The sequence below is a fragment of the Lygodium microphyllum genome, chromosome 19 (assembly GCF_053477565.2).
Source record: "Lygodium microphyllum isolate KBCC chromosome 19, Lygodium_microphyllum_v1.1.10, whole genome shotgun sequence".
In the NCBI taxonomy this organism is placed as follows: Eukaryota; Viridiplantae; Streptophyta; class Polypodiopsida; order Schizaeales; family Lygodiaceae; genus Lygodium; species Lygodium microphyllum.
In genome coordinates, this window is record NC_141153.1 from 11,934,525 (window position 1) to 12,006,613 (window position 72,089).

Consider the following 72,089-nt stretch of genomic DNA (forward strand, 5'->3'; position numbering starts at 1 on the left):
ATAGTTGAGCTTAAGGGGAGTGTTGAGACAACAAGCTTAACATGTATGGACACTGATGATGGACCACCTAGTTAGATGGGTCCACTCATTTATGCTTTGATCTACTATGGAATCCGAAAAGAAAGATTATTTCTCCAGTTTATCAGTTAATAGAGTTTGCAATATGAGCATAAATTTTAATGAGATGCCAATATAAAGAAGATAATCTGAGAAAATCTCTCAAAGATGTAGAAGTCATAGACGTAGGCCAATTATTAATACATTGCACCTTCTTTGGATCCACACTAATCCGACTCTCATTGACAATGTGGCCAAATATTCCACATCATTCTACATTTAAAAAAACTTGGATTCTTTTGCAAAGAGTTTGTGCTTTCTCAATGTGTGAAACACCTCCCTTACATGCTATAAATACTCATCCTTGGATTTATTCTTAGGGGGTGCACCATATAGAACATGTAAGATACCATGTGAGTTCAAAAGAAAGGGTATTTTATTTAGTAAAATTCATAATATTATTTCATAAAAGATATTTTTATTACAAATTGTTAAAAAAATTGTAAGTTCAATAAGGTAAAATTGGTATTCAAAACCAAGTCAATCGAATGGTCAATCTCTCTATTGGGTGGCAATGAAGCTAGGGATTCAAATATGTATTTGTATTCCTCTAAAATTCACTAAATATTAAATTCTTCTTCATTTTAGTAGGTGTGGGCTGATCTTCATTCTCTTTAGAAAGAAAAATGGCAAATACACAAGACTTGGCATTGATCTCTCTTTAATTTAGATATGGGAAGTTCACTTTGCATTATGGAATTTTTAATGTGACAAGTAAGGATATACATATTTTTGAATACACAAACGCAAATTGGAAAAGTAGCATGTCTAATAGAAGTTCTACCAATGGATTCATGTTTTCCCTTGTTGGTAGTATAGCCGTTATGTGGAGCAGCAAAAAGCAACCTATTGGCGCTTTATCAAGTACAAAGGTGCTATTATGGTAGCATGTGAGGTGGTATGGCTGTAAAAATTATTAAGTGATTTGGATGTGTATGTAGATGGTCTAGTTGTCATTCATTATGCCAACATAAATAGCATATAATTGGTTAGGAATCCTTGTTCCATGCTAGGATAAGACACATTGAAGTGTAGTACTACTTTATGAGAGAGAAGGTACTTACAAGTGAGATTGACTTGGTATATGTCAAGACACAAGATCACGTAGTTGGAATCCTCACAAAAGCATTGGGTGGAGAGAAGCTTCGAAAGTTTTGAAGCTTACTTGGAGTTACATAGATGTAGTTGAGCTTGGGGGGTAGCACATTGATGGTCATTATGACTCTTACATGAACACTAACTTATCATTTATTATATTTGATTTATTATATATATCTACAGCTAACATAATTATAGCACTAGTTGATTAGTATAGTTAGTTATACATTGTTCGACTTAGTAGGCCACTTTTATTTATGTTGTATCTTATCTATACTTTGTACATTAAAATGGTGTGAAATAAGAAGAAAAAACCAACAAGAAAATATTTTGGTCTCTACCTCTCTTTGTGTGCTATTAAGTGAGCTTCTCCTTGTGTCTATTGTGTACATTCATCATAGCAAATTGAATAAGTCCATTCACCACATGATTCGTGATAGTATTGACTCATCAAAGCTTCCATCTTCTCAAGTTTGGCCCTAGCTTGTGGCTTTACATCATCATGGAAAAGAGCACAAGGTATTTGCACTTTATATCCATACAACATTTCAAAAGGTGACATGCCAATACTTATATCATGAGTATTATTGTAACAAAATTCAACCAAATGTAACCATTGGTGCCAAGAAGCTTGAGTACATGGTAAAAATGACAAAGATAAGCTTCCAACAATTTATTGATGTACTTTGTTTATCTGTATGTTTGGGATTGATAGGTCATGTTAGGAGTCAACTTAATGCACATAGAGGAAAAGAGACTACCAAAAATTGCCCATAGATTTAATATCACAACGATCTATCTTTACTGGTATTCCATGAATCTTAGATGCACTCTCCATAAACTAATTAGTCACTTATTTGGCTATAAATTAGACTTTAATAGGGATGAAATTGGCATTTTTTTGTCAATCGATCAACAACCATATAAATTCTATTTCAACCATGATTCATTGTTGGAAGTCCCTGATGAAAATTATGCTAATATCAATCCATTTGCCTTGAGAAATAGGTAATGATTGAAGTAATTTGCCTTTAGAAGCATGGAATCTTTATTTTTTTGAATGGAAGACATTGCATGACGTAATCTTTGACATCCCTCAAAATGCCCTCCAATAAAAACTCTTATGGATAGTGTCAAAAGTCTTAAGTAGCCCATGATAACCCACCAAAGGTGAAGAATGGATTTTTCGCAAAATGTGATGCTTGAAAAATATTTGACGTGTCAAATAAACATAGTATTTATACCACAAAAATCCATTATGCCATGTAAGATTTGAATACTCTTCACATCTTCCTTATTGACATACTCTCATCATAGTGGATGTATTTTCATCAAGAAAATACTCTTCTTATTATGAATCCACTCTTTGTACAAAGTAAAAATAGAAGAAAGAAAACATGTCCATATTCTTGACAAAACATCCATCACAATATTGTCATTACCCATTATGTATGAAATATCAAAATCATAGCCTTGAAGAGTAGATAACCATCATCATTGTTTAGGAGAGAGAAAGAAAATATTTCATCACTCTATAATCACTCTTAAACTTAAAATGGCTACCATCAATGTAGTGATGCCACTTTTTGATTATAAGAAGAATGGATAGCATTTCCTGCTCAAAAACATGGAGGTGATGCTCATTTTTATCCAATTTTTTGCTCTCATAAGTCATCACTCCATGATTCAAATATATAATAGCCCTAATACCTCTCCCACTAGCATCCACACATACAATGAATTCTTTAGAAAAATCTAGACATACTAGAATGGGTGCTAAAACTAACATAGATTTCAATTCATTTATGCTTTGGTTTGCTATGGAATCCCAAAAGAAAGATTCTTTCTTTGGCCTTCAGTTAATGGATCAGCTGCAATATGAGCGTAATTATTAATAAGCCACCAATATAAAAAAGACCATCTAAGGAAACCTCTCAAAGATGTAGAAGTCATAGGGGTAGGCCAATTCTTAATATATTGCACATTCTTTGGATCCTTACTAATCCCACTTTCACCAACGATGTGGCCCAAATATTCCACATCATTCTACATAAAAGAACACTAGGATTCTTTTGCAAAGAGTTTTTGCTTTCTCAATGTGTGAAACATCTCCCTTACACATATTGTAAATACTCATCCTTGGATTTATTCTTGAGGGGTGCACCTTATAGAAGATGTAAGATACCATGTAGTTGAAAAGAAAGGGTATTTTATTTAGTAAAATTTATAAGTTTATATTGACAAAAAAGATTATTTTATTACAATTTTTAAAAAATCATAAGTTCAATAAAGTTAAAGGGATCCTTTATGGCCTTATAGCATGTAAATAAAGGGTATTTCTTAATATCCTTTGAACACATATTATATAGATGATTTCTTATATGTGCACTTCCTAAGGATTGAGGATTTACCATATATCAGGATATCATTGAAAAAGACAAGGACTATCTTGAACAAGAATGGCTTCAAAATCTTATTCATGAGATCTTGGAAAGTGATTGGAGCATTTAATAAACCGAAAGGTAATCACAAGGAATTGATACAATCCCCTCTTTATTCTAAATGTAGTCTTGTACTCATCCTCCTCTTTCATGCAAATCTAATTATATCCTGAACATCTTCATAAAAACCTTGGTATTGTTGAGTTCATCCAGAAGATCGTCAATGCAAGGAATGGGATACTTGTTTTAAATAGTAGTATTATTCAACTCCCAATAATCAATGCACATGCTCTTCTTCATTAAAAGTATTGAAAATGCAAAAGCTGACTGGTTAGGTTGTATCAAACCCATTTGCAACAACTCTTTAACCTATCACTCCACCTCTTCACACTCAAACTTTGACAATTTGTAAGGAGGTTTATTAACAAGCTTGGTATTAGAAGCTAAGTCAATTGAAGGGTCAACCTCTCTATTTGATAGTAGTGAAGATGGGGATTGAAATATATCTTTATATTCATCCAACAATTTACTAAATGCTAAATTCTTCTTCTTTTAAGTAGGTGTGGTTGATCTTTATTTTCTCTAAGAAGAAAAATGGTGAATACACAAGGCTTAACATTGATATTTCTCTTTATTTTCTTCATGGAAATGAGCTCCATATACTTATGATTCACTCCATGCAAGATAATTGGTTGTCCATTCTAAGAGAATTCCAATTGCATTGCATTCAAACCCATAGTAAATCTACCAATTGTTTTCAACCAATCACATCCAATAACTATATTAATGGGTTTCATTTTCAAGGCTACTAAATCAGCTTGTATAGTCCATGATGGTCAAAGCTCAATAGGAGTATGTGGCACTCTTCATGGCTAGATTCAAAAGTCCCATTCGTAATTTGTACCCTTAATAATGCCTCCATATTCTTAGGTAGTAGCTTCAACCCTTCTAAATATTTTGTATTCATAAAACTATGTGTGTTGCCTGTTGTAATATTTCCGCTGCAAAATATTCAAGACCCTAAATCTCGCGCAAAAGTGATTCAAAGCAACTTCCCACAACAAAAAAAACCTTGGGCTAAGTGCTCCACCCTCGCGCATTAATAAACTCCAGCCCGCGTTGTGCATAAGAGACCGTGGCTAAAAACTCATAGTTCACCGCGGGAACACCCCTCCAAGGGGAAAAGGATAATGGATAATTTTTGCAAATTTTTTTAAACTCCCCTCCCCTTCAACTGTTGCATGGTGGGGAGAGGGAGTATGAGTATGTGTGGAGTAGGGAGGAGCATGGGGAGGGGAACATGCTGCCTGCCACTTGTGTGGCTACCCCCCTTCATACTATATATGAACCCCCCTCCCCAAGCTTGAGGGGAGGAAGGAAGGAACAAATCATGTTGCTGCTGCCGTGAGGGGCGCTGCCTCTGCTGCCACTCCCAGGTCTACTGCCGCCTGCTAGTGTGCCCGTTGCCTTCACCACCACCATAATCATCATCATCATTATCGTCATCGTCATCACCTCCCGCATCATCAACCCCATCATCATTCTCTCTCCACGTCATCCCTGTGTTCAGAGCTTGGAAGCTTCTATTGAAGCTTCCATAGGCACTGTTCACCCATGCCTTCCCGAGTTTTAAAAACCGTGACTGCAAGACCCAAATTCCTACACGGAAGAGGAGAATCTCGAACAGTAGTACCCTCGAAGTGCATAAGGGAGCCAAGGAAGATTCATTGCGTCGAAATCTACTACATCAATGGCCCCTAAGCAAAAGGCAAGAAGAGCACACACGGGAGCTTCCACCCCGAGTATGCGAGTGGACAACTCCCCGATTCTTAATGCCCAGGTTCCAATAATATTTCCACATGGAAAAGAGGCATTAAGCATGTTTTAATTCTCGTAGGGAAGTTTAAATGCATTAGGAAATTTATTTACTCATTCAATCTACATTTAGTTGCATGTCATGTATTTGCAATTGCTTGCACTTCCATGGTCAAGGGTAGTTGCAAATTCTAAACGTATGATGCACAAGTTAAAAGACGAAATTGTGCATCTCCCAATGGAAAAGATTTATGAACTTGATATTATGCAATTCGCATGCAACGTTAGTTACAATTTAGGTTGCGATTAGTTGTAGAAGAATGATTAAATCAACCATGTATTCATTAGCATCTCGTCACGAAAGAATGATGCATCCATGCATAGAAGCTCTTTATAAAGTTCGAAATTGGGAAAGGATGCTTTTTTCATTAAAAGACTAAAGCCTTGAATTTGATGCATATACGTGGGATCTACAAGAAGTAGTTTTGAATGTCAACTAATACCTTTTGGGGCAAGACAAAGAAAGATCATTGTAGATCTTATAGCTGCATAGAAGGAAAAGGTCTATGGTCTTGAAATCGCATATTTGCATGAAACGATGCATCTCACCTATCTTGCAGTTACTTACATCTTTTAGGGGAAAGTACTTGCTAATTTAGAAGAAAGTAATTGCATCTTTAAAGTGAAGATCATCTTTACTCGCGGGTTGGTTGATGGATCAACTAAGTAATCCACATATAGTTGGTTGGATCAACTAAGTAATCCACATATAGTTGAGTAGCTTACATGAAAATCATAAAGGTATAATTAGATTTATATGATGGAGCCCCAAGAGGAACACCAAGGAAAAGGGAATTCTCTTGCAAGAAAATCTATCTTGTAACATCAACAAGCTTGTTTATTATGTTCTATATGATCACAATGAAGAAAAGAACACCAGGCACAACAAATCTTCATGCAGCATCATGTAGATCTCCCACGGATTTGATAGAATCAACCATATTCTTCAATATCTTCATAGAATCCATCAATAGAACAAAGAAAGCAAAGAAATACACCATCTTTGAATGGAAATACATCACATAGTATTCATCTTCAATATCTTCATAGTCTTCTCTCTCAATCTCTCATATACAATCACTCTGTTTGAATAGGATTGGCTATCTCTAACTCTCTCTCTCTCTCTCCATCAATAACACATCATATCCTCACTACAATCTCTCAAAATCACTCTCAATAATCCTTCTTAGGTCGTGGATACCCCTCCCAAGAGGTATGTCTGATATGAAGAGTCACCAGAGCCACTACAGTGTCCTTTCGTAGCTCACTACTGTCACTTCACTCTAGTCTTCACTTGAGTCTTCAGCAGCTACTTCTTTCTGGAGCCCCGAGAGGAACACCAAGGAAAAGGGAATTCTCTTGCAAGAAAATCTATCTTGTAACATCAACAAGCTTGTTTATCATGTTTCATATGATCACAATGAAGAAAAGAACACCATGCACAACAAATCTTCATGCAGTATCATGTAGATCTCCCACGGTTTTTAATAGAATCAACCATATTCTTCAATATCTTTACAAAATCCATCAATAGAACAAAGAAAGAAAAGGAATACACCATCTTTGAATGGAAATACATCACATAGTATTCATCTTCAATATCTTCATAGTCTTCTCTATCAATCTCTCATATACAATCACTCTGTTTGAGTAGAATTGGCTATCTCTGACTCTCTCTCTCTCTCTCTCCATCAATAATACATCATGTCCTCACTACAATCTCTCAAAATCACCCTCAATAATTATTCTTAGGTTGTGGATACCCCTCCCAAGAGGTATGTCTGATATGAAGAGTCACCAGAGCCACTACAGTGTCCTTTCATAGCTCACTATTGTCACTTCACTCTAGTCTTCACTTGAATCTTCAACAACTACTTCTTCCACTTCTTCCAGCTCTTTTGCACTTGTATTCACCTCTTTCCAAGGCTAGAAAACTTTCCCAAAGTCACACATACATTCCACAGAACACATACAGAAGCATACAAAACAGTACCAGAACAGCTACAGTACAGAACATAACAGAACAAAAACAGAAGCTCTACAGAAGACCTACAGAAGGTTACAGAAGGTCATCAAAACCACATAACTCATTCTCAAATCATTCCAATCTCTCACAAACCATTCAATAAACTTTCTCAAGATCTCAATCTTCATCAATCAATACTCTATTCCTCCTTACAGAAGACAATCAGAACAAAACAGAGCAAAACAGAGCAAAACAGAAGGTATACAGAACCAATCAGAACCTATCAGAACATCACAGAACCACCAATAAACATCATGAACTTCCAAAACACAATCATTATCATCCAAAACACTCTCAAACCACTTCCAAACCAATCAATCATCTCATAAAATCAACCATTCAGCTCTCAAAAACAACAAAAATCAGCCAAAAAACAAGTCATTTCAACACTCAACATATCCCCACACTTAATAAGGAAGCGTCCTCGCGACCCAGGAAAAAGGGAATACAAGTTCAGTTGAAAAGCTCAACTTTGATCGTCAATATCTTTTCACAAATAATCCATCCACCACGACCCCAACTTATAACCTGTTTCTGATATAAAAATACAAAGAAAGGAAAACTCTTTATACATTAACACCTCTTATTAAACTAAAAATCACAACAAATTTGTAAAGGATATAAAAGTTTTCTTCGTCATCATCAGCATCAACTTCAACTCTGCAACCACGACCCCAACACCACAATTCTCCAAAACGTAGCTCGTACACGAAATTCAATAGGAACCCACCACGGTCGTATTACATAAATAAACTCACAACACAAACACTACACACAACACAACCATCTGAATGACTCCTTCAAAAAGAGAGTTGTTCATTAAAAAGCTTCCATTATACATTGGAAAGGTATCAATGAAGATGATCCCTCTTAAAAGATTGATGTTGCCGGAATCGATCCATAGATAAGGATTCATCTACAAAGTTTTTAGGAGGATTTTGAAAAAATTGGAGACAGCACATCCTTTCCAACAGGACTAGGTATCTGCTAGGCAAACAGAGGGCATGAAAATACAATATCTCCAGTTGTTGGGAATCAATGCTTACATTGACATTCATGCACAACTTTGGAATAGGCTTGGAATCATTATGAGAGTGCCTATGCATATACGCCAGGTACCAAGCAAAGTGAGCAGTTAATCTCACTGAGGGATCTGCAGACTGTGAATACTGCTGGGCAAAATGAACATAGTTCTGATAAGCTTGACTGGAAGCTGTCCATTCTCCTGGAATTACTGGCCAATTAATCTGAGGTCCTGTAAGGCAATCATCCAAACTCCATCCCCTTCTTCTGGAAATCTGATTATCAAACCCGTCACAGTCACTAACCAACTGAGGTGGTTGAGATATAGAAGTGTTAGGAGAGGGTAATGGAATAAGGGAAAGTGGATGTAGGGAGGGATAGGAAAAATCATAAAAGGAAGAAAAGGTTAAAGAAGAAGTGGCAAAAATTTGTAAGGAATCACTAAGGAACGGTGTTAACTGATAAATAGGAAATGTAGAGGGTACATTAATGGATGGAGAAGGACATGGTGGAGAAGGGGAAAATACCCTATCCTCAATAAAGGAACAGTAAGTGAAAATAGGAATTTGAGGGAAAGATGAAGGTTGGAAAAGAAGGGGTAAAATAATGGTGGAATTAGATTGACAAAGGGAAAAATATATAGCATAGCGGTGAGCCATTTGTTGGTAATAGAGGAGGGTAGGAACAGAAGGTCCTAAGAGAGATCGTCTATGATAGGCATCAAAGAAGGTAGCATCAAATGGATTATGTTTTGAAAGATAGGTTAAGAGATCCATCCTCAGTTGATTAGTACTCTGGGCAAAGGTAGGAGCTGTGTTTTGTCTTTGATTGAGGACCACCGAATCAATCATGGGATGCCACGAATTATCATGACAATCAGCTACTTTGGAGGAATAACTCTGGAACATGTCAGCTATGCGCAACTCCAAATGATTGACATACAAAACAGCCTGTAAGACCACATCCCCCACATACCATGCCATATCCACCTCATCTGGAATTAACAAGTCTCCTCGTAGATACATGTACGACATCAACATGGTATATGGCGTGACAGAATCTTCAAAGACCATTCTGACTACCTCTGTCAACAACTCAGCAGACCAAGCCCCACTCCAGCCATCCTTTGGAAAAGGTAAATCCATCGTGGAAAGCTTCATATAGAAGACCAACTTCTGTAAGTGGTAGTGGACAAAGAAAGAATGGTCTGGTGGAACATATTCCTGAAACTGTTCAAAGGTAGACCATAACAAGTCCATTCTGGACTGCAATCTTTCCACTTTATCTTGAAATAGAGGGCACAAAGTAGCCTGTCTCTGAAGAGCAGCCAAGTCCTGCTGTGAAAGAGAAGGAATCAATGGAACATTAGGGCTTGGAGGAATAGAGCGGGACTTTGCAAGTTGATCTTGCAATTGCTTGATTTGGGAGGCTTGGTTGGCCACTGTGTCATTAGCAGTCTGTAAAGCTGAAAGTTTGTCATCTAAGATAGCTTGGAATTCCTTCGCTTCTCTGGACATCCTCTCCTTCTCCTATGAAAGGCTAGTAACCTGGGATTGAGCCTCTAGTAACTGGGTCTTCAATGAAGAAATCTCATCGCTTTGGGTGGCAACCAGTTGGGTTTGCTGTTCCATTTGCTTAAACAAATCTGCTAGGGTATCCTTAGCAGAAGCTAACTCAGATGTTGCCTTATGCAACTGGTCATTTGACTGCATGAGCTCTTCATAAAAAGACGTGTACAGCTGTTGAACATAGGCTGTCACTGACAACTCAATGGAACTTTGAATATCCTTGCAGAGGAAAGGAATGGCATCTCCTGAGACGAGACTGTTCAGGGAGGGAACTGATATCTCCAAGGAGCCTTCTCGATGTGCTCTGAACAGGTTATTGCAAGTGAGATACCCAGGGAGTTCATTGCCAGAAGTAGCAGGGATGGGTACTGAAGGAAGTACAGAAGGAGCTTTATCCGCTACCCTCTTCAAGCGTTTGCGCTGGATGACCAGGGGAGGCGGAGAATCATCATCCTCTATGTCAATGGGTTCTGACTCTTCTGAAGGTGGAGGAGGAGGTACTGGATCTGATGGAGGTGGTGGAGGCATAGTCTTCTGTAAACCTGAATAGGTCAAGAAGGCAGACAAATAGGATCCATATGTGACATTGGTAACATTACCCCTAGTGACTTTAACGAAATGCTGATCCATTTTAGTGAGGAGGTAAGTGCTCCAATCAATAGCAACTCCTTTCAACACCATCCTGGAAGCTGTGAAAAGCTCTTTGGACAAATAGTGGGATGGCGTTTTGGCAGGCATAAACCTGTCCTGAAGGAACTGACAGATCGTCTTCCATACGAGATCAGTGATCATAGAAAAGGAAACTCCGAAAGAGTTTATCACTTTCTTAACATCGAGGATTTCCCTTGTCTGCTTTTGCAACAGCTTTAGAATCTCGTCATTAGAGAAAAGCTGACGAGTGGTCACAAAAGGTTCACCTTTGAAGGGAAGAGACAGAGCCTTCCCTAAGCCTCGAGGCGTCAAAGTCATAGACATGCCTTGGACTAATCCTGTCTTCTTGCTGTAAGAGGCTAGAAACTCATCACATAACGACGGATCCTCTGGAAGCAGTGGAAAAGAAGTAGCCACAAAAGCAGCAAGTCCCGCCTTCGTGAGGGGCTCAAAAGTAAGTAGGGAAGAGTAATCTCTACTAACTAGTGGGACGTACTGGATAGGGGGAGGAGCATGAGAAGGCGCCATTCAGATGGTTACACACACACACCACAAACACAGACAATCAAAGAGAATGCTTGCAAAGCAACAAACAAAAACCAAGGATAAGGCAATAACCAATAAAACGTGACACAACCAACTAACCCCAAGCAAACCATATCCTAGAAAAAATTTGACATGACCTTGAGACAAATGCGACCGAAAGCTTCATGCTATGCATCAGACAAATACCCAGAACCCCGTAACAGGCAATAAAAGAAAAAAAACTGCATACCGTACCCGTAACCGTAACAAAGACAGGAAACCAAAACAATACCACATCCGACACATATCAAGACTATATCGTTGATAAACCAAGATTGGACCATGGAAAATAACTCTAATGACTGCGCATACCCATCCCACGAAACGGTTCATTAAAAAGGGGAATTAAGTGCAGTGAGGGGAATTAATTTAAGGAAGGGTTGATTTTAATCAATTATTAAAAATGGGTGATTTTTGATTAGGTGATAAACCTTAGCAAGAAAACGGCGGTTCCTTATTATAAATTAAATTACCAATTATTAGGTGAAGCAGTGCATTAATTCGATTCCCGGACTTCGATACCCGACTGGGTCTCTAAATGCAAGTTCATTGATTACAAATTAAGGTGATGTGGAGCGCTTTTTTGCCAGCGCGTGCTTATGTAACGGCTGGTTCTTTTTAATTAAAAATTAAAGTGCCTCTGTAGTGCACGTAGCGCGTGCTAAGTGAACGGCGAGTTTATTTTAATTAAAAAGTATGTGTGTTGAGCGCGAATGCGCGTGGAACTGTGGGTGAATTAAAGAGTTCATTTTAACAATTAATTTGTGATTAAGGGGGAAATGAAAATAAATAAAGCACATAAAATAAATACCTGGAAGGGGTGTGTATGTAATGCAGAAATGCGCACGGAAGAGTCTCCCAAAAGAAGTGAATCTAGTAAAGGAAAAGTAAAGATCACTGATGAAACAACAACGACAACACTTTAGCGGATGTGTGGATTCGGTTCGTATGGGTTTTTTAGTTTTATTTTTATATTGTTTGTATTTTTATTTTTTGGTTTTGGTGTTAAGTTGTGAGTATTTATGGTTGAATAAATGGAAAATGAGCAAGGGAGGTGAGGGAAATTATTTAGAATTTTTTAAAGAATTTTTTAGAATTTTGTACGATTTTTAAATGAATTTGCTATATTTATTGGCAATTGAGGGGATTAATTAGGAAATATTTAATTTTCAGAAATTGTAGGGTAGGTAATTTCCAGCGGACAAACTCCCAAAAATTGGCAAAAAACAAAAGGAATTGTTAGAATTTTTTCTGAATTTTTTATATGGAAAAATTAATTTAGAAATTAATTAAATCACATAAATCATGTTAATCAAATAAGTCAGTTAGAAATAAGTCAGTTAAGTCTGGTTAGTGTGGGTAAGTCATGGTAGTCACAGGAAGTCAAGTCAGGGTAGGTTAGTCAGGTTAGGTTAGTCAGGGTAGGTTAAGTTAGGTTAGTAAACTAAGTTAGGTCTGTGGGGACTAACCTAAGGAGGGTTAGTGTAACTAGGCTAAAGTTAGTTTAACTAGGGTAGGGTTAGTGTAACTAACTTAGGGTTAGAGTAACCTAACTAGGGTTAGTAAACTAGGGGTGGGGTTAGGGTTAGTGGTAGGTTTAACTAACTAGGGTTAGTAAACTAGGGGTGGGGTTAGGGTTAGTGGTAGGTTTAACTAACTAGGGTTAGTAAACTAGCTAACTAAGGTTAATAAAACTAACTAAAGTTAGGTTAAAGTTAGGGGGGTAGGTTAGGTTAGTCATAACTACCTAGAGTTGTGTTAGTTAGCTAATTAGGAGGTTAGTCAACTAACCTAGGGGAGTTAGGTAGGAGGAGGAAGAAGGGGAGGAGGGCGGTGGCAACGGCTGGGAGACGGTGGCGGCGCTCACGGAGTTGGCGGCGGCTGGCGCGGGACGGCGGCTGGCGTGGCGGATCCGCGGCGGGCACGAGGGCAAACAGGGCGCGCTCCAGGCGGCGACGAGGGAGGGGGCTAGAGGCGGCAGACAGAGGCATGCGGCGGCGTCCACCAGCAGGCCGACAGGGCACAGCGGCCACTCGCAGGCAGGCAGGGTGTACCAAGTGGGCAGGCAGGATGAGCATCCAGGCCAGGCAGTTGGGGGGTGTGGATCAGGCACGCGGGCGCGATGGGTGTCCAAGCCCTGCAGGCGGGGGGTGTAAGCCAAGGCGTAGGCGATGAGGGGGGCGAGGCGAGGGAGAGGAGGGAGGAGAAGAGAAAAGGAGGGGAAGGAGGAGGAAATGGAGGAGGAGGGGAAGAGGAAGGTGGAGGTGAAGATGGAGGGAAGGAGGACAGACACGCAGAGCGGGAGGGAAGGGAGAGAGGGAGGGAAAGGCAGTTAGGAGGGGTGGGGGGTGGAAAGGGTGGGAGGGCCGGGGAGAAAGAAGGGTGGGGAGGGGTAGGTAGGGGTAGGAGGGGATGGGCAGGGATAGGGGTGGGGGAAAATGGGCAGGATGGGAATGGGCAGGGTGGATGGCCAGGGGCCCAAGGGGGGTGGGGGGTGCCCAAGAAAAGGGGAGGGGTGGAATAGGGTAGGGTAGGGTAGGGTAGGGGGTGGGGGGAATGGGCGCATACCCCCCGTCCCGCGCACGTGCGCGGGGCGGGGTAAAAAAATTTACCGGGACAGAATGGAAATGGTGCGGGGATGACGGTACGGGTCATTCGGACACGACCAGGGCGCGTGGAGACGCGTAAAATCGAAAAAGGGCGCATTCACGCACAAAATGGGCGCGCGAATACACGTAAAAATAAAGAAAAATTAATAACTCCCAATCCGGACGTCAAAACGAAATAGCGTAAAAACAAAAAGTGGGCAGGACGGCAGGGGGAAAATAAGAAAAATATATGACGGAGGTTCCGGGGGGGGGGGGGGGGGGGGGGGGAAAGGGCGGTCACATGCAAAAAATCCAAAAAATGTATCAAAAAACGCAATTAAAAATTAATATCGAAAAATTCGTGCATCGGAATGAGGTGCACAAAAAAGGAAAACTGTGTAGAAAGATGTGCCCGACAATCCTATCACATCAAAACATAATTCCGACGGAGATAAGATGCGTTCTCATGGAAAAAACCCAAAAAAAACCGAAAATGGGATCGGAAATTAATATCGGACAAACCGTTCACCGGAATGACATGCAGTAAGAAGGGAAAATGTCCGCAAGAAGGAGTGGCACAGGGTTATCACGTTAAAGTGTAGTTCCGGTGGAAGTAGGAAGGGTTCACATGCGAAAAACACCAAAAATACTCCCGAAAATTCATTTAAAAATGAATAATAAAAAATCCAAAAGTCGAAAGAGGGAGGAGGAAAAAGGAAAAAGGTGGGGGAAGGCACAGGGGACACGGCTGTCAAATCAAATTGGAATTCCGATGCAAACAGGGCAGGTTCACATGGAAAATGTCAAAAATACGCATGAAAAAGTCTTAAAAAACCGGAAAATTAATAACGGACAAACTGTGTATCGGAATGATGCACAGTAAGAAGGAAAAATATCAGGGGAAAAGTGGTGGGCAAGGTTAGGACGTCAGATCATAGTTTCGAAGCAAGAAAAGTGCGTTCACATGGAAAACCGGCTAAATTACGCAAAATGCTTCAAAAATTAATAACGCAAAAACCGTGCACCGGAACAGGGGTAGGTAAAAAGGAAAAATGGTCAGTTCAACGGGAGGAACAGGGCTATAAGGTTGGATTTTGGACTTCGGTGAACGTAGGGTGCATTCACATGGCAGGACCTCAAAATTAGGGAATGAAGGAAAACTGCAAGGGAAGAGCCCCAAGGGTGGGTGGAACATAACCGGGTGGCTGGGAAGGGACCCCAGCAGGGTAAAAGTAAGGCATGGCCTATAGGCATGAACAGGATAAGGCATATGCAAAGGGGTATGCAATATAGACGCGCAGGGACGCGTCCCCACACTTAAGACCTTAACGGATAGGGTTAACCGAGCAACAGGGACCTAGGACCACGCCACAGACCATCCACTAACTTCCCCACACTTAAAACATGACCGTCACGAAGAAACAGAAGGTGTAGGGTTAGAAAAACTTGGCCCATTCCGTCAAAAAGCAAGGTTGAGTGTCGATGGCACGTCCAGTGTGGTTGTCAACGCTGGAGGGACCAAGGCATCTTCTCGGCACACGTTCGTCATGGCAGGGGCCACGCAACAGTACCCAGGGAGGTAGCTGATTGAAGGAATCACGGGAAATTCGTCGATGATGAGGGATACTACACTCAACTCACAATCACTCAATTAAAATGAAAGAACAGTCACTCACCCCATGACTAATATCACTTGAGGAAAAAGGATTGAAACCCATATCTCATACCCGGTTGAGGAATCGACAAGGGGGGAATGGTGCAGAAGGAGTATGCCAGGGTGCACAGTTGATGGTGCAGTAGTGCGTCCAACCCGTTTGGCATAGGTGCAAGAAGGAAGGCAAGGGAGCCTTACAGTGCAGTGTACAGAACAGGGTGATGTGTCTTGTGATGACGGGAAAAACCCATCCCGTGGGTTCATAGGGAAACGGGAACATACCCGACTCCAAGTGTCGTAACGTCCCTCAATCTCACCTCTCGGTAATTGATTGAAGAAACTCCAGTCACACTCAGCCCACCCTCTGTCTCACGCTCTGTTGATAGATACAGGAGGGCAGCCTTTTCCTGAAACCCATTGATGTAATCCTCACAGTCACTTGTGCAAAGATTGTATGCCTTGTGCGCATTTGATGGTGCGACTGTGCATCCCGCCCTGTGTCGGCATACGGTGCGAGAAGGAAGGCAAGGGAGCCTTATAGTGTAGTGCACAGAAACAAATTGTGCTTTGTGCATTGAGAGGCCCATCCCGTGCGTGCAACACTTCATTCACACTTCTCACCTCTCATTTGATTTGAAGGGAAAAGACTGGTCTCTCGACCCACCCTCTGTCTCACGCTCGGTTGATAGATATAGAGGGCAACCCATACTCACTTCCCCATCCGGTTAGGATGAAAGCTCTCATCACTCAAGGGGTTGTCGATGAAGATCGCGTCCGCAGTTGATGAAGAGGCGTACCCAGGGAGGTAGCCATCAGATCGAACGTTGTATTGGACAGGAACATGTCGTCTGCTAGAGGACAGGTAGTCACTTTACAGAGAGACCCAGGACACAGCGTACCAAGGGAGGTAGCTTCGGAATTGGATCCTAGGGATATCAATTAATGAATCCACTTTTCGGACTGTTGGGTGTTACCACCTTTTCCACAGCCAGCTTCTCGCCCAAGGATGTTTACCACCTTTTCCTGGAACGAGGCCTGCTATTACAGGGAATTGCTTCCTTTTCTCTCATAACAGATTTGTTTTTCTTTTGTTTTTTTTTTTCGTTATTTTTTTCTTTTTCTTGTTTTCCCCTATTCCCGAGGGTGTTTCCACCTTTTCTCGAAGAATAGGTCGGCATGACAGGGACCTAAGTCCTTTTCTCCCATAACCGATATGTTTTGTTTTTTGTTTTTTTTTTTCAAATTGAGCAAGGGAATGGTAGAAAGACCATTTGTCAGAACCCACCTCGCCACTGTCGCTGGTGGAAAATAGAGGATAAGAGATCAAGGCTGGAAGGGGGGTTTGAGGGGACAGAGGGTTGCATCCACTTCATCAGGAATGACTGAAGAACGGCTATCAGAAGTAGCATCATAAGAAGTACAGTGCCACGCCAACGAGGGAAAGGATCAACTGACCGTAATTGTCAAGATCCCCAAGGAGGGAAGTACTTCTTTAGGCGATATCCATTGATCAGAAAGGGATTATCAAAGGCATCAACGGTCTGTACTTGGACAGAACCATTAGGGTTGACGGCAAGTACCTTATAGGGGCCCATCCACCGCTGTTAGAGCTTGCCAGGAAACTTGCCAAATCGTGAATCATAGGCTAGGACCAAATCACCTTCTTTGAACTCCTTGTGCTTGATGAAGCTATCATGGCAAGCCTTGCGTCGAGCTTGCGTGGCTTCCATGCACTGTAGAGCCATCCTACGAATTTCGTCCAAACATTCCAAGTGCAGGAGACAGCGTTGCAGTGAATCATCATCCCCCAAACGCTCTTTGATAGCCACTCTCAAAGAGGGTAGTTCCAGTTCAACAAGAAAAACAGTTTCTGTACCATACACCAGCTGGAAGGGTGTCTGTCCTGTTGCTGCTTTATGGGAGGTTCTGTATGCCCAGAGGGCCTCTGTAAGTCGATCATCCCAATCACGACAATGTGCGGCAATTGTTCTTGTCAGAATCGAGCAGAGGATGCGATTGGTGACTTCGACTTGGCCGTTGGCTCTAGGGTAATAAGGAGTGGACTTGCGATGGCGGATCTTATACAACTCTGTCAACTCTTCCATGACTTTGTTGAGGAAATGAGTGCCTCTATCACTTACAAGCTCTAAGGGACTGCCAAAACGGGTGATGATATTCTCGTACATGAACAGGGCCACGCTGTTACCATCGTCCCGCTTTAGGGCTTTAGCTTCACACCACTTTGTGACATAATCCATACATACGAGGATGTATCGGTTCTGTTTCCTTCTGGTAGGAGAATCGATCGGTCCTACGAAGTCGATGCCCCACTTCTCAAACGGCTTCAAAGGAAGGATAGGTTGCAGTGGCATGGCACTTGTCTTGGTGGGTTTCCCCATTCTTTGACAAGCATCACATCTTTTACAGTAATCATAGGAATCTTTGTGAATGGTAGGCCACCAATATCCTGCTAGTAGAGCCTTCCTGGCTGTAGCTTCTCCTGCAAAGTGACCTCCACATGGCTCGTCATGGCAAGCCTTCAGAACAATCCCAATCTCATCTCCTGCAACACATCTTCGGAGCACTTCATCTTTGCCTTTCTTGTACAGTGCACTGCCTAGCAGGGTGTAGGGGGCTGATTCTAGCATAAGCTTCTTCCTTTCCCGACTAGAGATACCAGGAGGATACTGTTGGGTTGCCAGCAGATTGGCAATGTCTGCATACCAGGGAGTTACAGTTTCTACCAAGAATAGGGAAGCATCAGGGAGGTCTGGATCATCCTGCTCCTCGTCTGCAGTTTGTGGGATACGCGACAGATGATCAGCCAGAACATGGGAACGACCAGGCTTAGTAATCACCTCAAAGTCGAACTCTTGGAATAAAAGGAGCCATCTTATCATTCGTCCTTTCACATCCGCTTTGTTCATCAAGAAGGACAGGGCCTCATGATCCACATAAAATTTAAAGTGGGTAGATAGGAGGTAATGGCGGAACTTCTCTAGGGCAAACACCATTGCCAAGCACTCCAGCTCTGTCACTGTATAGTTCCGTTCCCTATCAGTGACTTTTTGGCTTGCATAATAGATTGGTTGATCCAATTTGGAGGAGCCCTTTTGGCAGAGAACAGCACCTAACCCTTCAATTGATGCATCCGTGTGTACATGGAACTCTTTCGTCCAATCAGGAGGTTGCAGTATGGGTGCCTCAATCAAACACTGCTTCAGAGTGTGGAAGGCTTTGTCACATTCTTCCGTTCAAGTAAACTCTGCATCTTTCCTCAGAAGCTTGTGCAAGGAGGTTGCCTTTGTTGCGAAATGAGCTATGAACCGTCTGTAGTAACCCACATGACCTAAGAATCCCCTCAACTGTTTGAGGTTGATGGGTGCTGCCAGAGCTGCGATCTTTTCAATCTTTGCAGGGTCTGTTGATATTCCTTGTCCAGAGACAATGTGGCCCAACAGAACTCCAGAAGAGACCCCAAAGATGCATTTGTTGGGGTTGAGGGAAATCCCATTCTCCCGGCATCGGTCAAAGCATTGTTCCAAGTGTTCCCAGTGTTCACGGATCAAACTATAGACAAAAAGTCATCCAAATATACCTCAATAAAGTCGTGCAGATGATTTTGTAATGCAGCCATCATGACTCGTTGGAAAGTAGCAGGGGCATTGCAGAGTCCAAACGGCATCACTCGGTAAGCGTAGGTCCCCCATTCTGTGGTGAAGGTTGTTTTGGACTGGTCTTCTTCTGCGATTTGGACTTGGTTGTATCCGCTAAATCCATCCAGAAGAGAATAAAGCTCATGTCCTGCCACTGTGTCCAACAGTTGGTCTGTGAAAGGGATAGGAAAGTGATCCTTCTTTGTTTTAGAATTAAGCTTTCGGAAATCCACACATATTCGCAATTTGCCATTCTTCTTGGGTACAACCACGATGGGTGAAACCCATTCACTATTTTCCACTGGATAGATGAACTCGGCTTCCAGAAGCTTCAGCAGCTCCGCTTTCACCAATGTGGAATAATTCGGGTTCATTCGCCTCTGTCGTTGCCGTACTGGCTTGGCATCAGGCTCCAAGTCAATATGATGTTGTCATATTGTGGGATCAATCCCCTTTAGGTCTTTGTAGGACCATGCAAACACGTCCAAATTTTCTTTCAACAAGTTGTACAAGGTTGACAACTCCTCTTCTGGGAGACTGCTACCCACCTTCAAGTGGCGTTCAGTGCCTTCTGCATCCACAAAAGTTAACTGCCTTTCACCTTCTACTTCACGGATGAAGGTCCCACGGACTGCTTCTGGATATAGATCTGACTCCTTCAAGGGAGTGGTATCCTCTTTTGATGTCCCACTAGAACCAACTTCTTCTTTTGGTGGAGACTTAGGTTGCTCCTTGAGATGTTGAAATGGGATTAGAGCTGTTTCGGGTTTGGTTTCAAAACGAATTACCTCTTGGCTTGAAGACTCCTCTTCTGATGACACATCCAAGAACGTCACATAACAGGGACCCTCTGATACCTGTTGGGTTGGTGGGATTGGTGCTTGTTAGCACGGTGCATCATCATCATCTTTCTTTGGCAAAGATGGGTTAGGACGGCATGAGCCATTGCTAACAGACGGCTTGTTCTTCTTAATCCATTTCTTATAAAGCTTTTGCATATGAGAAGATCCATTTACCAGACCAAATGGTACCATCACCATTCTATCCCATAGCATGAGCTCATCGGCTTCTGATGCTTCTGGAACTTCTTCCTCAAATGTATCCTCTTCAGGTGGGATAGACTCTTCCGTTTCACTTTCATAATCTTCTTTGTCCATATCATATCCATCCTCTTCTGTCTCTGTCTCTGCTTCTGCTTCTGCTTCTGTCTCTGCTTCTGTCTCTGTCTCTGTAGGAGCTCTGTAACAGAAGAACAGATTCTCTGTTTCCTTTCCTGCCTCTGTCTCTGCTGTGGCCATATAACAGGGAGAGCAGTACATCCATGCTTCTATCTCACTATCAGAAGTGATTTCAGAAGTCATTCCCGGTTCAGGCAGGAAGTATTCACCCATTGATAATGGCTTGGCATCTTTTGGAAGTCGGCTTACAGTATCCACTGTTAAGGAATGTGCCACTGTTTTCTTGGGAAGGATCTGTTTGACAGCATCTTCATCTGCTGATGTTCACTGGGGCTGGAATTGGACAGTCTTTTGTAGTGTGGCCTTCTCCTTTGCATCGACTGCATAAGGGCTTGTAATCCACTGACCTTTTGGGATTTGGACAATTTGGTGAGATATGTCCCTTTTCTCCACATCTATAACACTCCACTTCTGATCTTTGACCACCGCCACACTGTCTTCCTCTGTAACTTTGGGACAGAAATCTTCTAGGTCCGAAATTAGGACCAAACTCTCTAGGCTTGGGTCCAATATCCTGTGTTGTCATTTTGGATTCCAGCAAGTTAAATCTTGCGTCTTCTTCCTTCCTTCTCCTATCATGATATCTCCTTCAGAGAGCAAATGTCCTCTGTATGGTTCTTCTGCAAACAGTAGGAACAAAAGGCTCTAGGAATGGTTGGTTTTCGTGTGCATTCAGTGGTTAAATGGCCTGCTTGATGACACTTACCACACCAAGTATTTGATTGCATCACATCTCTTCCTGCTCCTGCAACGTTTGATATGCTAGCGGTATTCACTTTCAGCGTCTGTAGCTACTCTGTAATCACATCCATCAACTCCTTTTTTATGTTTGCAACTGAGTTAGATAAGTAGTCCTTCAAGCTTTCTCCTCCTGAGGCACTGGCAGGAGGGTTTTGAGGAGTCTCTGTAATCACTGCATAAACAGTCAACAGCCAACAGTTCAAACAGGTTGGGTTGGGTTGGGTTGGTGCAGGGGAATATTGCCAACCAATGCTCAGGGGTTCTGGCATTGTTAGCCACACATGCTACCATAAACTCTGCTACATGAAGATCGGGGTCTTCATTGTACTCTCCCTTAAAAACTGGCAATGGAACTACATTCACTGGCCTGTCATCAATATTTCCAGGACAGATCTGGCTTGGAAGTGGACCTCCAACGGGAGGAGGAAGGGCTTGATGTGCCATTGGGACTTCTGTAAAGAGTTCTGCAAGGGCGTCAAAGGTGGCTTTTGCTGTGAGCTCGTTCTCAGCTTTGATTTTTGATTTCTCTCTTCTCACGTACCTCTGGACTCGTTCTAACGCTTGCCTCTTTATTGCGTCATTCATCAGGGGTGTGGCTCCACTATGTTGTTAGTGCTCCACAGAGGGTTAACAGAAGGCTTCAATCTCTAGAGGACTCTCTTGCCAACATTTATTCTACTTCTTTCTTTTCAACGTCCCTGAATTCTACTTTCATTCCACTACACAGAGGAAGGTATTCAGTTCTGAAGGTGTCAAAATGCATACGTCTGAGCATTGTGGTGGTGCCATCATCATAGTAATGCCAGCTTCTGATGGTTTCAACAGTGTATGTTGTGAAAAACACTCTGTCTACCAACTTCCAGTGGGTTGCCAATTGAACAAACAAAAGATTATCAGTACACCAAGCATCCCATGTATCTTGCTGTTGAGCATCCACGAACAAATTCCAACTCTTTTCCTTCTTGTCTCTGTGAACCTCCACAGACCAAGACTCCTAAAGCTTCTTCACAATCTCCCACTTGATGTTGTTTGGAAACTTCTCAATGAATGCCAAATATTCCATGGATGGTCATTCTCTCTATTTCTTCTCTTCAGTTTATTCCCAAACAGTTTGCCACCAAGATGCAAGTTTTTGTTGCTTCAACAGGAAGAGGAAACTGTCCACTACATAGAGCATGCATCATGATGGTGATGTGTTTCCGCCATTGTGGAATGAACTTCTTATGGAAAGTGGCTTTGCTTATGATAAATTCCAACTCTTTAGTGGAAGAAGGAACTTTACAAGCATCCATTGAATTCTTCTCTTCTTGGCAATGCCATTTCCTTCATTTTCAGCCTCTTCTGGTGCTTGTTGATGGCAAGTTTCCCCGGCTGCGCACCAAAAACATGGAGCCCCGAGAGGAAAACCAAGGAAAAGGGAATTCTCTTGCAAGAAAATCTATCTTGTAACATCAACAAGCTTGTTTATCATGTTTCATATGATCACAATGAAGAAAAGAACACCAGGCACAACAAATCTTCATGCAGCATCATGTAGATCTCCCACGGTTTTTAATAGAATCAACCATATTCTTCAATATCTTTACAAAATCCATCAATAGAACAAAGAAAGCAAAGGAATACACCATCTTTGAATGGAAATACATCACATAGTATTCATATTCAATATCTTCATAGTCTTCTCTCTCAATCTCTCATATACAATCACTCTGTTTGAGTAGAATTGGCTATCTCTGACTCTCTCTCTCTCTCTCTCCATCAATAATACATCATGTCCTCACTACAATCTCTCAAAATCACCCTCAATAATCCTTCTTAGGTCGTGGATACCCCTCCCAAGAGGTATGTCTGATATGAAGAGTCACCAGAGCCACTACAGTGTCCTTTCATAGCTCACTACTGTCACTTCACTCTAGTCTTCACTTGAGTCTTCAGCAGCTACTTCTTTTACTTCTTTTAGCTCTTTTGCACTTGTATTCACCTCTTTCCAAGGCTAGAAAACTTTCCCAAGCTACACTCTCATCCATCAGAACACATATAGAAGCATGCAGAACAGTCACAGAACAGTACCAAAGCAGCTACAGTATAGAACATAACAGAGACTCTACAGAAGACCTACAGAAGGTTACAGAAGGTCATCAAAACCACATAACTCATACTCAAACCATTACAAACTCTCACAAACCATTCAATAAACTTTCACAAGATCTCAATCTTCATCAATCAATACTCCATCCCTCCTTACAGAAGACAGTCAGAACAAAACAGACCAAAGCAGAACAAAACATAAGGTATACAGAACCTATCAGAACATCACAAAACCACTAATAAACATTATGATATTCCAAAACACAATCAATATCATCCAAAACACTCTCAAACTACTTTTAAACCAATCAATCATCTCATAAAATCAACCATTCAGCTCTCAAAAACAACAAAAATCAACCAAAAAACAAGTCATTTCAAAACTCAACATATGACGATCACCTCAAAGTGCTACGTAGGGTTAAGTTATGATAAAATTCTGCCTAGTATTGCACTTGGGTTGCTGACTTAATACTTCCAATCTTAAAGGTCCTGCCCACATTCACGGAATGTTTGGGTTAGCTAAACGCCCATGCAAGAATGATCTAGGGTTCTTACCCTAAGGATCAGTTGGCCAAATGCTAGGTCTCTGCAAGGAATTTAGGAACCCTAGGGCCAAAGTGTTAACAACTTAGTAGGGTTAAGGTTTGGTTGGGTCAAGAGGACTTCCAAGCCCTTATCTTGATCAAAGGTATTCTTGATTCTTGATCAAGAAAGACCGTACAAAGAAAGATATAATCCCACAAGTGAGATACTGACACAAGCTGCAACGCCGTACGATTTTGTGCTTAAATCACAAAATAGTATTGCCATTCCTTAGAACAGGGTTGGCGAGTTCTAAGTACAAGTCTAATTTTCTAGAGGATGAGTAGTCATCGTGCTACATCACCCTTCCTCGGGGCTGATTTTCCAAGTCATGGTAATTATGAATTGCCTGGCAAGCAACAATCAAGTGAGGACAACAGGGTTGTCCAGGATTTATTGAACATAATATATGGAAACCTAAAGTAGTGACAATTTGGGTTAACAGGGTATAAACCCTAACCCAAGGAAAGAGGGTAAACAAGCAAGTCAGCTTACGAAACCCTTGGGATCTTGCCAAGTTGAAATTGATCCAGGATCGAATGTTGGAAGCATTCGGGAAGAAGGAATCACACCTTAGCAGATGGCCGTACAAATGACCACTGGAATGCTCGTGATTGTACACTTAGGAGCACTGTTTGTTCTTCTTTGCTCAAGGAACTAATGCTGGAAAATAACTAATGCTTCAGGTTGAAAGCCTGGAGGGAGAGGCAACATCAGTTACCTCCAACAGTCTGCCTGACCCGATCTAAGGGGGTTATTAGCCGCACCGTGTATGTGGACCGAACCCACCGCAACAAGTCTCTCCGTGGGTGCTACTTGGATCAGGAGGATGCTTGGGTGCTAGGGGAGGCTCTGGCTGTAAATCCCTTGCCTCTGGATCCTGCACAAGAGGCCGATGTGACTTGAGATGGGATCTCAAGGCCCACATATCAGTCAACGGGCGGAACTTGGGATAGTGATCCCTGAGGATTGTTGGAATAGCCTTCGGGCGGATTGTATGATGTATTCCAAAGACTGTTAAATAAAGATCAAATGTTGAAAAGAAACTTGCTTGACATTGTTTTTCTATGTCAGTGCCTAAGTTACGTGAAGAAACCAATGATTAATTGGTTAATTAAAGAAGTTGTTTTTGCTTGTTAAACTAAATGTGGTAGGTAATTAGATAACTAAAGCAACCCGAGGAAAGTACAATGGACATGACCCTGGGTCCGTCCTACGGAAGGGTGATCCCAATTGGCCGATAACTTTTCTCTAAGGAATTGACAGCAGGGTAATAATGACCTAGAATCTAGAGTGCTAAAGTCTCAATTTATATTATTTTAGGGGAATGAAATGGGACTATGCCTTACCGACAGAGAGGTCGAGCTTCGCATCCCTCTCATTTTCCATTCTCCTTGAACCAAGTGCAGTATAAATCCGCTTCGACCCTGATGTTTTTGTGTAAAGTAGTTCGTCTAGGGTTCGACGCTAGCTACCATTTTAGGAACTTGACCATTAGAAAAACCCTGATTCAGGTCGGTCCTAAGTGGGAACGGTCGGAATGCTTCCGCTTCATGGTAGACTCGGGAAGACCTAGATCGCAAACCCCATGACATTCCTTGGGAGTGCCGGGCGGCGCTTTCTAAACTCTCTTCCCCATGGGCTGCTAAGATGTGTCCTGCAAGTGGACAGGGGGACACGTTACAGTTGGTATCAGAGCAAACCAACAGGATCTAATATTTACAGGAAATTTTAATGAGGGGAAGTAGAGCAATGTTGCTGTTGAGAACATTTCCTTACTTACTTATTGATGCTGGCCTGCAAAGTCGCGAAGCATGGAATAAATTCTCAGTGTTCCAGGTTATGTTTATGATTGCAATGCATGCTTCGGATTATCGACGGAGGCTAAGTATGATGAATATCCTAGACTGTATCTACAATCCTTCGCCCCTATACGTGGAATGGAGATGGGCGGGTGATTCAAGAATTTACTACATAGTTGCCCACCAACTTGCATACCTTCGGACCAACTTGAAGAGAATCAAGTGGATGGAGGACTTAAAGATCGTGAAGCTGTTCATCTTTGTCAAGGCTCACGCAAATGCAACCCTACATGTCGGTGGTCGGAAGGTCAAGCAGAACAAGTATATGTACGAGGAAGTGACTCGAATAATCCCTGCTGACAAAATCAAGGTGCTAGGACGTTATGAGAGAAATGGGTATCAAAGGAAGGGATACCCCAAGCTTCCTATGACGTATCGATTCCTGAAAATCCATGACCTCATTCTGTATTATTACTCAGTTCCCGTAGCCGAATGTAACACAATCTTATTCTCCCCAAACTGATGTACCAATCAACTTGTTCTACCTTCCCAAAATAAGTGTACTTGAAAGGGCTATGCCCATATGAATGAATAAGATTTTTTTTATCACTATATGTCATGGCTGTGAGTGTTGGTAAAGGAGTTAAGTGATTAGGTCACTTGGCTAAAAGTTGAACTGGGCTTATTAATGTAATATGAGAAACGTTTAGCAAGTAATTAACGTAAAGAATCTTAATGCCCAGGCACAACCTCAAGTGTAGATTCCTAGTCCAACCCCTAGACCAAGTATAGTTGTAATTCAAGAGAAGAAGTTTCTTTTCAAACAAATCAAGCCACCTAAATTTGATGGTAAGGGAAGGACCGTCCAAACTGACGCCAAGGTCTGGAGGATCAAATCCATGGAGGATTACTTTGAAGCAGCAGGTATTGCACCCGCCAACCGAGCTATGCTTGCCAAGCTGAAGCTTACTGGTGAAGCAAGACTTTGGTGGAAGCAATGGTGCAGAGACCAAGGGATCTCGAAAGGGTCACTTACTTGGGAGAAGCTTAAAAGAGCTGTGTGAGGGAGATATCTACCCCCTCCCTACTGCACACAGAAGATGAACGAATTTTATGAATTAAAACACCTTGGACTATCCCTGGATGCATAGTATTCAAAGTTCGTCTCTCTCTTGAAGTCCGCGCCACAAATGAATATGACACAATAGGTGTCAAAGTTTTGTGCCGAATTAAACCCACCCATAAATACCTGCCTGGAATCAATGCACTCAATAGACCTTCAAGACACGCTCATTCGAGGTGCACCCATAATAGAGGAGATATAGACCAAGCCAAGGAATAACAAGACTTGGTCTTACAAGGATCAAAACAAGGGAATGTATAAGTCTCAGGCTAAGAGGACGTAGGGCCAAAATCAGGCACAAAGGAAGAAAGATAAGGCCAACACTGTCAACAATTTCATTCCTACCCAAGGTAATGGCCGCAATCTCCGTTGCTTCCATTGCAACGAGCCTGGTCACTTTAAAAGGCAATGTCCCAAGCTTAGCAAAGGACAACGTCAAGGGCCATTTCAAGGAGCCACCCATGGACAAGGAACCACTGTCATGGCCAGAGGGAGAACCTCCAGTGTTGCCAACAAGGAGCTGGGTGATGAAGAAGATCCAACCATGGAAGCTGACATTGAGAGGGCAACCGTTCATGCCACTCTTCACAAGAAAGGTCCGAATCGCCAATTCTCGGTGATTCAAACTCCATCGCACTATCAAGGTAAAAGCTTCAAAACCTTGATTGATTGTGGCAGTACACATTGCTTCATTTCACCAGTCTATGCAAAAAGATTAGGAATAGCCACAAAAGATGCACCTACCTTACTTGTGGAATTAGCAAATGGTTGTGAGGTCTCTTATACTAGGCAAACTGCTAAGGTGAAATTCCTACTGGGTGGAAAGTCAACTTCGGTCAGATTCAGGGTAATGAACCTAGGTATCCACGAATGTTTGCTCGATATGGATTGGCTAATATCCAATGATGCCCACATTCACTGTGGAAAGGACCAAGTTTCCTTTTGAAATTCTGAAGGGGAACTAGTCACAACTCAAGGAGAGGCTGGGAAGCCAAAAATTCAACTAGCCAAAGCAACACGGATAATAAAAGGAGTTAGAAAGGGGCTACCTGTCTATTTGATTAAACTAAATAAGCTAGATTAGAATCAGGAATCTAGGGAAGAACCTTCATGGTTAAAGGAATATGCAGACGTGTTTCCTGAAGAGCTAACAGAACTTCCTCCTCAAAGGGAAGTCGATCACGAAATCAAGCTAGCGCTAGGAGCTACACCAATCGCAAAGAGACCATATAGAATGTCCATCCCGGAAGCGATCAAGCTGAAGGAGCAACTCAAGTAGCTGTTAGACCAAGGCTACATCTGTCCTAGCAGTTCGCCATGGGGAGCTCCAGTGCTGTTCCAGAAGAAGAAAGATGGAATGCTCCGACTATACATTGACTATAGAGGGTTGAATCAATCAACCATTCAAAACAAATACCCCATTCCAAGAATAGATGAACTTCTTGACCGTCTTCAAGGTGCAAAGATCTTCTCTAAGACTGATCTCAGGTCTGGGTATTATCAGATAAGGATCAAAGAAGAGGATATCCCAAAGACAACATTCAGCACAAGGTATGGACACTTTGAATTCCTAATCATGTCATTCGGGCTAACAAATGCTCCTGCTACCTTCAACAGGTTAATGCATGATATCTTTAGGCCTTATCTGGATGACTTCGTACTCGTCTTCTTTGACGATACCCTAGTCTACTCCAAGCAGGAAAAAGAACCCCAGCTTTGCATTGTTCTTGAAACAATGAGGGCACACAAGCTTTATGCCAAGAATAAGAAGTGTGCATTTTTCAAGTGACAAATTGAATATCTGGGATTCATTGTATCAGCAGAAGGAATTTCAGTAGATACGGCCAAGGTCAGAGACGTTCTGGAGTGGCAAACACCAACTTCTGTCAAAGAAATACGTAGTTTTCTTGGATTGACAGGATGGTACAGGGTCTTTATCAAGAACTATGCCTTGATTGCACCACCTCTGACTGATCTACTAAAGAAGCAAGTATCAATTGTATGGTCGCCTGCTGAACAGTCTAGCTTTGACAAACCAAAGCAAAGCTTGGTATCAACACCCATCCTGAAACTTTTGGATCTTAGTAAGAAGTTTGAAGCGATAACCGATGTTAGCGCACTAGCCTTAGGATGTGTGCTCATGCAAGAAGGTCATCCTGTAGCATACTCTTCAAGGAAACTGAAGAGCCATGAAAGGAACTATGCTACCCACGATCTGGAGTTGTTGGCTGTCATCCATGCTCTCAAACTTTGGAGACACTACTTGCTGGGTAACAAATTTACCTGAACCATAAGAGTCTTAAATGGATTTTCACCCAGAATGAGCTCAATATGAGGCAACGTCGATGGATTGAAGTGCTGGAGGAATATGATTTTGAAATCAAATACCGGCCTGGAAAGGAGAATGTAGTTGCCGATGCACTCAGTCCTCACAAGGCTATTTTGAATTCTCTAATTTTGCAAGATCCATCAACAGCAAGATCTCTAGCCATAAAGGTACCCATGCCAAACAACCCAATTCTTGAGCTAGCTAGAGAAGAGGTATTCCATGACCCAACCTATCAGAAATTGCTAAGGGAGATCCCCATCAAAGATCAAGACCCAAAGCTACAAGCAAAGTATCAAGAATTCTCTATCAATAGTGGACTTGTCTACCATAGGACGAGATTATGTATATCGGCAAGCCAATCACTCAAGCAGAAGATACTTTGGGAAGCCCATGATTCCCCTTTCTCAGGACATCCTGGCTATGCCAAGACCCTCAATGGAGTCATAAAGAGCTATTACTGGGATAGGCTCAAAGGTGACGTTCTCAAATATGTCACTGAATGTTTGTCTTGTCAACGCATTAAGGCTGAACATGTCAAAATGCCAGGGAAATTGCAACCACTTGACATTCCCCAAATGAAATGGGAATTCATCAGTATGGACTTTGTTGTTGGCTTGCCCCAAGTTCAAGGAGGATACAACTCCATTATGGTTGTGGTTGATATGCTCACCAAGGTTGCACATCTTATCCCTGTTAAGACAAACTATAAAGCCTCAGACATCGCAAGGTTATTCATCAAGGAAATATTCGAACTGCATGGGTTACCCAGAAAAATCATTAGTGATCGTGACTCTCTCTTCACCTCACACTTCTGGAGGGCTATCTTCGAGGCCATTGGGACTCAACTCTATTTCAGTACAGCTTACCATCCCCAAACTAATGGTCAAATAGAACGAGTCAACCAAGTCATTGAAGATATACTTAGGGCACATTGTTATCGCGAACCCAAAAAGTGGATTCAATATTTACCACTGGTTGAATTTGCCTACAATGCTTCTTACCAACAAAGCATTCAGATGACCCCTTTTCAAGCATTGTATGGGCACGATTGTCGTAGTCCTTTGAGCTTTTCAGATCCAACCTTGAGGGTTGAAGCTTCAAAGTAGATATTGGAAGACATGGATGACCAAATCAAGTCAATAAGACATTACATCCAAGCCACCAAGGATAGTCAGAAGGCCTACGCAGACTTGAAATGTCAAGACAGATCCTTCCTTGAAGGCGATATATTCTTCATTCACGTACATCCAAAGAAGAGTTCCCTATCCTTGGGTGAATTCAAAAAGCTAAGTCCAAGGTATTGTGGACCCTACAAGATTCTCAAGTGCCTAGGGCCTAATGCTTACAGACTGCAACTCCCCGAAAACCTAAAAGTTTATAATGTATTCCATATCAGTCTATTGAAAAAGTATGTGCCTAACCCTAGTCATGTGCTTGATGATCAACAAGTTGTAATGCCTAGCCAAGGAGTCCTTGAGCTACGGCCTAACAGGATCTTAGATGTTAGGGAGAGGCATTTGAGATCCAGGACCTTGAGAGAATACCTCATCCAGTGGAAAGATTACCCTGAAGAGGATGCCACTTGGATGGATGAAAGTACTCTCAACCAACAATACCCCTAGATCTTCTTGAGATGAGGACATCTCGATTCCTCTCAGGGGGAGAGAATGTAATTTTTCCGCTGCGAAATATTCAAGACCCTAAATCTCGCGCAAAAGCGATTCAAAGCAACTTCCCGCAACAAAAAAAACCTTGGGCTAAGTGCTCCACCCTCGCGCATTAATAAACTCCAGCCTGCATTGTGCATAAGAGACCGTGGCTAAAAACCCGTAGTTCACCGCGGGAACACCCCTCCAAGGGAAAAAGGATAATGGATAATTTTTGCAAATTTTTTTAAACTCCTCTCCCCTTCAGCCATTGCATGGCGGCGAGAGGGAGTATGAGTATGTGTGGAGTAGGGAGGAGCATGGGGAGGGGAACATGCTGCCTGCCACTTGTGTGGCTACCCCCCCCCTTCATACTATATATGAACCCCCCTCCCCAAGCTTGAGGGGAGGAAGGAAGGAACAAATCATACTGTTGTTGCCGTGAGGAGCGTCGCCTGCTGCCGCCACCGGGTCTACTACCGCCTGCTGCTGCGCCCATCGCCTTCACCACCACCATCATCATCATCATCATTATCATCATCGTCGTCACCTCCCGCATCATCAACCCCAATCATCATTCTCTCTCCACGTCATCCCTGTGTTCAGAGCTTGGAAGCTTCTAATTGGAAGCTTCTATCGAAGCTTCCATAGGCATTGTTCACCCATGCCTTCCCGGGCTTTAAAAATCGTGATTGCAAGACCCAAATTCCTACGCGGAAGAGGAGAATCTCGAACAGTAGTACCCTCGAAGTGCATAAGGGAGCCAAGGAAGATTCGTTGCGTCGAAATCTATTGCATCAATGGCTCCTAAGCAAAATGCAAGAGGAGCACACACGGGAGCTTCCACCCCGAGTACGCAAGTGGACAACACTCCGATTCTTAATGCCCAGGTTCCGATAATATTTCCGCATGGAAAAGAGGCATTAAGCATGTTTAATTCTCGTAGGGAAGTTTAAATGCATTAGGAAATTTATTTACTCATTCGATCTACATTTAGTTGCATGTCGTGTATTTGCAATTTCTTGCACTTCCATGGTCAAGGGTAGCTGCAAATTCTAAACGTATGATGCATAAGTTAAAAGACGAAATTGTGCATCTCCCAAAGGAAAAGATTTATGAACTTGATATTATGCAATTCGCATGCAACATTAGTTAGAATTTAGGTTGCGATAAGCTGTAGAAGAAGGATTAAATCAACCATGTATTCATTAGCATCTCGTCACGAAAGAATGATGCATCCATGCATAGAAGCTCTTTATCAAAGTTCAAAATTGGGAAAGGATGCATTTTTCATTAAAAGACTAAAGCCTTGAATTTGATGCATATACGTGGGATTTACAAGAAGTAGTTTTGAATGTCAAATAATATCGTTTAGGGCAAGACAAAGAAAGATCATTGTAGATCTTATAGGTGCATAGAAGGAAAAGGTCTATGGTCTTGAAATCGCATATTTGCATGAAATGATGCATCTCACCTATCTTGCAGTTACTTACATCTTTTAGGGGAAAGTACTTGCTAATTTAGAAGAAAGTAATTGCATATTTAAAGTGAAGATCATCTTTACTCGCGGGTTGGTTGGATCAACTAAGTAATCCACATATAGTTGAGTAGCTTACATGAAAATCATAGAGGTACGATTAGACTGCATATGACAATCACCTCAAAGTGCTAGGTAGGGTTAAGTTATGATAAAATTCTGCCTAGTATCGCACTTGGGTTGCCGACTTAATACTTCCAATCTTAAAGGTCCTACCCACATTCACAGAATGTTTGGGTTAGCTAAACGCCCATGCAAGAATGATCTAGGGTTCTCACCCTAAGGATCAATGGGCCAAATGCTAGGTCTCTACAAGGAATTTAGGAACCCTAGGGCAAAGCGTTAACGGCCTAGTAGGGTTAAGGTTGGGTTGGGTCAAGAGGACTCCCAAGCCCTTATCTTGATCAAGAAAGACCGTACGAAAAAAGATATAATCCCACAAGTCAGATACTGACACAAGCTGCAACGTCGTACGATTTTGTGTCTAAATCACAAAATAGTATTGCCACTCCTTACAACAGGGTTGGCGAGTTCTGAGTACAAGTCTAATTTTCTAGAGGATGAGTAGTCATCCTGCTACATCACCCTCCCTCGGGGCTGATTTGCCAAGTTAGGGTAATTATGAATTGCCTGGCAAGCCAATCATGTGAGGACAATGGGGTTGTCCAAGATTTATTTACCATAATATATGGAAACCTAAAGTAGTGACAATTTGGGTTAACAGGGTATAAACCCTAACCCAAGGAAAGAGGGTAAACAAGCAAGTCAGTTTACGAAACCCTTGTGATCTTGCCAAGTCAAAATTGATCCAGGATCGAATGCTGGAAGTATTCGAGAAGAAGGAATCACACCTTAGTAGATGGCCGTACAAATGACCACTGGAATGCTCGTGATTGTACACTTAGGAGCACTGTTTGTTCTACTTTGCTCAAGGAACTAATGCTAGAAAATAACTAATGCTTCAGGTTGAAAGCCTGGAGGGAGAGGCATCATCAGTTACCTCCGACTGTCTACCTGACCCTATCCAAGGGGATTGTTAGCCGCACCGAGTACGTGGACCAAACCCGCCGTGAGAGGTCTCTTCGTGGGTGTTACTTGGAGTAGGAGGACGCTTGGGTGCTAGGGGAGGCTCTTGTCGTAAATCCCTTGCCTCCAAATCCTGCACAAGAGACCGACATGACTCGAGATGGGATCTCGAGGCCCGCATAATAGTCAACGAAGTTGGGATAGCGATCCCTGAGGATTGCCGGAATAGCCTTCGAGCAGATTATATGATGTATTCCAAAGACTGTTAAATAAAGATCAAATGTTGAAAAGGAACTTGCTTGACATTGTTTTTCTATGTCAATGCCTAAGTTACGTGAAGGAACCAGTGATTAATTGGTTAATTAAAGAAGCTGTTTGTGCTTGTCAAACTAAATGTGGTAGGTAATTAAGTAACCAAAGCAACTCGAGGAAAGTGCGGTGGACGTGACCCTGGGTCCGTCCTATGGAAGGGTGGTCTCAGTTGGCCAGGAACTTTTCTCAAAGGAATTGACAGCAAGGTAACAATGACCTAGAATCTAGAGTGCTAGAGTCCCGATTTATACTATTTTAGGGGAACGAAATGGGACTATGCCTTACGCGCAGAGAGGTCGAGCTTCGCATCCCTCTCGTTTCCCATTCTCCTTGAACCAAGTGCAATATAAATCCGCTTCGACCCTAATGTTTCTGCATAAAGTGGTTCGTCTGGGGTTAGACGCTAGCTACCATTCTAGGAACTTGAACATTAGGAAAACCATGATTCAGGTCGGTCCTAAGTGGAAACGGCCAGAATGCTTCCGCTTCGTGGCAGACTCGCAAAGACCTAGATTGCAAACCCCGTGACATTCCTTGGGAGTGCCGGGCGGTGCTTTCTAGACTCTCTTCCCGATGTGCTACTAAGACGTGTCCTGCAAGTGGACAGTGGGACACGCTACACCTGTGTCCACAAGAATATAGGCAACTTTGCCATTTACAAGTCCTTTGAGCGGAAGAGTATTTTCACATCTACTACCTGTCCATGCATCATGAGATTCAAACATATCATAGAAGAACCATTTGAGTCAAAATGGAGCCCATCCATTGGATCATAAAACTCTTCATTTCTAACTACATCTTCATGTGGCTTGTGTACTATAGATAAGCTGACATTTAAAAAGTTCACTTTCATTCACTTTCTTATATGATCCCTCTTCTATGATCATGCTGATTTTTGCTCCCTTTGACTTGCACTTTGTCTTATGGTCAAGGGTTAATTTCTCTCCACACGTAAAGCATAAACCTTTGAAATACATCTCTTTCAACTTCTCATTAGATCCATGCTTTCCTTGTGAGTTATTGGATATAGGTTCCCCTCCAAAATCTATACTTTTAAAATTTGATTTAAATTAGTATTAGGCCTTAGATTTATTCATTGTTTTGTGCTATAAACTATAGGGAAATTTAGAACCTTGTTGTAAGAATTTTGGAACATGCTCTCTTGTCTATATGACTCCCTTTATTGGCTGAAGTGATGCCGCAACCTTGAAGATTGATTTAAAAATATACTGTTTGCAATTTTGGGCTAAAATGATGACATGTCTCTAGGGCACTTTAGGTTGTACCGTTCAACAAGTTGAGTTGCTTCATATATGTTCTTGTGTTGTATTGCACCCGCCTCCAAAGAAAGATGTAAATTAGTCTATAAATGTAATTCAACTTGGCTATATCGGCGATATTTTCTACATACATGGATAAATTCAAAAACATATTTGAATAATCCCATGCGGACATTCCCCCTTTTCCTCAAGTCATACTATTTCCTATGCAACTTTTCCTTCTCCATTAAAAATATAAATACATCAAATATTACCCACTTGAATTCGTCCCACGTATTAAACTCTTCCCCAATCTTTTGCATATATCTCCACGAAGTATGGGCCTGACAACCTTCAAGGTGAAGGATTGTGCAATAAATTGTAGCTTCGTTGCTTCTTGGGTAAAGAATAAAGTACATTTCAAGCTTATTGATCCATTCTTCCTATTCCATAGATAAATATTTATCTCCCTTGAAGTTGATGATGTTGATTTTCTCTTTATATTCACAATCGTTGTAGGGGGGCTAATTGGAATATTCATCATTGTAGGGGGGCTAATTGGATTTTCTCTTTATATTCACAATCTTAATGATTGTTGTCACCAAGAGTCTTTGTTCCATGAATATTGCTTATAATAGGGTTATCTATTTTGATTTCTATCAAACCCTTGATGAGGTGATTAACTATTGCCATGACTAGAGGGTCTTTCAAATTATTATTACTTTCTTGAAAGTTGATCATACATTGATCTTCATGTGCTCTCATTTCTATCATTAAGATTGATCTCTACTCTTCTTGGCATGGTAGTGAGCTAAGGATACAATGACTTATAAAAGGGATTGCATCCATGCTTATCATCATCTACTCATACATCCTCTTCATGTTGTTTAGTGTCATTCTTTTGGTTTAATTGAGGCCTTGATTTATTATTGGGCTGATATGAATTGGAATTATATGTATCTTTGAATTTAGAAGACTCCATTTTTAAAAATTGTGAGATCAAGAAGTGGAGTGGAATATGGGTCTTTGGGGGGTGGAACACTACCAATTGTAGGTTGTGTTTCCTACATTCTACTTCCCAAGTCCCTGATAATAGTAATCAACTTATCGAATTCACTATCTGTTGACTTGTTAAGCATGGGTATGCCCCCAAGGATCCCATCATTCATGTTGTTCAACTCTTTTGATAGTTTATGGTATTCGTTTGAGCCTTGAGACACATGAAACTCTACATTTTCAGGATGACTGTGCTAAGCATTAATTGCGCTAGTATCATTCTCATCTTCTTAGTGTTGATTTAGTCCAAGATTAGATCCATCTGGCTCAAATTGGCAAGATTTGATATCCTCATTAATTGTTTCCAAGATATTGTCTTTTATGTTGTTCTTGGCCATCTTGAATATAAATTTGTCTATAGTGATCACCTAGTAATCACAAAAACTCTTCTAACTTTTGATCAAAGCGTCCAAACAAGGTGATTTCTATCTTGAGACCGTGGTAACAAAGTCTGCTATCTAATTATGATCATTGATTTCCATTAAAATCACTTTTAATGGTCCTAGAACCAAATTTAGTTGTGTATCTAGAACTATTCAAGCACCTGTCTAAACCTTGTTTACACCTATAAGTCCACATGTAAGTGATATTTCTTACACATATAAGATACTTGTATAACTTATAGTACCACTCCAAAAGTGGTAGAAATACCCACCAATACCTATATAAGTCTAAAATACCTATCTAAAATTCCCTGTTTGGCTAAAATCCACTTGTAGAGGGCAAAAACCATTTGCATTAACTATATATTTTGTCCCTGTATAAATCTACCATACCCCTATAAATTGCATTAACTATATATTTTGTCCCTGTCAATCTTATATCACCTTGTAAGACATGTAATAATGCTAAGGTAAAATGGGATCACTATAGAGATACAAAATAAAATCCAAATTCAATGCCATAGTATTATCTTCAATTCTCCACCATGCTATACATGTGTGAGGGATAAAATGGCCGAGCACCTACATGGGCTCTATGATTTGGGGTGTGTGCAAAGTTCCTCCCCAAGATGGGTTGTGCACCCCTTCAAGATATTTGATGTGAGGGAAGGCCACCTCTCTTTTGGCTCATATCGCACCCAGCATCTGTTTTTCCTCACTGGCATTTTGACATGGCAATTGCATGCTAGACTAATCAAACAATAGTGCTATGCATGGGCAAAAATAAACATTTGTTCCTTTCAATGAAATGAAGTGGGAATAGGAAATTGAATGAAAGGAATAGGGATTTTATCCCTTTGTAGTGACTTCCTGTATTACAAATATTTTCTCACTTGCCAACTGCATGAATTTCTCATGAGATACATCAATGGATCAATCGAACCAAGAGGGTCAACTTTAAAAATCAAGTGACATTTATGAAATCAATGCATAATCTCAATGGAACATCAGCATTTCAATTGGATTGGATAAGGAAGATTTAGAATATAACCCCACAAGAAAACTTGGATGAGTTCTATGCATTGTCCATAATGACATTCAATCATAGACTATTCTCGATCTTTCTTTTAACAATATGATAGGCTAAACAAATAGATGTAAGAATATTGAAAGAGTGGAAGTTAAAAATACTCTCATAGTTACTAAAGATAGATGTTGAAGCTCAAATTGTCAATCCCAACACTTGATTAGTCACTGCTCCTACATGCCCCTTGTCATAGATGATCAACGCTAATCAAATCCATTCATAAAAGGTGAAACCTTGACTAAGGGTCTTCAATGATTGTTAATCCAGTATCCACTCCCTTAATACAAGCTTTATTGATGAAGATAAATAAAAAAATTTAATGTAATTCTTAAATAATGCATGTTGTTCATATTTTAAGAAGGTGGAAATTCCGAAGATCCCTTCATGGATCAACAATGCAAGCCAAGAACGAGTTGTTGGAGCTTCTCTTTACATCTAAGAAATGAAATAGAACAAATCAAGATTTTAAAAGAAATTTATGGTACCCTATTGTATTGAGGTTCAGGGAAGGGTAATCCCAACCAATCTTCATGTTCTGATAAAAAGTCATTGTTGAATCTTGAATGCAATGAAGTGAGTGATTATTGAAGTGACTGAGCTCCAAAAGCCCCTTGAAATATGCATGGTTCACTATCCTACCATGTTTTACCATAGAGAAATTGGAGAAGAACTTCAAATGATTTAATGACAATGCTTTAATCTTGAACCATTGATGAATGTCAATGAAAGAATGCTTGATGTACTTAAACTCCATGTCTAGGGTTTTTGAAGCTTCATGAAAGCTCAAGGGAAGAATTCTTGTCCAATGCTTCAAAAAGAGAGATGTAAGCTAAGTAGAAAGCTTATTCAAGCTTTAGGCAAGCTTTAATGGAGATGTGAGCCAATGGCATGTGGTGCAATTCCAACAATAGAATGGGATAGTCTTTGTAAAGAGGCTAGAGAATACCTTCAATAATGCTTGTCTAAGCAAACTTACTCTTGCTCCATCAAGAAATTTGAAGTCTTCCTGTAGCACTAATCATCTAGCAATGGAGTTGTGGTTATACATAAACTTCCAGCAGTAGGGCAGCGTAAAGTTTGGGTCCTATTATTTTGCCATATTAGCTACTACTGAAAACTCCTCAAATTAGTGCTCAAATTGTTGCAAATGATATCAAGAAGAAGGCTCAAGAGGTCTTTGATAGTAAAAGGATCATGGTTGAAGGTTATGAGGCCTGAAGATCCATGGAGGTTGAAGGAGCTTGAAGAAGAAAAGAGTAAAGTAAGGTTTTCCTTAAAAGGAACCAGGATTCTAGTCTTCTTCAAACTCTCTGAGTGCCATTTTGTCCACATTATACCAAATTTAGTCCTCTCTAAAAGGTCATGATATACTAACATAGCATCCCAACGACCATTTTTTCCACAACCTTGTCAGTAGTCTCCCCAAAATGGTCATAGTTAAGAATGGTGAAGCATGTCCAACCACAATTATAATGTGATCACACTCTGTGACCAAAATCTAATTGTAGTTCCCTAGCTTCAATCACTCTAACTTAATGTTGACATGAAAACAAACTATCTAACAATATCAAAATCTAAGCTCTGATACCAATGTAAAAGAGCCGAACTCCATAGCCAAAGAAGTATAAAAATGGACTCAAGAAAATATGAAAGCCATGAAAAAGATTGTCATAGCCTATGATCTAATAATTAATATAAAGCATTACACCAATTTTCTCCCTACTATTTAGAGAGCTTGGAACTTCAATCAATTCCTCACAACATCCTAATAATTTTGAATAGAAGAGATCTTAGCATAGATAGTATTTGAAAGGTAGAGCCAAAGTAGAAGCACACAAGCAGAAGCAAGAATTAATGTGAATGGAGCAAGAGAGCAAGAGAGAGAAACACCATATGTAGGAACTCCAACAATCACAACATGTGACTGGCCTTTCCTTATTCAATAGTAGCTAAAAGAATAAAGAATAAAGTGATAGTGATGGGTACCTGTGGTGTGTGAAGTAAATACAAGGGAACTTAAGTGCAGGTGTTTTTACCCCCAACAACCTCCCACTTAAATGCAAATGTGCCTCTTTAGTGAGGAGAGAACAAAGGGAAAAAAAACAATAAAGTACAACAAGTTGAGATATAGACGTCATCTCATCCCACTCCCATCATCTTCCTAAGGAGGAAGGAAAAACATATTGCTAAGAAACTTTTAGTGATCATATCTGCAAGATTCTCGTTAATCAAGATCTTAACAAGCTCAACAAACTTATCCTCTCCCACCTCCTTAATGAAATGATAGCATACTTCAATATGTTTTGTCATTGTATAGAAGTCTAGGTTCTTGGCCAATAGAATATCATGTATAGAATCTAAATGTAGTCTAAGAGTAATAGTAATACCAAGGTCTGCCACTCTGATGGCTAACCATAAGTCCTCCTTGCAAGCCTCAGTGGATGCAATATACTCTAAATCATAGTAGATAAAGCCATTCATTTCTACACCCTAGATATCCAAGAAACAATGCCTCCAACAAAAGTAAAGACATACCAAGAGGTGGACTTCCTACTATCTACATGTTGTGCATAGTCAATGTTAATGTAACCCATAGCTGTAGTATCCTAGGTACTATAGAATATATATATATATCTATAGTGCCTTTTAGGTACCTCATGATACCCTTCATGGCATCTCAATGTCATCGACTAGGTATAGCCATATAGCATGCTACAACTCCCACTGCAAATGCTATGTTAGGACAAGTGGCTATTATGGCATACATCAAACTACTCACTACAGATGTATAAGGGGCCTTGGCCATCTTGGTCTTCTACTCATCTTTGACTAGGGACAACTAGCCTAACTAACCTTCATATGGGAAGGTAAAGAATAATCAATAAGATTAACATCCTACATATAGAATCACTTAAGCACCTTTTGTATATATACTTATTGTGATAGGTAAAGGAGCCCTCAGAGAAATCACATGTGATATGCATACTAAGCATATGTGAGGCCTATCCCATAATCAACATATCATCGACATAGAGTACCAAGATAATAAGGCTACCATCACAAGCCTTCTTTGTGTAAAGACATGGATCCATATCAATGCAAGTATGTTATTATGAATGCATGAAAGCATTGAACTTATGGTACCATTCCCTAGGTGTTTGTTTAAGGCCATAAAGGCTCTTTCTCCACTTACACACTAGGTGTTCATTACCCTTTTCATAAACTCATGCAAGTCTTCATGTAGAAAAGTCGGTTTCACATCCATTTGATAAACGTGCAAACCTAATTACACAATTAAGCCCAAAACCAATCATAGGGTAGTCATTTTGACTACAAGAGAAAGGGATTCATCATAGTCAACACCATGCTCCTCTTTAAAAACCTTAGCAACCAATCTAGCCTTATATGCTAGCTTGGGGCATCTAGGGGTACTCTTCAACTTTGTATACCTACTTGCATGGCAATGTATGTTTCCGATTAGGCAAAGAACCAAATCCCATGTATGGTTTTTCTACAGTGAATCAAACTTGCACTGCATGGTTCTCACCGACCAAGAGTGACTATCACCTCTATACATGGCCTCCTTATAAGTAAGGGGCTCACTAGAATCTATCTCTATAGCATAGTCTATGGAGGGTGCAAACCGATCAAGTTAACATCTATGTCTACTAGACCGATGGGATATGCAACTTGTACATCTTATCCAACATCATGATCATGGGCCGTTGGAACATCAATTGTATACTATCTAGCATGCTATATAATAACAAGAGGCTCCTCCTAAAACATCACCTTGTGCACTATACCTCAACTACTTGCTCATGCTGCTTATACATTTTCTTCTCATGGAAAACAACATCATGACTATGATAACCTTCTAAGCCTGCAGATCCCATAGATGATAGCCCATCTCACCTACATTTCCATAACCAAAAAAGATGCATTTCACTAACTTAGAATCCAACTTATTGTGTTTCTGGGTATATGGCAGAAATCCTCACGTCCAAAGACTCTAAGATGAGCATATGAGGAAGGTTTTCCGAAGCATATCTCCTTTGTAATATGGTAACCAATAGCAATGCATGGGAATCTATTTGTCAATTCTATAGCAAGAGTAATTGCCTCAACCCACAAATGTTGCGGTAAGCCTATGTGACTATGCATACATTAGACTCTTTCTTGAATGGTCCAATTCATGCACTTTGCAATACCATTCTAGGTAGGGCATATGGGGTGATCAACTAACACTGAATACCCCTCTCATCAAAAAACTGCTCAAATGCTTTAGAGACATGCTCACCCCCATTGTTAGACCTTAGACACTTCAGCCTATATCTAAATTGGTTCTAAATAAGAGCAAGCCAATGCTAAAAGGTAGATAAGACATCTAAATTTTGCTTGACAGGATATTCCCAAAATTTATGTGAATAATCATCAAATAACATAGCAAAGTACTTTATGCCACCCAATGACTGAGAGGGCATGGAACCACATACATCAAAATACACAAGAGCTAGAGGCTCACCCATGCATGTAATACCAGACTTCTTATGAGAATTATAGATCTATCTACCATAAAAAACAATAGTCATAAGAATTAAGACATTTGTAATCAAGAGGCAAAAGATACTATAAACAAGTAAGCATTTTCATTCCCTTTAACAACACGTACCCAAGGCAACACTGCCATAAAGATACATGTGGCATAGCCAAAATATAGTCAAGAGACCTAGATACTAGCAAGGGTTAGAGGCTACTAGACTTGGCACTTGGAGCAAAGGCAAGATTCCCATGAGTAATCTTCTATGTAAAATCACCAAAAGATACATAATAGCCTACATCATCCAACTATCTAATAGATAGAAGGCTTTTGGTCAAAGCCAAGACATGATGTAATTATGTAGAATAAAAAAGCTACCTAAAGGAAATTGCGACCATACATCCACAATGCCAACAATATCCAATGCCAAGTCATTCCTCAGTCTCACAAAACTTGTCATGCTATGATAGGATTGAAATGAATCCCTATGTGGGGTAGCATGAAAAGAAGCCCCCGAATCAAATAGCTAATATTGAGAATATGTAGGTAAAGCACTGGTCAATTGACAAGCATCAAGAGAGGAAGATGCCAAGATATTCTCATCATCGGACTCTAGCTACACTACATTTACCTCTTCATTCTTCGCATTGGACTTAGTAGGACCATGATGCGATCTCATCAAACTATTCCTACACTTTTCCCTTGCCTTTGTTTTTGTGCTTATTATCATGAAACTTATGGAAATATGGCTAAATATGATCCTTCTTGCCATAATAATGACATATCCAAGAGAACTTATGACCACATGACTTATTGTGAAACTTTCATGAGAGTAAGACCTCTATGAGTGTCTGCCATGGTAGTCATTACCACTCTTCCTATCATGTCTATCCCTAATAGTCAATAACATGAGAAATACAGGTTGCATTCACATTCTTTTTGTTTATCTCCTTTGTGAGTAAAGCATCCCTAAGATCTGAGAGTTTCAAGCCATCCTTAGGTATATTAGCATACATGGTTACACAGAAAGTGCTCCATGACTCAAGAAGTGTCACAAGCAAGAACAAAGGAGGTAGGTTATCCTTGAACTCAATGCCTTGCAACATCAACTAGCTAAAAATCAAATGAAATTCAACATAATACAAGAACACACTAGTCCCTTGCTTCATACGAAGGTCCATAAGTTGTTTCAACCAATACATCTATGATTCAAGTCTTTGCTTATTATGAAGATTACATATATTTTCCCATAACTGCCACACATTATCCTCAAGTGTAAGAATATTGCATTCGAACTTTACACTCTTAGTTTTTTGAAGGGAGTGATTCCTAAAGTGGAAGCACGGAGCAGAAGTAAGAGCTATGGTAGAAGAAGTGAGAGAGAGAGAGAGAGAGAGAGAGAGAGAGAGAGAGAGAAGATGTGGGAACTCTAATAGTCACAATGTGTGACTGGCCTTCTCTTTATTCGAATGTTGTTAAAAGAATAAAGAATGAAGTGACAATGATGGATGCCCACCACCTGCAATATATAAGTGTGAGAATATGCAGGTATTATAAGTGTAACTAATACACAGGTGGCTAGACATTGGCACTTTTATCCCCAACAACCTTCCACTTAAAGGAAAATATGTCCCTAAGTGAGGAGAAAATAAGAAAAAGTGATAAAGTACAAGTATATATAAGTAAAATAGGGTGAGGAAATACATCATCTCATCCAACACCCATCAACTTCCTAAGGAAGGCAAAATGCTCTACTGAGAGACTTTTAGTGAGCAAATCTGCAGGATTTTAGTCAATTGAGATCTTGACATGCTCAATGAACTTGTTCTCACAACCACTCAAATAAAGTGGTAATGCACCTCAATGTGCTTCATCTTTATGTGGAAGACCAGATTCTTGGCCAACTGAATAGCACTCATAGAATCCAAATGTAGTGTAGGGACCACATCAGTAATACCAATCTCTGCCACCACCAAATGGCCTAACTAGAGAGCCTCCTTACAAGCCTCCGTGGTGGCTACAACATACTCTACCTTTGTAGTAGATAGGGTTGGGCATTTCTGCACCCTAGACATCTAAGAAATAGCACCTCTACCAAAGGTAAAGATATAGCCAAAGGTGGACTTCCTGCTGCCTGTGTATCCTACTTGCATAATTAGAGTCCATGTATCCCATGACTTTGATATCATGACCACCATAGCTGATACACATGATTGATGTGTTCTTCAAGTACCTCATGATACCCTTGATGGCATCCCAATTCCATTTTCCAAGTGTAGCCATATAGTGTGCCACAACTCCCATTGCAAATGCTATGTCAAGATGAGTGGCTATCATGGCATACATCAAACTGTCCACTATAGATGCATAAGGGATCTTGGTCATCCTAAGAATATGTTAGGGTCCCATGTTCTTCATCTCAAAGCTCTTCTTAAGCTAACCTTTCAAGGCATCCAACTCATCATGAGCACTCTCAATAATCAACATATCATCCACATAGATGAAACCGCTCAAGGACCTTCTAGATGTACTCATTCTGTGACAAGTAGAGGAGCCCCTTAGAGCGATCACGTGTAATGCGCATCCTAAGAATATGTGAGGGTCCCATGTTCTTCATCTCAAAGCTCTCCTTAAGCTGACCTTTCAAGGCATCCAACTCATCATGAGCACTCTCAATAGTCAACATATCATCCACATAGAGGATCAAAATCATAAGGCTACCATCATGAGCCTTCTTCATGTATAGACACAAATCCATATCACCACTACAAGGAATATCCCTATGAATGCATAAAAGCATCAAACTTCCCTAGGTGCATGCTTATGGCTATAAAGACTCTTTCTCAATCTACATGCTAGGTGTTCCCTACCATGTCCTGCAAAGCCCCTAGGCTACTCCATGTAAATCTCATCATGCAAGTCCCCATGAAGAAAAGCCATCTTGACATCCATTTGATAAAAATCCAAGTCAAGCTAAGCAACCAAAGCCAGTACCAAGCATAAGGTAGTCATCTTCACAATAGGAGAAAAGACTTCATCAAAGTCCACATCATGTTCCTACTTGAAGCCCTTAGCAACCAACCTGGGCTTGTATCTCGGCTTGGGGCATCTAGGGGTACTTTTAAAAATGTACACCCACTTGCATGGAAAAGCATGCTTGCTACTAGGAAAATGAACCAAATTCCACGTATGATTTTTCTATACTGAGACATACTCTAAGTGCATGGCCCTCTTCCAAGAGTGACTGTCACCTTGGCACACGGCCTCATCATAAGTAAGAGGCTCACCAGGATCTGTTACCATAACATAATCCATAGAGGGCCCAAACCATGTAGGTTGTTTTCTATCTCTAGTAGACCACCTCAAAGCTAGCTATGGGTGTTGTACATCCGGTGAAGTATCAAGGACTTGGGCCACTAGGGCATCAATTGCTGCTACAAGCTATTTAGCTGACTACATAGTAATAGGAGGTTCCTCCTCAAATATTACATGGCATATCTCAACGATATGCTCAGGCTACTTATGCATTTTCTCCTCATGGAAAACAACACCATAGCGATGGATAATCTTCTGAGCTTGTAGATCCCATAGGCGATAACTCGTCTCGCCTACATCACAATAACCAAGGAAGATGCATTTCCTAGACTTAGGATCCGGCTTATTGTGCTTGTCCTTGGGAAATGGTAGAAAGCCTCACAATCAAAGACACATAAATGAGTATATGAGGGAGGTTTTTTAGTCCAGTCCTCATCTGCAACCTGATAGTTAAGAGCAGTACATGAGGATTGATTTATCAAGTGTATGGTAGTAGTAACTACCTCAATCTAAAAATGTTGTGGTAAGCCTACATGGCTGAGCATAATGCGAACTCACTCCCGAATTATCCAACTAATGCTTAATACCCCTCTCCTCACAAAACTGCTCAAAGGCTTTAGAGGCATACTTACCCCCATTATTTGACCTTAGGCATTTCAGCCTATACCTAGACTACTTCTCAACCAAACCAAGCCAACATTGAAATGTGGCCAAGACTTTCAATTTATACTTAATAGGATATGCCTAGACCTTATGCATATAGTCATCAATGAAGGTAACAAAATACTTCATGCCACCTAACAACTTGTAGGGCATGGGACCATATACATCAGAATGAACAAAAGCCAAAGGCTCACCCATGCGTGTCATACTAGAATTTTTATGCATAGTACGTGTTTGCATGCCATATAAACAATGATCACAAGGCTCAAAGAACTTATAGTCAAGGGGTAGAAGATACTGCAAACGAGTAAGCATTTTCATTCCTTTAATGACATATGCCCAAGGAGATGATGCCAAAGAGATACATGTGGAACTGTATCCACTATCAAAATATGGTTAACTGACCCAAATACAAGCAAGGGATAGAGAATATTGGACTTAACACCACGTGCAATGACAAGATTCCCACTAATAATCTTCCATGAGGAATCACAAAAAGAAACTAGATAACATGTATCTTCCAAAGTGCCAGCAAATATAACGCTCCTCATAAGAGACGCTAAATGATGTACATCATGAAGAGTAAATATGCAACCTGAACAAACTACAGCTAGATATGACCAATACCAACTATCTCCAATGCCAGGTCATTATCCAAACGAACAAATCCAGTCAAACTACGATAAGAGTAAAACCACTCTCTATTGTTAAATATGCGGGATCTAGAGCATGGCAAATGCGAAAGCTATGGAGGTTGGAAGAGAAAGAGTGAGTTCAAGAAGACATTGACATGACTGACTGTTACACAAGTGAATTAGGTTCCAAGATGGAAGCTTGGACTCATAAACATAATCTTGTGTATTGATTGACAATGACACAAAGACTTTACTAAAGGACAAAAGTACTATGACATTGCATTAGAAAAGACAGCAAGTACAATGCTTTATAGGAAACTGGATGGTAGCACTTCTCCTACTATGCATATGGGATTCTAGTCCTGAGCCCTTACTGCTCCTTACAAAGAGACTGAAGTAGGTGTGATTGCAAGCATCTCAACACCCCTCCTCAATCACAACTAGAAGTACAAAGCATATAGATGCTTTAGTGAAAACAACACCTGCAAAGTGTGGGCACACCATAAACATGGCAAAACATCAGAGAGGCTGTCGCAAAAAAGGCTAATTGTGGGTACCATAAACATGATGGACATCTACAAGCTATAACAGGGGCCTCACAAAGTGTACAAAGGCTATAGTACAAGGCTACATGAGGAGTTTACAAGTCTATGTCCGAAGCATTAGGGCTAGGCAATACAAAGCTAAAACAGTCTATCCGAATAGAAGGACTGATGAGGTTTGTCCTTCTCCTAGTGGTCTTCTTCTTCTTTTGCTCCATGTTCTTCTTCTTATTTAACAGCAACTAGTTATGCCTTTTGGGACCTCTTTTTGGCATGGCAAAACTTCTCGATGTGTTCGGTCCTTTTGCATAAGTCATAGAAGAGCTAATCCTTCTTGCCTTTTTACATGTTGCCAGCATATAATGCTTGTTCATCTCTAGATGTGCTTGGTTCTTCCGTAGTTTTTAGCTTCTTTTCCTCCTCTAATAGTGATGCATGGATATCAACAAGCTCACGTTTTGGCATATTGATTAGAGTTGTTGATACATTATTATATTCAGGAGGCAAACTTTTAAGTAGAACACCAATGCAAATATCTTCTTCCATTTTAATGTTGATCCATGCAAGCTGGGTTAGAAGTCCTTCCATGTAATTTAGATGTGTGGCAAGTGATGTGCTAGACTTCATTTCTGTGGAAATGTGTAGGATCTAGGACATGGCAGGGAGCTATGGTGGACGGAAGAGGAAGAATGAGCTCATGATGACATAGACAAGACTTGACCTGTTACACAAGTGAATTAGGTTCCAAGATTGAGATTTGGACTCATAAACACAATCTTGTGTATAAGACTGACAATGACCAAGACACTAACTAAAATGGTAGAGCATCATGATATTGCATTCATCATATATCAAAAGGTGGTAGTCAAGTACAATGCTTTATAGATGTTGGATGGGTAGCATTTTCCCTTTCTGTGCATATGGGATTCAATCTGTCTAACGTCCTAAGCCCAAAACTACCTCATACAAAGAGGCCACAGTAGGTGTGATTGCAAATATCTCATCACGCCTCCTCAACCAAAAGTACAAAGTGCAGAGAGGCTTTAGTGAGAGCAACACCTGCAAAGTGTGGGCACACCATAAACATGGCAAAACACTAGAGGCTATTACAGAAAAGGCTAAGTGTGGGTACCACAAACATGATGGTCATCCAGAGGCTGTAGCAGGGGCCTTATAGAGGTTGTAGTACAAGGCTACATGAGGAGTTTACAAACTTATGTTAGAAGCATTAGTGCTAGGAATTACAATGTTAAAAAAAATTAGTAAAAATTTGGCAGGCATTTGCAGTTTTCAGCTTTACTTTTGACATAGATCTTCAATTCATTGTAGGTATTCTTGTCAGAGTAGTCTAGCTTGCTCTTTTTGATCATGTACTTGTTCTTCACTTTGCTTGCCACTTCAGAGCCTTCATGATTTTTCTGCTTCTTCTTCCTTTTTTTTTTCTCTTTGATCTTTTGGTCCTCTTCTTCTACGTCTTCTTTACTTGCATTTATCTTCATGTCTTCAAGGTCTTCAAATGGGTACATTAATGGTATTTGGATATAGGCAGCTCCATGTCTTCCTCCATCTTCGTGAAAGTCTGACGTCCACAAAGTCAAGTTGTCCCTTAGCAGTTGCATTATTAATGTACTGTCCTTGTATGAATGTTCACTCAGTGTATCAAGCTCTGCTATAGCTTCATCAAAGGCCTGCATAGCAAGATGACATGCCCACTCATGAGAATTCATAATTTCGTAATAAAAGACTGAAAAGTTTAAAGCTAGTCCAAGTTGAATAATAGGGTGGATAGGTGGCAAATATGTACCAACTGTGTTTGATGCAGCCTGATAAGCTTTAAGAGATTGATCTGCAACCTCTTTTCTTTCATTGCCTGTCTTAAACTTGACCAAATACTGGAAGTAATCACCTTTCCTTTTGTAATAAAACAATGTCGATTCTCCTGTGCTAGATGAAGGAATAAGATGCTCATCAATAAGCATCAAGATATTGTTGCAGATCTTGGACAATTCTTCCTCCACTTTGTGACGATATTCTTTAATCCCTTTAACATTTTGTTTGTTGGTTTTTGCTTCATCTTTCTGTTCAATGGAAGACAATATCCTCCATGAAGCCCAACGAGCTCCAATGACATTCTTATAGACAATAGACAGCAGGTTCCTTTCTTCGACTATCAATTATACATCAAGCTTGGCCACTTTCTTCATCGACTCAACCATCTCATCATATCACTCCGCTTGCTCAGCAAGCTTGGCCATGTAGACATGGCTTTCACACTCCTTCTTGGTACTCATGGTGTACAAGAGGGGGGGAGTGACTCGAGTAAAGCGGGGCAAATCAACGAGATCCAGACACAGGAAGGGGGGCAGTGGATGTAAAGGTCCCAAGAAGGAGAAGTGTGGGAAGAAGATATCATAGGAACGCCATGGCCGAGACTATGGAGAGAGGAAGAAGAAAGCAGACAACAGAAAAGAAAAGAAAGAGAGATATGAAAGCTCCAAGTTGCTTGGCTATGGCTGCCAAGTAGGTAAAGTGAAGAGAATAAGTGGGAGATGAGGTCCTGAGCTAGGGATTGAGCTCAAGCCAAGCTACATGACAGTGAAAGAGAGCTGAAGAAGCAATGCCACGCCTAGCTGGGCTTTGATACCATGCTAAAATGTGCGGGATCTAGGACATGGCAAGGAGCTATGGTGGACAGAAGAGGAAGAATGAGCTCATGATGACATAGACAAGACTTGACATGTTACACAAGTGAATTAGGTTCCAAGATTGAAACTTGGACTCATAAATGCAATCTTGTGTATAAGACTGTGGGAGCTTTCACTCAACCGCCAAGACCCACGGACCGCTTATTGTTTCAAGCATTCCAAGATGAGCACTAATGGCTACCTCTCACATAGCCGACGTGCCATCCATATCTACGAGTGTAGTGAGCTTACATTGATGCCGTTCGAGTTACCTCCTCTCCCGCGCACTCCGGTAGCTCCACGATCCAAGTGCAAGCTTCAAGCAAGCTCCATCCTCAAGCTCCACGCTCCAAGCTCCATTACCGCGAGCAAGACAAGAGAAGAGAAGAGAAGAGAAGAAGAGAGGAGAAGATGGAGAGCTTCTCCTCCTCGGTCCCTCACCCTCACACACTCACTCCCTCACACTCTCACACTCCCTCTCTCAAGCACAAGCTCAAGCAAGCAAGAACAAGAAGAAGAAGAAGAAGAAGAGAGCTACTTTTGGCCACACACAAGAATAAGCTTCTCATTCACTTTTCAACTTTATATACAAAACCCTAAATTCCTTTTGGGCGGTCATCCCCTTTTCCCCTTTTTACATGGCCGGCCGTAGCCTTGGCCCTTTTTCCCATTGTCCTTCTATCTTCCTAGCTTCCTTTCCACTGCCCGTCTACATTTACAAATTGCACGGGTGAGAGCCCGGCGCTCTTTTACAAGATTTCAGGGTGCGCCTTTTTATTTTAAAATGCGCCTTTCCCCTTTTGCCTTTGCCTTGGACTTTTAAGGTTGCCCTTGCGCTTTTGGCCTTTTCTCATTTTCTTTCTTCAGTCGGGCTACCTTTTTTCTGCCTTTGCCCTGTGTCTTTTCCACTTCCTTTTGCTTTCTTTGTGTTGGGGTTAACAAAGACTGACAATGACCAAGACACTAATGGAAATGGTAAAGCATCATGATATTGCATTCATCATATATCAAAAAGTGGTAGTCAAGTACAATACTTTATAGTTGTTGGATGGGTAGCATTTTCCCTTTCTATGCATATGGGATTTAGTCAGCCTACATGTCTTAAGCCCAAAACTACCTCATACAAAGAGGCCATAGTAGGTGTGATTGCAAATATCTCAACAATTTCAAGCCTGAAAATTTCAATCAAGAGACCATACTTTGATGACTTAGACTGTGCACCAAACAAAGTGTTAAGTCTCTTCCATGTATCCTATGAAGTATCACAGTTATCCACATGGTGGATATAACTATCATCTAGCTCTAGTTTGATAATGGCTTGAGCCTTATCATCATTATTTTGCCAAGTGACTATAAGGTCCATATCACGATTCTTCTTTTCTTTTCCAATGGTAATGGCCCAAAGGCCCTTCTTCATCAGGATGAGTTTGATGCAGGTTTGCCAGGTGTGAAACCCGAGTCCTTTGAAGCAAGATATTGGAGAGTCTTTTCCCATGTTGGATTTCTAGGGATATCAGCAAATCAACTTCAAAATTCTCATATTTTATCAGTGGAAGAGCATATTACAGTGTGTCAAGAGGCACAAGTAATGACAGTGTGAAAACACACTATGTAAAGACTATGTCTGAGTTGATGTCGAACTTGAATCTTCTTAATTCAGGGTCATCAATCCTTCTTCAATCTTTCTAGGTCCTTCCCCTTCTTGATTTGATGCTAGGACAGTAGATTAGAGTGGCAGTGGGTTGTTGCAAGTGGCAGGAGAGAGAAAAATGATGAGATTTTTGAGCTTAGGTGAAAATGGCTATGGAGTCACAGTTAGGGTTTCTGGGGGCAGCCTGGTTTTTCTAACATTGCAGAAGCTATACTTGATCATTTTGAAAACTTTTTTTATGGAAATGAAGCTTTAATGATGGGCTATCAATGCCCTATGGTAGTTATCAACATCACAAACTGTAGTGATGGTGACAACAGTACGAATGACAGTAGGTGCATTCTGGGTAGCAACCACGAATTTCAGCAATGTTGGGATTTGGAGTGGCTAATTCAAGATGTTATGTGATAGGAAGCTTCTCCCTAAGAAAAGGCACAAATCTCTAGAAGGAAGCTTCCAAAGATATGATCTCTATGATGAGATATGAAAGCTCCAAGTACAGCACGTCTTGTTTTGCTATGGCTGCCACAAGGTGACTGTGAGATTCAAGTGAGGAATAGGGATCTCAAATTGAGCTAGAGTGAGATGAAGAGAAGCTAAGAGGAGTGAAAGGAGAGCTAGGCCATGCTCAACTAAGCTTTGATACCATGTTAAATATGCAGGATGTAGAGCATGGTAGATGCGAAAGCTATGGAGGTTGGAAGAGAAAGAGTGAGTTCATGAAGACACTGACATGACTAACTGTTACACAAGTGAATTAGATTCTAAGATGGAAGCTTGGACTCATAAACACAATCTTGTGTATTGACTGACAATGACACAGAGACTTTACTGAAGGACAAAAGTACTATGACACTGCATTAGAAAAGAGAGCAAGTACAATGCTTTATAGGAAACTAGATGGTAGCACTTCTCCTACTGTGCATATGGGATTCTAGTCCTAAGCCCTCACTGCTCCTTATAAAGAGACCGACGTAGGTGTGATTGCAAACATCTCAACATCTATGAGGGGTCACATGAAAAGAAGCCCCTAAATCTACCAACTAACATTGAGTATGCCCTAACAAAGCATCAATCAACTATGAAGTATCAAGAGAAGATGCTACAAGTATAAAAGCATCATCAGAATTAGTCTACACAACATTAGACTCTTCAATCTTAATATTGGACTTGCTAGGGACAATGTTGCGATCATCATTTTTGCCATGTGCTTTATCCTTTCCTTTTTCTTTACGCTTCTCTTCACACATTTTATGGCATCATGGCTTAATACGCCATGCTTTCTCGTAGTAATGTGACAAGTCAATGAGGACTTAGGGCCACGGGACTTACTACGAGACTATCCACGTGACTGAGAGCGAGACTATTGAGAGTCTCTACCACAATGATCATTACCACCCCTACGATTGGTGCCTTTAACTATCAAAGCATGAGAGGTGTGGGAAGCATCGATATTCTTCTTATTAACCTCTTTAGTCAGGAGTGTGCCATCTACATCTTGCAACTGTAACCCATCAATAGGTATGTTGGCACACATAGCAGTACAAAATGTATCCCATGATTTAAGCAATGTAACTAAGAGAAACAAAGAAAGAAGAGTGCCCTTGACTTCAATCCCTTGCAAAGACAAATGAATGATAATAGAATGAAATTCATTTAAGTGGGATAACATAGAAGTGCCTTCCTTCATGTGAAGGTCCATGAGTTGCTTCAGCCATACATCTGAGAAGTAGGGCTCTGTCTATCATAAACATTTCAAATATTTTCCCATAGTTCCCATGCGGACTGCCCATTAGAGAAAACATTATAGAACACCTGCTTAGAGAGGGATATTATGATGGTGGACTTATTACATAGCTCATTTTATTCAGCCCAATCATCTGCATCAATAAGTTTGGGTTTGACATCCTTATGTTTCAAGGGTCCAACCTACATTTTTTACACTAAAACTTGCCAAAAATGGGCCTTCCAATAGCTGTAGTTGGTGTCATCCAACTTCTCAATATTAAAGATAGCACTATTAGTCAAGCCGCCAACCATAATGAAGGTAAAAAAGTACACAAACTATCAAAACAAGATGTTGTAATTACTATAAACAACCCTAAAACCACTGCCAAATCAAGCTAAAAATAGGGATTACTAACCAAGTAATAAAATGTCCATAGAATCAATGCAAAGAACTGTTGAATGAAAGTGGCTGCTCTCATAAACAAGGATTAATAACCAAGTAATAAAGTGTCCACAGACTCAATGCAAAGAATTGTCAAATGAAAGTCATTGCTTGCATAAACAATGCAATAGTGAATTGCAATTATAGCATGCTGAAAATGAAGTACATCAATAGGAGATCAATGCAAAAGAGGGGCAATCACTGATACAAGGTAAACTGCAACTACCAAGGAATAGCTCCAACTCTAGCAGTGAGTACTAACTATGTTCATGATGATATAGACAAGAAGTATAGATTGTTACTCAAGTGAATTAGGTTCCAAGATGGAAGCTTGGACTCATAAATACAATCTTGAGTATGACACTGACTATGAATAAAAAGACAAAGTACAATAGTACTGCATTGAAATAAGAACCAAGTATATGCTTATGTAGCCTTTGGGTTGTTCCTCTCTCCTCACTCTACTTATCGGATACAAAGCACCTCTTTCTAGAGCATACATCATTTGTCATATCCTTCAACACCCCCCCCCCCTCAAATGGTGAGTTTCTACACATTGGCTTTTTCTCCCCCTACATGATGACATGGCTCGAGAGACTAGCCCATAGGAATCCTAGTCAAGTTAAAGCTTGAAACTTTACATCTTTGGCAAGGGTTTTCACAAAATATCATCCACTAAGGGAAACAAAATCCACTATGGGAAAACACAAGATCCACTATGGGAAAGATACAATGAAAATTTATTCAAGACAATCTGTTAGAGTTGTTGTCGATAGTGAAAGCATCTTCTTCATTTTCATTTATGAACTGGTTTTCATGATTACCATTCTGCACATATTGTGCTCTTTTCCTGTGGAAACATTCATTGGCCATGTGCCCAGTCTTACCACAATAATGATATATGACCCAATCCTTGCTGTTGGTGTTGAATCCTCGTCCACGTCCTTTTGCTCCATAAGTTCCCTTGGTGTATAAGAGATTGTCCTTTGAGATGATTTCTTTTGCATCCTTGTTTTTAAGTTTATTTTCTCCATCAAGTAGAGAATGTTCAATGTCTTTGAGTGAGAGATTAGGAACATTACTTAGGGTAGACACAAGGTTCTCATATGGTTCTTGATTTACACTTGCTAGTAGCACTGCTATGGCTTTGTCCTCATCTATGTTCTTCTTTAAAGTTGCAAGTTGAGTTTTTAGGCTCTTAAACCTGTTAATGTGCATGGTCATAGAATAACTATCCTTTACATCTAGCTTATAGAACTGCATGAGTAATTTTACTTTTGAATTTTTAGCTTGAGTTCCAAAGATCCTGTCAAGCTCATCCCATGCTTTTTTTACATCTTTGATGCTAGAGATATGGTGCAATACATCATCAGATAGTCTCTAGGCAATGATGCCTAGAGCCTTGTTCACCATCTTTTTCCACTCTTTTGTCTTGAGTTGGACTTCTTCAATGAACCCATCTTCATCATCTTCCTTCTTTCCATATACATCTCCTATATCATCCTCAAATAGATCCAGAGGTATTTCCTCATAAGATGGTACAGTGTCTTTTCTTTCTAGGAATGAAAGCCTTCACCATTGAATTTGGCTATTTGCTCAAGTTTAGACATTTTGAAGGTCTTACCACAAGTATACTCGAGCAGTGTCTATCCTTTTACAATGAGATTGAGGCTTACAAGGGATTTAATCAATTGGAAATTCCACATTAAAAATCTTCATGTTGTCATTGCAAGAACTAAGGTAAAACTAGCAAATAAGTTGTTCTTGAATGTGCTAAAAACACGTGCCAAAAAGCAATAGATAAGTATCAAGAGATACTATCTTGATGAGCCTGATGTTTATGCTTGATCTTCTTGTTAAGCTTGATTCTTCCAAATCTTCTTAATGAGGGTTGCACTTCCTGGAAATTGAGCTGATCTAAGTGGTAAGAACTCCAGTAGTCTTGGAGGAGTGAGAAAATGATGGGATTTTTAAGCTTGAGGTTGAAGAAGTTGTGGAGAATTAGGGTTTATAAACAGGGGCATTGTTTTTTTCTGATTTTAGTATGTAGAAGCAACAATTGCAAGAGATCTCTAGTGGATAGAAGGCCTATGAGGTGGGCACTTCAAAAGCCCTATGGTTGTAGGGAAGATCATGGCATGTGCCCGTAGCAATAGCAATACGACTCGATGGTGGCGCAAATATGGTAGTGATGACGAATTCAGGCAATGCTAGCTTCTGCAGTGTGCAATGTCAAGCTATAAAGTGGTAGGATGGTGAACCGTGATTAGGGCAAAAAGTCTCCAGAAGGAAGCTTGAAGAGAGATTTGTCTTATATAAAGAGATATGAGAGCTCCAAGCAACATAGGTGCAAGCTAGCTATGGCTGCCATGAAGGTAGGGAGTGTAGGTGAAGGTGGAAGTGAAGTCAACCACTTGGACTAAGCTGGACAAAGATGAAGAGGAGCTGAGAGAAGAGATCTTAGAGCTAAGCCATACTCACCATGGCTCTAATACCATGTTGAGAATGCTTGGATCTAAAGCATGGCAATGGCGGATAGTACACCAAGACAATGTTCATGATGACATAGACAAGAAGTACTGACTATTACTAAAGTGAATTAGGTTCCAAGATGGAAGCTTGGACTCATAAACACAATCTTAAGCATGATGCTAACTATGATTGAAAGGACAAAGTACAATAGTATTGCATTGAAATAAGAACCAAGTACATTCTTATGTAGCCTTTAGGTTGTTCCACTCTCCTCACTATGCTTATGGGATATAGTGCATCTCTTTCTAGAGCATACATCATTTGTCATATCTTTTAACAAGTAAGAGATCAATGCAAAAGAGGGGCAATCACTAATATAAGGCAAACTACAACTGCCAAGAAATAGATCAATGCAAAAGAGGGGCAATCACTAATATAAGGCAAACTACAACTGCCAAGAAATAGCTCCAACTAGCAGCAGTGAGTGATATATGCAACTAGCACCAAGAACTGTCAACAAATCAGTGTGTCAGGTACATCCCATAAGCATAACCATCATGCATAGAGTGGGTATCACAGGAGTAACAGAAGAGACCAACTAGAGGCACAATGGACTGAGCAAGGTAATAGAAGCTTAGTACATAACCAGCCAAGATGCATACATCATGACAGAGATAGGTGCCAACCCAATGTTGGGGGTGAAGGCGCCTTCGCCTAGCCGCTTGTATATTACTACACTGACAATACCCACACCTGCACATTGTAGGCAGTGAGCACCCATCATTGTCACTTCACTCTTTATTCTTTCAGTGACATTTGAATAAAGGGAAGGCCGGTCACACATTGTCACTGTTGGAGTCCCCACATTGTGTGTGCCTCTCTCTTGCTCTTTGTTGGCAGCCATAGCCACTCCGTTAGAGCTTCCTATCGGTTGCATTCTTCTTGGGAGCCTTCTCAAGTAAGTTGGAGCAGCTCCCAAAGCCCTCACCTTGTTGATGTAGCATCACATTGTGTGGAATAGGCCCTTTTTTTAGTAGAAGCTCACGTTTTTCAGCTCCTACAGCATATTTTCTTCATTGGGCAGCTATACAAGCACTTAGACACTTGGTTTTGATGCTTGGCATTGATCCTTCCACTCTTAGCATTCCATTTGAGCGATAAGATTTGGTTTTTTTTCCTATTATAATAGTCCACAGACTGCCATAAAACAGGGCAAAATAGGGCAACACTTATCTTTGATGTCTACACTCATTGCCATTGGTTGGATGATGCCCGGTTGATGCTTATATATTTGAGGATGCTATGTCATTGCTTGGAGTTGATTTTGGACTGATTTAACCACTTCATTTACTCTATTTTGGTTGAGATTTGCTGGCTGGAAATACAGGGTAGCCCTCTATTTGATGCTTCTATGGTTAGGTTTGTTGGTCTTATGATGCCCGCTTATGCTGAAGTGATGTCTACATGTATGGGAATGTTATGCCCATGTTATGGGTTGGATTTGGAGTTGATTTCGGTACTGAAGTAGCTTGTTTTGACAGTGTATTCACTATTGTATACAGCAGGACTTAGCCTCTTTTAATAGGGATTTCATGTGCCTATTGCTTCTGGCTATGATTCAGGTGTTCTATATGCACTCCTGATGTGTACTATTGATGCTACTACATTGGTATATCATATGCCCATGATTTGAGGTGGCTTTGAGCTTCATTTGAGGGCTGATTTACTTAGTTTTAACAATGAAGTTATTGCTATAATAACCATGGTTAAATCCTATTTGGTACTGCCCTTATTCATAAAGCCCTTAGGCTGCTACATATAGATATCCTCATATAAGTCTCCATGCAAAAAAGCTATTGTCATATCCATTTGATAAAGCTCCAAATTCAATTGCGTAACCAAGGTCAAAGCCAATCCTAGGATAGTCACTTTGACCACATGAGAAAAGACTTCATCAAAGTCAACACCATGCTCCTACTTAAAACCCTTAGCAACCAATCTGGCCTTACATGTTGGCTTGGGGCATCCAAGGGTACTCTTCATCTTATACACCCACTTGCATGGCAATGTATGTTTCCCATTGAGCAAAGGAACCAAATCCTATGTATGGTTTTTTTTGTAGTGAATTAAACTCAACTTGCATGGCCCTCTCTCAAGAGTGACTATCACCTCTGCATATGGCCTCCTCATAAGTAAGAGGCTCACCAAAATCTATCACCATAACATAGTCCATGGAGGGTGCAAACTGATAAGCTATCTCTAGTAGACCATCTCAAAACAAGTTGTGGGGTGTGTATATCTTGTCCAACATCGTGATCATGGATCATTTAAACTTCAATTGCAAGATGTCTAGCTAGTTGTACGATAATAGGAGGCTCCTTTCGAAAGATTGCCATGCATACCTAAACTACCTACTCAAGCTTCATGTGCATATTCTCCTAATGAAAAACAATATCATGGTTGCAAATAACCTTCCAAGCCTACAGATTCCATAAATGATAGCCCATCTCACTTACATCCCCATAATTGGAGCTTATTGTATTTCACTGACTTAAGATCTAGCTTATTATATCTGTCATTGGGTACATGGCAAAAAGGCTCACATTCAAAGACTCTAAGATGCACATATGAGGAAGGTTTTCGAGATCATTCCTCCTCTGCAACCTAACAACCAATAGTAGTGCATGGGGATTTTTTTATTATCAAATGTACAGTAATAGTAACTACCTTAGCCTAAAAATGCTGTAATAAGCCTACCTGACTAAGCATACTTTAGATACTCTCTTAAATGGTTATGTTTATGCGCTTAGCAACACCATTTTGGGGAGGGTCGTATGGGGCAATAAACTGATGCTTAATACCCCTCCCCTCTCATCACAAAAATACTCAAATGCTTTAGAAATATACTCATTCCCATTGCCAAAACTTAGACAGTTTAGCCTATGCCTAGACTAGTTCTAAACAAGAGCAAGCCAACATTGAAAGGTAGATAAGAGATGTGATTTCCACTTAACAAGATATGACCAAACCTTATGTGAATGATCATCAATAAATATAATAAAGTACTTTTAACACCACCCTATCGACTGACAAGGCATGGAACCACATACATCAGAATGCACAAGAACCAGAAGCTTACCCATGCACGTAATGCCAAACTTCTTATGAGAACTATATGTTTGCCTACCATAAAGACAATGGTCAAGAAGAATTAAAACATTTGTAATCAAGAGGCAGAATACACTGCAAATGAGTAAGCATTTTCATTCCCTTTAAGGACATGTATCCAAGGTGATGATGCCATAAAGATACATGCGGTATGTTAGCCACAACCAAAACATGGTCAAGGGATCCTGATACAAATAAAGGATAAAAGCTACCAACCTTGGCACCTCAAGAAAAAATAAGATTCCCATAGGTAATCTTCCATGTATAATCACTAAAAGATACATAATAGTATGCATCATCCAATTGTCTAGCAGGTAGAATTAGTCAAAGCTGGTACGTGGCATACATTATGTAGAGTAAAAGAGCTATATAAAGAAAACTACAACTATACATCCTTAATGCCAATAATATCTAATGACAATTCATTTTCCAAAATCTAATAGGACCTATTATATTGTGATAGGACAGAAATGAATCCCTATGCGGGGGCCAACATGAAAGGAAGCCCCCAAATCAAGCAATCAATAATGAGTATATGTAGACAAAGCATCTGTCAATTGAGAAGCATCCTGAGAGGAAGCTACTAAGATGTACTCATCATATGACTCTGGTTGCACTATATTTATCTCTTAAATTTTCACACTTGACTTACTAGGAATAATGTTGTGATCATCAAGCTTTCCGTGCACTTTGCCCTTACCTTTCTCTTTTTGCTTATCATCGTGCATCTTATGGCACCATGGCCAAATATGACCCAACTTTCTATAGTAATGATATGTTAGAGAGGCCTTATGACCATGGGACTTATTGTGAGACTACCCACTAGACAGAGACCTCTATGAGTCTCTACCATTGCAATCATTACCACTCTTACCATCATCTCTACCCCTAACACTCAATGTATGAGAAGTATGGGAGGCATCCACATTCTTTATATTTGTTTCCTTTGTGAGTAAAGCACCTTCAATATACTAAATTTTCAAGCCATCCTTAGGCATGTTAGCACAAATGGCTTTACGAAAAGTGTCTCATGACTCGGGAAGTGTCACAAGCCAAGACAAGGAATTAGGTAGATTATATAACTTTGAACTCAATACCCTACTAAGTAAATTGGCTAAAAATTTAATGAGACTCATTCAAGTGAGTGGACACAGAAGTCCCTTCCTTCACGCGAAGGTCCATAAGCTAGTTTAGCTAATACATCTGTGATGCATGACTTCATTTGTCATAAAGATTGCATAATTGCCAGACATTATCCTTAGGTGCAATAACATTGAAGTAAACATATTTAGACAATGATAATATAAGGATGGATTTACATAGCTTAACCAACTCATCCCAATTATCATGATCCATGCCTTTTGGCTTTACACTCTTGGTTTTTAATGGCCTAACTTTCTTCTTTTGAACCAATACCTACCATATTTGCATCTTCCAATAGGTGAAATTTGTGCCATATCAAGCTTTTCAATATTGAAAATAGCACTACCATTCAAAGAACCAACCATAATGATAATATACCAATGCAAAATGCAAGAGAATGGGCTGCTGTAAATGACTGCAAACTAGCCCCAAAACTCAACTAAAACAATAGCAAAATAGGAGGGAATACTAAAGTATAGAGCTATCCAGCATTACAACAAGCAATATATTACCAAAGTTCAATGTTTGCTCTCCAAGACAATGTTGAAAATTGTAATTACAAAAGTGTTGAAATAAAGATAGTAGTATATGTCAATCCACCTATGGGCAAATAGCCAAGAAAGAAACTCCCATTGCCATTGATATCTGAGTACCAATCGAGATACAAAGAATGCAATTAGTAGTGATTAAGTAGAGACAACCAGTATCAAAGATTGTCTCACGAATTCAATGTTTAGTAAACCATACATCCCATAAGCATATACATAACTAACAAATTGATGATAGAGGTAAGTGCCAATGTCTAAAGCATACAAATTCAAATTAGCCCACAAGCGATTGTAAGTACATCCAATAGCATACATGAGAGCATATACATGAACTAAGAGTCCCACTATCTCAAAGAACCAAGCTCTACTAAGTAAGTGCAAGTGTATCCCATTACAAGCAAATCTGGAATGAAAACTGAGCAAGCAAAGCTTGAGAGATATACTTCAAAGCATTGGGGAAGCCCAAGTGCATCACAAATACATTCAAATGCATAATGGTCAAATGAAGCTTCAATACATGTAAGTGAGTAAGCACAAAAGCTCAAAGCAACTGAGCAAAGCCAAAGTGTATCAAATGTAGCTCAAGTTTAAGTGACAAAGCATGTCATAACCATATCCGAGCTCATATATCAATGCTATACATCACCATAGACATGTATCATACCCAAAATATCATCTAGGCACAATAGGCATTCAAAGCATACAACTCACTATGGTATGCTTGCTGCCCAAATTATAACAATAAACACTTCAATGACTAATCTAATCAAGCTCTAGTCAGCCCAAATGCCTTTTTGGAGTATCAATGTATCATATGGGCATTGCAAACATTCCCCATAAGCATCAATAGAGCATAAACCAACAAATGTTTGTTGTCCAAACTAGAAAGATGTTTTGTGTAAATCAAAGAATGGAAAACTACACATGATCAACTCTACGAGTGCTTAGATTTGTATTTCTCATTGCATCTTTATTTTTAGCTATAGAACACTTGAATCTAATATTGTATACAAAAGTTATGGCCAAAATACGAAAGAGTTATCAAGTTGCCATAGTTGTCCATGACTTCTGCAAGCAACATGCTTTGTATTCACTCAAAATGGATAGAACGGTTGCTTCTCGGCTCAATAAGCACTCAATAAGGCTCACTAAGCCTTGGAAAGCTCCTTGAAAAGCCGAGAGAAAGCTAGAACAAGCCAAGAGAAGGGAAAACTAAATGCATACCTCAAGAGAAAGAAATAATGGCTACCATGAAACTTTGAGTTGAAGCTTTCAATTTGGGTTGAAGCAAAGGATGAAGAAGCTCCTTAAATCTTCACTTATATATGACTCTATAGTGTATACATATACAAGGAATGCCCGCCTAGCTATTGGCCTTTGGCCTTTACCTCAACAACTCCTCCCATGATTCTTATAAGAGGTAGTCTTAGCATGGATACATTTCATTGAGGGGGACTAATTCAACGAGAGGTGTTCTTGAGTGTGACCATCTACCAGTTATCAAAATAGGAACATGAGTTAAGTCCATAATACCATAAAGGACATAAAGTTAAATTTTTTGGGAGAGTCACTCGCCCCTCCCACATGCATAGAACCAATCAAGCCATGCATCATGCCGCATGTGATCGTTGTGTCTATTTTGCCAAATGACACACTTATTATCACTACTAATCAACATAAGACATTAACTAACTTGGCTTGATATCAGTTAATGAATGTCATTGAATCTTTTCATCTTCAATCATGTACCTGGATCCATGTGATCTATCACTTGTATTCAATCATGTTTTACTCTGACACAATATAGTGTTCCACCTCTCAGCTTTATTTTCCAGCCACTCCTAACAAAGAGCTCTTCATAAATTGAGAAGATGTATAGCTTTTCTTGGTTAACGATGACTCTAACTACCTCTACACTAGTACTCTCGTCCATGCATATCTATTGGAGCTTTAGAGAGTTTTTGAGTGCTATTAATATGTCTTCCCTAGCCTTGCTACTAGCAAGGATATAGCATATGTGTTCAATTGTCAAAAAATCAATCTCCATATCTAAACTTATTTTAATCTCCTATAGGAGAAGAAGTTTGGCCTTTTGGTCCTAAGTAAACTATTGCATTTACTTTAGCTCTTCTCCAAACATATGCCATGAATATTATGATTGATCATTGTGATCATTTTACATGTTATGCCCATGACCTAGAATCATACATTCATATCCCAGCTACCCAAGGTGCATAAATGTTGGTGAATCTTTGCACCTTCCTTGCCAATTTTTTATGGGAAGCATTTTGATTAGTACCTCCCGTACTGTTCTTATTCTCCTTGCTAATCTTTCCATTGTTGCTAATATCTCCTATAGGTTTGAGATTTCCTTATAATTGGTCAACAAGTCTTCGGCTTGACTAGCATAGTCCTCAACCACCTCTTTGCCTTTGGGAGGAACCTTCTTTGCCTTGTCCTTTTCCTTTATAACATCCTTTGCCTTCTTTTCTTGGGTAACATCCGTTTGCAACCCTAACTTTCCTTTGATGACTTGTTCAATTTTGCATATCACCACCAAGTTCACATTTTTCTCAATCAAAAACTTATTCTCCAATTTTTCATTTTGTTAACGTCTTGGGGCAAGCTTCACGAAATGGCGAGATCCATGACATAGGTAACACACATTAGGAAAGGAGAAAGATTTAACTTCATCAAGGATCTTAAAGTCTCTACTATCATGTAGTCCAAGTACTTCAAGTGCTTTGAAATGTGATGATCCCGTAGAGTGAGGCTTTATTTCTCCCCTCAGTTTTTTCAAAGAGAGGAATGAAACATACATGACTTTTCCTAGAGTAGCAACAATATTTTGCACCTTAGCTTCAAAAAATAGTATGAAAGATTTTCCTTATACCCCACCAAATAGGAGAGAATCCAATCTGTTTCTTACTAATAAACTTGTGAAACACAAGAGAGCAGTGAACTTGGTATGTAGCAAGAAACCAAATGGGAGAGAACCCAACAAGACTCAATAGAATCCCTTACTAATAAGCTTGTGAAATAGAAGAGAGTAGTGAACTCGGTATGTAGGAAGAAACCAATGGCTAAACTCATCATTAATGGTAAGATTGCCCATGAAATCAAATAGCAAACTAGTTGTAGCAATCTTGCCCATGAAATAAATAGCAAACTGATTGTAGCAAAATCAAAAAATGTTGCACACAGCACCTCAATCAACATTGACACATCAGCCTTATGCACCCTTGTCTAAGCAGCAAGAAGGGATTGCCTCTTTGAATTATTGATTATTTTCATATCAATTGCCATTGCCTTAGCAATCAATTGGGAGAAGTCGTGCACTTTATTATGCATGGGTTGCATAGCTTTGTAGTTCCATTTTACTTCCATCATTAGCTCTCTATGCTTTGGAGACAACCCTTGTGCTTTCTTCTGTTGCTCATTTGTCCTCTTACCTTGCATTTGAGATAGAGGACATACAAGCTTGTAATATGCTCACTGATTGAAGAGCCTTCAGTGTCATGATTTTAGTGGTCCATCAAGAGGTACTTCTAAGCAACACCATCCAAGACTCCTTGTGCACAGTCTTCGAATGATCTTTGATAACTTTGGAAATTTGCAAGGATAGTAAGCCTTCTTGGAGCTAGCATTCATTCCTTGTGTGTTGACAAAATTTTACCTTTTGCTCTCCTAGTCACACACACACACACTCTCTCTCTCTCTCTCTCTCTCTCTCTCTCTCTCTCTCTCTCTCTCTCTCTCTCTCTCTCTCTCTCTCTCTCTCTCTCTCTCTCTCTCTCTCTCTCTCTCTCTCTCTCTCTCTCTCTCTCTCTCTCTCTCTCTCTCTCTCTCTCTCTCTCTCTCTCTCTCTCTCTCTCTCTCTCTCTCTCTCTCTCTCTCTCTCTCTCTCTCTCTCTCTCTCTACTAGCAATGTCCTAGCCTTCGAAAAATACCATGTCTAATGCCTAAAAACTAAGGCTTTTTATAGCCTTAAGGGGGGGGATACCCTCCTCTCTCTCTCTCTCTTTCATTATCAAGTTGTCCTGGATGGCTAGCTACATGGTGGGGACTATTGTTATCATGTAATGAGTTGGGGAGGTGATGCTTTCGATAGTGTGCATGGTGGCAGGAAGTGGCAATCGAGTTGGCAAGACAAGAGATGGCAACGATGATGATGAATAGGTAAGTGAGGTGAGTTTTTTAAAAAACTAAAGTTTTTATTATTTTTTTCTTTTTAGCCCCCCCAAAGCCTCATTCACATGTGGAGTAGGGTGGGGGACTTGGGACATCACATCCTCTTCCCCTTAGAGGAATTGGGATGTCCTCATCTTGAAAAAATTTGGGTTTATTGTTTTTTAGAATAAGTTGTACTATAAGACCTATGGGTTAGGACCCACCCCACTTTTGATGTGTTACTCAAAATGTACACAAGAACTCAAACTTCAAGATAACTTAATGAAATCAAAGACAAATTTATTGCGATGTATTATAACTCAATTGCAAGATAAGTTGATGAAATTAAATACAAATCTATTGCAATGTATTATAATTCAATTGTGATTGTAATAATAGAGGGATCATTACAAGTATAAGGCCTATTACATCTTATGAAGATCTTTCTAGGACTTCTAATCATCTTCAAAGATAACATTTGCCTCTAAGCCCTCGTCACTATCTAATTCTTGAAATACACTGAACCAGAACTTGTACAAGTTCACTTTGTTGCTACTTCCTCCTCTTTTTGATTCAACTTAGGGCAATCACCTTGGATATGCCCTAGCTCATTATAAAGGCAACATCAATGATTTGGACATCTCTTTCTAAGTGATGCCGTCTAGGACTCCTTGCATGCAGTCTTTGGACGATCTTTGATAACTTCAAAAATTTGCAAGGAAAGCACGTCATGGAGACTATAAGGTTGATGATGATGAGGACAATGGATTGTTGGGACCAAGCTTCTCTCCCTCTTGTAATGGTAGGGACAAAGAATTAGCCTTGGCGCTAGCATTCATTGCATGTTAACAAATATTTGCCTTGTGCTCTCCTCTATCACTCACACACACACACACACACACACACTCTCTCTCTCTCTCTCTCTCTCTCTCTCTCTCTCTCTCTCTCTCTCTCTCTCTCTCTCTCTCTCTCTCTCTCTCTCTCTCTCTCTCTCTCTCTCTCTCTCTCTCTCTCTCTCTCTCTCTCTCTCTCTCTCTCTCTCTCTCTCTCTCTACTAGCAATGTCCTAGCCTTCGAAAAATACCATGTCTAATGCCTAAAAACTAAGGCTTTTTATAGCCTTAAGGGGGGGGGATACCCTCCTCTCTCTCTCTCTCTTTCATTATCAAGTTGTCCTGGATGGCTAGCTACATGGTGGGGACTATTGTTATCATGTAATGAGTTGGGGAGGTGATGCTTTCGATAGTGTGCATGGTGGCAGGAAGTGGCAATCGAGTTGGCAAGACAAGAGATGGCAACGATGATGATGAATAGGTAAGTGAGGTGAGTTTTTTAAAAAACTAAAGTTTTTATTATTTTTTTCTTTTTAGCCCCCCCAAAGCCTCATTCACATGTGGAGTAGGGTGGGGGACTTGGGACATCACATCCTCTTCCCCTTAGAGGAATTGGGATGTCCTCATCTTGAAAAAATTTGGGTTTATTGTTTTTTAGAATAAGTTGTACTATAAGACCTATGGGTTAGGACCCACCCCACTTTTGATGTGTTACTCAAAATGTACACAAGAACTCAAACTTGAAGATAACTTAATGAAATCAAAGACAAATTTATTGCAATGTATTATAACTCAATTGCAAGATAAGTTGATGAAATTAAATACAAATCTATTGCAATGTATTATAATTCAATTGTGATTGTAATAATAGAGGGATCATTACAAGTATAAGGCCTATTACATCTTATGAAGATCTTTCTAGGACTTCTAATCATCTTCAAAGATAACATTTGCCTCTAAGCCCTCGTCACTATCTAATTCTTGAAATACACTGAACCAGAACTTGTACAAGTTCACTTTGTTGCTACTTCCTCCTCTTTTTGATTCAACTTAGGGCAATCACCTTGGATATGCCCTAGCTCATTATAAAGGCAACATCAATGATTTGGACATCTCTTTCTAAGTGATGCCGTCTAGGACTCCTTGCATGCAGTCTTTGGACGATCTTTGATAACTTCAAAAATTTGCAAGGAAAGCACGTCATGGAGACTATAAGGTTGATGATGATGAGGACAATGGATTGTTGGGACCAAGCTTCTCTCCCTCTTGTAATGGTAGGGACAAAGAATTAGCCTTGGCGCTAGCATTCATTGCATGTTAACAAATATTTGCCTTGTGCTCTCCTCTATCACTCACACACACACACACACACACACTCTCTCTCTCTCTCTCTCTCTCTCTCTCTCTCTCTCTCTCTCTCTCTCTCTCTCTCTCTCTCTCTCTCTCTCTCTCTCTCTCTCTCTCTCTCTCTCTCTCTCTACTAGCAATGTCCTAGCCTTCGAAAAATACCATGTCTAATGCCTAAAAACTAAGGCTTTTTATAGCCTTAAGGGGGGGGGATACCCTCCTCTCTCTCTCTCTCTTTCATTATCAAGTTGTCCTGGATGGCTAGCTACATGGTGGGGACTATTGTTATCATGTAATGAGTTGGGGAGGTGATGCTTTCGATAGTGTGCATGGTGGCAGGAAGTGGCAATCGAGTTGGCAAGACAAGAGATGGCAACGATGATGATGAATAGGTAAGTGAGGTGAGTTTTTTAAAAAACTAAAGTTTTTATTATTTTTTTCTTTTTAGCCCCCCCAAAGCCTCATTCACATGTGGAGTAGGGTGGGGGACTTGGGACATCACATCCTCTTCCCCTTAGAGGAATTGGGATGTCCTCATCTTGAAAAAATTTGGGTTTATTGTTTTTTAGAATAAGTTGTACTATAAGACCTATGGGTTAGGACCCACCCCACTTTTGATGTGTTACTCAAAATGTACACAAGAACTCAAACTTGAAGATAACTTAATGAAATCAAAGACAAATTTATTGCAATGTATTATAACTCAATTGCAAGATAAGTTGATGAAATTAAATACAAATCTATTGCAATGTATTATAATTCAATTGTGATTGTAATAATAGAGGGATCATTACAAGTATAAGGCCTATTACATCTTATGAAGATCTTTCTAGGACTTCTAATCATCTTCAAAGATAACATTTGCCTCTAAGCCCTCGTCACTATCTAATTCTTGAAATACACTGAACCAGAACTTGTACAAGTTCACTTTGTTGCTACTTCCTCCTCTTTTTGATTCAACTTAGGGCAATCACCTTGGATATGCCCTAGCTCATTATAAAGGCAACATCAATGATTTGGACATCTCTTTCTAAGTGATGCCGTCTAGGACTCCTTGCATGCAGTCTTTGGACGATCTTTGATAACTTCAAAAATTTGCAAGGAAAGCACGTCATGGAGACTATAAGGTTGATGATGATGAGGACAATGGATTGTTGGGACCAAGCTTCTCTCCCTCTTGTAATGGTAGGGACAAAGAATTAGCCTTGGCGCTAGCATTCATTGCATGTTAACAAATATTTGCCTTGTGCTCTCCTCTATCACTCACACACACACACACACTCTCTCTCTCTCTCTCTCTCTCTCTCTCTCTCTCTCTCTCTCTCTCTCTCTCTCTCTCTCTCTCTCTCTCTCTCTCTCTCTCTCTCTCTCTCTCTCTCTCTCTCTCTCTCTCTCTCTCTCTCTCTCTCTCTCTCTCTCTCTCTCTCTCTCTCTCTCTCTCTCTCTCTCTCTCTCTACTAGCAATGTCCTAGCCTTCGAAAAATACCATGTCTAATGCCTAAAAACTAAGGCTTTTTATAGCCTTAAGGGGGGGGGATACCCTCCTCTCTCTCTCTCTCTTTCATTATCAAGTTGTCCTGGATGGCTAGCTACATGGTGGGGACTATTGTTATCATGTAATGAGTTGGGGAGGTGATGCTTTCGATAGTGTGCATGGTGGCAGGAAGTGGCAATCGAGTTGGCAAGACAAGAGATGGCAACGATGATGATGAATAGGTAAGTGAGGTGAGTTTTTTAAAAAACTAAAGTTTTTATTATTTTTTTCTTTTTAGCCCCCCCAAAGCCTCATTCACATGTGGAGTAGGGTGGGGGACTTGGGACATCACATCCTCTTCCCCTTAGAGGAATTGGGATGTCCTCATCTTGAAAAAATTTGGGTTTATTGTTTTTTAGAATAAGTTGTACTATAAGACCTATGGGTTAGGACCCACCCCACTTTTGATGTGTTACTCAAAATGTACACAAGAACTCAAACTTGAAGATAACTTAATGAAATCAAAGACAAATTTATTGCAATGTATTATAACTCAATTGCAAGATAAGTTGATGAAATTAAATACAAATCTATTGCAATGTATTATAATTCAATTGTGATTGTAATAATAGAGGGATCATTACAAGTATAAGGCCTATTACATCTTATGAAGATCTTTCTAGGACTTCTAATCATCTTCAAAGATAACATTTGCCTCTAAGCCCTCGTCACTATCTAATTCTTGAAATACACTGAACCAGAACTTGTACAAGTTCACTTTGTTGCTACTTCCTCCTCTTTTTGATTCAACTTAGGGCAATCACCTTGGATATGCCCTAGCTCATTATAAAGGCAACATCAATGATTTGGACATCTCTTTCTAAGTGATGCCGTCTAGGACTCCTTGCATGCAGTCTTTGGACGATCTTTGATAACTTCAAAAATTTGCAAGGAAAGCACGTCATGGAGACTATAAGGTTGATGATGATGAGGACAATGGATTGTTGGGACCAAGCTTCTCTCCCTCTTGTAATGGTAGGGACAAAGAATTAGCCTTGGCGCTAGCATTCATTGCATGTTAACAAATATTTGCCTTGTGCTCTCCTCTATCACTCACACACACACACACACACACTCTCTCTCTCTCTCTCTCTCTCTCTCTCTCTCTCTCTCTCTCTCTCTCTCTCTCTCTCTCTCTCTCTCTCTCTCTCTCTCTCTCTCTCTCTCTCTCTCTCTCTCTCTCTCTCTCTCTCTCTCTCTCTCTCTCTCTCTCTCTCTCTCTCTCTCTCTCTCTCTCTCTCTCTCTCTCTCTCTCTCTCTCTCTACTAGCAATGTCCTAGCCTTCGAAAAATACCATGTCTAATGCCTAAAAACTAAATCTTTTTATAGCCTTAAGGGGGGGGATACCCTCCTCTCTCTCTCTCTCTTTCATTATCAAGTTGTCTTGGATGGCTAGCTACATGGTGGGGACTATTGTTATCATGTAATGAGTTGGGGAGGTGATGCTTTCGATAGTGTGCATGGTGGCAGGAAGTGGCAATCGAGTTGGCAAGACAAGAGATGGCAACGATGATGATGAATAGGTAAGTGAGGTGAGTTTTTTAAAAAACTAAAGTTTTTATTATTTTTTTCTTTTTAGCCCCCCCAAAGCCTCATTCACATGTGGAGTAGGGTGGGGGACTTGGGACATCACATCCTCTTCCCCTTAGAGGAATTGGGATGTCCTCATCTTGAAAAAATTTGGGTTTATTGTTTTTTAGAATAAGTTGTACTATAAGACCTATGGGTTAGGACCCACCCCACTTTTGATGTGTTACTCAAAATGTACACAAGAACTCAAACTTCAAGATAACTTAATGAAATCAAAGACAAATTTATTGCGATGTATTATAACTCAATTGCAAGATAAGTTGATGAAATTAAATACAAATCTATTGCAATGTATTATAATTCAATTGTGATTGTAATAATAGAGGGATCATTACAAGTATAAGGCCTATTACATCTTATGAAGATCTTTCTAGGACTTCTAATCATCTTCAAAGATAACATTTGCCTCTAAGCCCTCGTCACTATCTAATTCTTGAAATACACTGAACCAGAACTTGTACAAGTTCACTTTGTTGCTACTTCCTCCTCTTTTTGATTCAACTTAGGGCAATCACCTTGGATATGCCCTAGCTCATTATAAAGGCAACATCAATGATTTGGACATCTCTTTCTAAGTGATGCCGTCTAGGACTCCTTGCATGCAGTCTTTGGACGATCTTTGATAACTTCAAAAATTTGCAAGGAAAGCACGTCATGGAGACTATAAGGTTGATGATGATGAGGACAATGGATTGTTGGGACCAAGCTTCTCTCCCTCTTGTAATGGTAGGGACAAAGAATTAGCCTTGGCGCTAGCATTCATTGCATGTTAACAAATATTTGCCTTGTGCTCTCCTCTATCACTCACACACACACACACACACACACCTCTCTCTCTCTCTCTCTCTCTCTCTCTCTCTCTCTCTCTCTCTCTCTCTCTCTCTCTCTCTCTCTCTCTCTCTCTCTCTCTCTCTCTCTCTCTCTCTCTCTCTCTCTCTCTCTCTCTCTCTCTCTCTCTCTCTCTCTCTCTCTCTCTCTCTCTCTCTCTCTCTCTCTACTAGCAATGTCCTAGCCTTCGAAAAATACCATGTCTAATGCCTAAAAACTAAGGCTTTTTATAGCCTTAAGGGGGGGGATACCCTCCTCTCTCTCTCTCTCTTTCATTATCAAGTTGTCCTGGATGGCTAGCTACATGGTGGGGACTATTGTTATCATGTAATGAGTTGGGGAGGTGATGCTTTCGATAGTGTGCATGGTGGCAGGAAGTGGCAATCGAGTTGGCAAGACAAGAGATGGCAACGATGATGATGAATAGGTAAGTGAGGTGAGTTTTTTAAAAAACTAAAGTTTTTATTATTTTTTTCTTTTTAGCCCCCCCAAAGCCTCATTCACATGTGGAGTAGGGTGGGGGACTTGGGACATCACATCCTCTTCCCCTTAGAGGAATTGGGATGTCCTCATCTTGAAAAAATTTGGGTTTATTGTTTTTTAGAATAAGTTGTACTATAAGACCTATGGGTTAGGACCCACCCCACTTTTGATGTGTTACTCAAAATGTACACAAGAACTCAAACTTCAAGATAACTTAATGAAATCAAAGACAATTTTATTGCGATGTATTATAACTCAATTGCAAGATAAGTTGATGAAA

At 40.4% G+C, this 72,089-nt stretch overlaps 1 protein-coding gene and 1 non-coding gene across 2 annotated transcripts; both read right to left on the minus strand.

Moving 5' to 3' along the window:
• Nucleotides 1-8,005: 8,005 nt before the first annotated feature.
• On the minus strand, nucleotides 8,006-8,074 carry LOC148019570 (small nucleolar RNA SNORD36). Its single transcript, XR_015695013.1, has one exon. It is a non-coding gene; the product is annotated as a small nucleolar RNA SNORD36 (small nucleolar RNA).
• A 38,548-nt stretch (nucleotides 8,075-46,622) lies between these two features.
• On the minus strand, nucleotides 46,623-48,958 carry LOC148019571 (14-3-3-like protein). The gene is made up of 3 exons (XM_087700806.1): nucleotides 48,751-48,958; nucleotides 48,564-48,672; nucleotides 46,623-46,689 (listed from the first exon to the last, which is right to left on the minus strand). Exons 1-3 carry the CDS (start codon nucleotides 48,914-48,916, stop codon nucleotides 46,623-46,625), a joined length of 342 nt encoding a protein of 113 aa, XP_087556932.1. The 5' UTR covers nucleotides 48,917-48,958.
• Between the last annotated feature and the right edge of the window lie 23,131 nt (nucleotides 48,959-72,089).

Excerpts from the sequence above, each read along its gene's own strand:
- LOC148019571 (XM_087700806.1), bottom strand. The coding sequence starts at position 48,916 with ATGAATTCTCATGAGTGGGCATGTCATCTTGCTATGCAGGCCTTTGAT. Across the intron at positions 48,673-48,750 it reads AGACTTTCACGAAGATGGAG|GTAAAGAAGACGTAGAAGAA; the intron begins GAAGACATGGAG and ends AGATAAATGCAA. Across the intron at positions 46,690-48,563 it reads GCAAGCAAAGTGAAGAACAA|TTTGACTGGATTTGTTCGTT; the intron begins GTACATGATCAA and ends CTCTTATCGTAG.